This window comes from Grampus griseus, assembly GCF_964374135.1.
Source record: "Grampus griseus genome assembly, chromosome: 18".
NCBI classification, from domain to species: Eukaryota; Metazoa; Chordata; class Mammalia; order Artiodactyla; family Delphinidae; genus Grampus; species Grampus griseus.
Window position 1 is genome coordinate 76,678,957 of NC_139012.1, and position 72,089 is coordinate 76,751,045.

At 40.7% G+C, this 72,089-nt stretch overlaps 2 protein-coding genes across 5 annotated transcripts in view; one reads left to right on the top strand and one right to left on the bottom strand.

The window, feature by feature from the left end:
* Window positions 1-3,071: 3,071 nt before the first annotated feature.
* NUP58 (nucleoporin 58) lies at window positions 3,072-38,092 on the bottom strand. 4 transcript variants are annotated; one of them, XM_082675365.1, is made up of 15 exons: window positions 37,836-38,092; window positions 33,593-33,732; window positions 28,994-29,143; window positions 28,231-28,368; window positions 26,663-26,773; window positions 24,949-24,973; window positions 23,572-23,637; window positions 23,079-23,253; window positions 19,628-19,707; window positions 17,505-17,623; window positions 16,995-17,077; window positions 13,634-13,835; window positions 8,162-8,260; window positions 6,473-6,568; window positions 3,072-5,238 (listed from the first exon to the last, which is right to left on the bottom strand). In XM_082675365.1, the coding sequence occupies exons 1-15, from the start codon at window positions 37,940-37,942 to the stop codon at window positions 5,069-5,071; spliced, it is 1,761 nt and encodes a 586-aa protein (XP_082531491.1). In that variant the 5' UTR covers window positions 37,943-38,092; the 3' UTR covers window positions 3,072-5,068. The 4 variants fall into 4 exon arrangements, with proteins under 4 accessions (XP_082531491.1, XP_082531490.1, XP_082531493.1 ...); XM_082675364.1 differs by having other exon boundaries at window positions 33,593-33,735; XM_082675367.1 differs by lacking the exon at window positions 28,231-28,368 and having other exon boundaries at window positions 33,593-33,735.
* A 14,713-nt stretch (window positions 38,093-52,805) lies between these two features.
* MTMR6 (myotubularin related protein 6) overlaps window positions 52,806-72,089 on the top strand; it is a 26,897-nt gene continuing 7,613 nt past the window's right edge. Inside the window, exons 1-9 of the mRNA XM_082675937.1 lie at window positions 52,806-52,929; window positions 62,690-62,806; window positions 64,533-64,695; window positions 65,962-66,119; window positions 66,333-66,461; window positions 67,730-67,864; window positions 70,002-70,134; window positions 71,108-71,217; window positions 71,628-71,753. Of these exons, the coding sequence (XP_082532063.1) occupies window positions 52,906-52,929; window positions 62,690-62,806; window positions 64,533-64,695; window positions 65,962-66,119; window positions 66,333-66,461; window positions 67,730-67,864; window positions 70,002-70,134; window positions 71,108-71,217; window positions 71,628-71,753 (1,095 nt within the window). The 5' untranslated portion in view covers window positions 52,806-52,905. The remainder of the gene's footprint in view (window positions 52,930-62,689; window positions 62,807-64,532; window positions 64,696-65,961; window positions 66,120-66,332; window positions 66,462-67,729; window positions 67,865-70,001; window positions 70,135-71,107; window positions 71,218-71,627; window positions 71,754-72,089) is intronic.

A 72,089-nucleotide genomic window follows, 5' to 3' on the forward strand; every position in this document is an offset into this window, starting at 1 on the left:
CCCCCAAGTCTGAAGAATCTCTATTCCGTGCTCACAAGAATTTTCTTTGTATCTTTATCCCATAACTTAATAAGAGAGCCCAGCCTGCATTATACTTATTTGCATCAAAGTCTAGACTCTGAGAAAACTGCCTGGGTTTGAACTCCGGCCCATCCACTTACTAGCTGAGTGACCGTAACTACTTAACTTCTGTGCCTGTTTTCTCATTTGTAAAAAAGGAATGATAGTATCTACCTCACAGGACTGAGGGAGGGAAACAAGTTATATCTGTACCCTCTAAGCTCCCATCAGCGACTCACACATGGCAAATCTAAGTATTTACTGAAGTAAACTGACCTGCTACCAGGGGACTCAGAGGGGTGAGGATGACAAAACCAAGTTCTCTGCAACTTAAATCTACAGCCTACCCTCAGCACTGCAACCTTTGTGACCTGGTAGGTTGTTTGTTTGAATTGACAGATTAAGAAGAAGAGAAAAATGGGCACTGAATGAAGGAGTGAGAAAGGCAAAAATATTCTGGGCCAAGACCAATTTTTCTGGTAATCCCTACCCTATCCTCCATCTGCTGCTGTCTCTCAGCCCCTGCAGCCCATTTCCATGGTTTTCTTGGGCCACTGAGGTGCATCTCTGCATGGCAAGAAAAGGATCCAGCCGCACTCAGTCTGAGTTTGTGGTGTTCGTTTCAGTTACAGGGGTCAGGCGAGCCTTCCTGGAAAGGCTTTCTTGTTAAACTTCTTACAAGATTCAAACAGCCCAAACTGCTCCCCTTACCCTGTCTGAGGTGGACAGACCACCCTGTCTGCCAGGAGCTGGGATGTCTTCCTAACACTCCTTGCACCCTAGAGGGTGACTGTTCTCCCTCAGGCCCCAGGGCCCTCGGTACTTCCCTTACCTGCAGGGACCAGTCTACTGTATGTGTGCAATTGCCCCGTATAAATCATGTAACCACGTTACCTTCGGTGCCTTCCAAAGGATGGGCATGAAGGTTAGCTTGCTATCCCTGTTTCACAGAAAATCCCCAGCTGCAGGACTTAAGAGCTGTGTGGCCTTGGGGAAACCGCTTAGCCTACACCTCAGTTCCTCCATCTAGACACACGGGATTTCTGCCTTCTAGGATCATACTGAGACTGAACAAGGTCAAGGATACAGAGTTCTGAGTGTGCTGCCCGAACAGACTACACACAACAAATGAGACACGACCGTGAGATTCAGATGAGACCCCCGGGCCCACGTTAGCGAGCCCCAGAGTCGTGCCCCCTGAGCAACACCGTGTGGCGCGCTCCCAAAGGCACAGTGCAGCCAGACTTACCCACAGTGAGAGGCGGGGGCAAGGCACAGAGGAAGCGGATGCTGCCTATCTCGCGATAGACCGTTGCAACCCAAATATGTCGCACACGAAAGTATCCCACTGCAAAACTTCTAAAGGCACTATTCAGCTTCCCTCGTTGTGAAAATCTCTATTTGAGATTAGCAGTACATTAAGTTGGGCTTACTATGTTATCACAAAAGAACAGTTAATCTGCATTTGTACTAACTGTAGGATACACATCCTCACTGAGGAATAAAATTAAGATGCCGATAGGGAAAACCACCAGGGATCTAACAAGCACTGTAAAACCTTGCTGAAATAAAAGACCTAAGAAATGCATATACCATGCTGTACATATGAAGATGTGAATTCTCCCCAGATATATATTTTACTTGTATAAACCTAATCAAAAATCCCAGTAGGATTTTTCCTAAGAAAAATCGAACTTGACAAAATAGGTACATCCTAAAGAGTATAAGGGTTGTAGAATAGCCACCCAACACAAAAACAGAACAAAAAAACAGAAAAAGAAGATAGGGCAGCTTCCCCGTCAGGAACCGAAATAAAGCAACCAGCTATAGTGAGCAGCTGGGGAACCGGAGCGGGAACGGTAAATGCCTCTGCAGCGTCAGAGGTCCTGCACCCAAGTGCCTTACGTAGACTTCACCTTCACACAGCCACCTGCCTTCACTGTCCTCACTTGGCAGGTGCTGAAGCTGGGGTGTAGAAAAGAAACTTGCCCAAGACCACACAGGTTCGAGGCAGGGGTCTGGGCCCAGCTGACTCCAGAAGTCCAACCTGTCTCATAAGAAAAATACTAGCACACATTGTCTACAGAGACCCTAAGGAGAAACTCCTAAATGATCTGGTGTAAAAACGGACACAGGACATTACCATGCAACTAGGTTAATATGTAAATGGCTAACATGCATGCTAAAAAGTTCAACCTCACATGTACTTGTTTTAAGGACTGATACTATCTAGGGCTGCAGACAGGAAGTGGGTACTCACACATACCACAGGAGTGTCTGTTTATATAGCGTTTTTGGAAGGCAGTCTGACATTAAAACATACAGCTTGTATGCCTCTTCAGCAATTCCTCTTCTACAATCGATCCCAGAGAAACATTAAACGTAAGCACCAAGAGTCATGTTCAAGGATATTCACTGCAGCTCTTCTGTGAAAGCGAAATACTGGAAAGAAAAGGGAACATTTGGAACAAATCACCGGGCGTCCATGCCACGGGACAGTAAGCAAAAAGTCAATCTCCACGGACTGACACGCAGAGAAGATACGCCACTAAAGGGGAAAAAAAGGAAGTCACAGAACACACAGACTGTTAACCCATTTGTTTAAAAAAAAAGAAAAAGCATCTAAGAGACAATAAATGTGAGAAAATGAGAGAAAAAGAATGAACATTTGTACACAAGCTGAAAAGGCATTTTTAAAAAGGATCTGAAAGGATACACACCAAACCACAAAGAGCAGACACTGTGGGGAAGAAAGTGGGTTTGGGGCCCAGGAGCTGAAGGCAACTTTCACTTTTTACTCAATATTTTTGTGTATAATTTAAAACGTTTTTGTAATTTTGAGAAGACAAAAGCAAGTGACAAAGAACTTGCTATCTTGTATTCAGCCTTTTGTTTTTTTTCAAAAGAGCAAGATGTATAAACCAGTGAAAACAAAACACTGAAAACCAACCAGAGAATAGAAGAGGAATAATAAGAAAATTACATATGAATAACAACTACTGACACCTATAAAGATTCAAAGCAAGTGACACAGTAAATTTTATTGTTTACATAATGACAGGCTCTGGACAAAGTGGAGACAATGGACACAGTGACGACACATTTAAACTCCTGTCACAAATTGATCTGTTACAAATTCCCAATGGTCAACATATTAAAATGTAAAATATATAAAGAAAAAAACACAAGAAATATAAATATCCAGCTTTTTCCAGTACAATGCAATGTCCTTTTTAAAAAAAGCTTGCTGTAATGTGTATTTAATTCTGACATTAATTCAAAACACAAAACCACATGTTTTCCTACCCTTCCCCAAAACCTGGATCTGGTGACTGCAGTATTGGGGAAGTATGCAAAAATAAAAACAACTTTCATGCTCAGAAACAAAGCATTTTCCTTATTTTAATGCATCAAGGCGCAAAAATTTCAATTCCAAAAGCCAATCATCGCTATATGCAGATAAATAAAACAGATTTGACAACACTTTCATAATCAAACCCAACTAACGTTATACTAAAATATATGTGTGTGTGTGTGTGTGTGTGTGTGTGTGTATATATATATGTATATATATATATACGTATATATACATACCTATTTTAGAAAAAAAGGTGCCTTGGTGAAAATGATTCTGAAAATATTCACTTAATGCACATTATGTACAAAACCTTCTATATAAAAAAATTAAACTATTTTCAGTGAAATTCCATGTTCACATCCCAACTGAAAACTGCACTTGAAAGATAAAATAGGTCTACTTAACGGTTTCTGTCTGAAATCATGGCTAAGGCAGTTCTCTTTCCAAGGGCTCTCTTTTTCACCCACTCTCTGTCACTAATACTAATACAAATAACACACAGATGAAACCTGACATGTCTCTATATGTTATTACCTGGAGCTCTCTGTTCACTGTTAAAACGGGGGATAGTTTACTGTGGCTACAAAGAATACTTTTTTTCTTAAAATATACTGTTTCTTTATTCCAAATTAAGCACTTACTTAAGACATAAAAGAGGCTGATAAGCGACTCCATTTGGTGTCAATATCGATAGCCCTATAAGAAAGAACTCTCTATTGGAATAGCTAGAAAAGTCTCCACTAAAATAATAGTGCATCCTTCACCTGCATAGAATCAGTTTGGCTTAATAGCTCTTTGCCCCCAGAACACCAGTCTGGAGTTCAAATATGCTCTTGAAGGTTCGTTTCAGATATGAGGATACATAGGATAATAAAGTTGTTGAAGTCGGTCTGATGAGTCCCAGCAGCCCTCATCTGGAGCAGCTGCTGAGATTAACATGGAAACAAAAATGGGAGAGACTGGGGGCAATGAAGTTGAGTTGGTCAATATTTACACCAGTAACCATTTCACTAAGTCTTTAAGCAAATAACTACAATGACTTGGTGCCTTTAGCTCCTTGTTCTACAAGCACTGAGGATTTGAAGCATAAAAGGTGAAAAATGGAGTACCCTTAGAAAAGGGGAACAGTCTGAGGCAAAAGTTGTAGGTCTGTAAATATATATTCTATATGCACACACAATTGTGTGTATTATCCTGTATATATTTTACATACATATTCACAAGATGCCCTGCAGTGTAGTTCAGAAGGCCTTTTATCAAGGAACAAAGTGATTCTGGTATAGGCCCTAGAGTTCATACCATCTACATAAGAAACAAATGTGCATATATTCACATAATGTAAACCTTATCAACAAAAACATTGCTCAAACACTAGGTTAAATAGTAGTAGGTTCTACCAATCAGCGATGTAATATTTCTTACACTGAGAATCAAAATAATGAAAAATACACAAGTAGGTTTCAGATACACAAGAGAAAAGTTGTTTAGCACGGCAAACGAGAACAGAGTTCAAATTCCAGAAGTAAGGAAAAACTATCAAAACTTTATACAGCTCCTGGGATGCAATTTAGTTCCTGCTTCAACTTTAGAAAAATAGATTCAGAGAATGAACGGTGCTGCTACGGATTCTCTCAACACATCAACCCATGTTTATCTTTTTCCTCTTTTGTTTCCAGCTGGAGGCTTCTTCAGCTGAAGGAGTTGTCCTCCTGTTCCAAAGCCTGCAGAGGCAGGATTGGACACCCCAAATGTCAAACCAGCTGACGCCGTGATGCCAGGACTGCTGAAGTTAAACCCAGATGTACTTGAGCTGCCAAAGCCTTATGTTTAGGGAAGAAAATATTCATATCAGAAGTTAAATCACAAAAACAAACATAAAAAATGGGGATGAGAGCTAAGTGTCTAGCTGAAAGACTATATAACCTATGCAAATAGCAAATATCTTAGGGCCCTGAATTTCTAACATGGAATTTTACAGGAAAATAATTTAGCGGACAACTAAGTGGCACCATTACAGACAGAAGTTTAGTGATCCAGAGCAAGAGAGAAACCTTACACAAATAACTGAACTCGACAGAAAACTTCAAATTGGCAGCCACTTTCGTGTTAATTAAATTTGCCAAGGTACCCTCCTCCTCAGCCCTCCAGAAACATTTTATCAAAATGTAAAGAAGAGACTTTCACAGCCTTTGGACCCACCCTTGCAATTCTAAGTCCTCCAAGAAAGCCTTAACCCCCAATTTCCAGGACAATGACTACACAGAAGAGCAGAGCCCTCCAATAATTAAGATCAAATACTATTACTGCCTAGCTAACTAAATGTTAATATATGCATATTATAATCCTGATACCACTGAACGCTATTATCTTACTCCCTAGGAACTACTGATTTTAAACACCACTTAATTTTAAATGGAATTTCCTTCAAATTCCCGCAATTAAAAACTTTAATCGGTACTATTATTTTAGGCATGCTATTTATCCCTAAGAATTGCACGTTAAAACAAGTCATTATTTACAAATATAGAAACAAATGCAAAAGTAGATGGAATTTGGAAGTTTCTAGTAGAAGCGTCACGAGATTATACCTATGTCAAAAATGAACAAAGAAGCCAGTTAATCATCATTTGTAAGACTGGTATTCTTAAAATCAGGGGGGCTTATAACTAAAGAACACCTCTTCAGAAGAGAAACTATTCTCCTGAATGAATAATGATAAAACTTTCGCAATGGGTTCATTTTTGTAATAACGAAGAAAACTGTTTAAACATAAAACTGGTCTTTGGGTTCAAAATAATCTCTACTTAGTTAAAAAGACGATGTAGTTATTTATTATATCAAACTTAAGTTGTTAGAAACGTTCTACAAACCTGACCTTCAGCATATGAGACAGAGAAAGCTATGCATGATTACTAGGCTTGCAGGCTTCATCCAGTGGGTAGAAACTGAATCAGGCATCTTTTTTGGATACCGGAAATAACAACACTTATACTTTTAAAATTAAATAATGTGCACCTTTGAATCTGCCTGAAGTTCAGGCCAAAACACACAAACCTGCACTAAGACTTCCTGAGGGTTTATTTGTTGTTCCAAATCCAAATGTGGAGGCCCCTGTGGTGCTGCATCCAAAACCAGAGCTAGCTCCAAAGCCTAGTGGGGGTGATAGAGAGACACACACGGCAGGTAAAAACACAGGTGAAAGGATACTGACAAGTAATACCCAAATTATCAGTGGTCTAATAAACAGTGTTGAGAACCACGGCCTTACTAAGGAGATCTGCTTTACTCCTTTGCGTAAGACTTTTGGAAGAACCAGCTCAATTCTGAAATAAAACATTTAGATCTACTTAGACTAAGCTTATGACCGATCCGTAATTTTTAAAGAACAAAGCCATAAAAAGCAAGGTCATATTAGTACTTTCTCTCCCAAACGGACTAGAAATTTCAGTGACCATTCAAGTATGATTTTAGTCGAACAGATAGACACATATCTACTTAAGGATATTTCATTTCAGGAAAAAAAACACACTAAATTCATAAATAAGCAAGGCACGCACAACAGTTTCAATGCAAAGTACCACACACAGTAATTTTACTCTGCTTCCTGCGAAGACATTCTCACTTACGAAGTTTACCACTGGAACCCTGTGTGACTACACAAGGGTCGGTCACTCTACAGCTACTCAGGAAGAGCAGGCTCCTGCCACAGAAGCAGCAACGCAATGCTGAGAAAGTGGGAGGGGGAGCGTCGAGGCTTCTCTCCCAACAACACTACAGTCACAATTTAAACGAAGCACGTGTCTTCATCATACAGAGTGCAAGAGGGGATTTTGCCAAGTGCTGGAAGATTGGTTTCAAGTGCTCAGAAAATGGAATCCGATTCATCTTCGGCTACTCTGCAACAGCTTATCTAAAATACTGAGCCTGACAGTATTATTGCCCGTAACTCTACGAAATATGGCAACAAACGGGAATACAGATCATAGGAATTACGCTGTCTGCCATACTCCCAATAATTCCCATTAGAGTGTAATATATTACATAACCATAATAGCTTATAGGCTTTCCCTCTTATAATGATATACTTTAATGGAAATAAGGGAATCTTATTCGTTACATGACAATGCACCTGTCAAAATACAATCAACCTTCAATTATCCACACCAGAGAACTGGGAATGCATTTGTATTTAACATGCTTTTGCAGAAGACTTACCTTACTAGTTAGACTTAACTTATGAATCTACTGAGATAAACTTAACTGCCTATGTATACAAGTATGCATAAAGGCAAATATGCCAGAAGTGCTCAGGAATGGAGAGAAGTCAAGCTGTTCGATTTATAACACAATTATGTCCCCATTTAAAGTGTTCATTTGCAGAAAGAGAAGATGCTTAGTAGAATGTATGTCCAGCAGTAGTTAGGACTCCAACTAATTTTTTTAAGTTAATTTAATAAAACGAAGTAATTTTCAAGTTCATATTTTAGCATATTCCTTTGAAAATATGAACATCCCTATCATTTGATTTTTAATACGTTTTTATATTTACTATTCACAGACATGAAATGATTTTTTAAGTTCTAAATCTAATACTAGAAAGCACTGATTATGTTTGGAGAATCCTTTTTTTGCCAGATAGAACCTTAACTTCCCAAAGAGCAGATCCTCTTAGAAGTGTTTACAGGCTGGTAGCAATTCAAATGTATCACAGTCCAATGCAATACGAGAAAAGTTAAAGTGTACCTCCAAGGTTTGAAGAACCTAGGCCACTTGACTGCAAGCCAGTGCCAATACCTGAGCCGAATGGCGCTCCAAAACTAACTCCCAGAGATGGCTGTGGCCCTGGTATAAAAAAAAAAAAAAAAAAATGGGGGGGGGAAAAAAAACAAATTTGCCTTACTCTTTCAAGATTAAAGTTACTTTATGAAATTATTTTTAAAATGAACAGTGATTACTTTTAACAAATTCTATTTGCTAAAACTTAGTTTTCAGGATGTCCCCCCAGCCTAATTTATCTGTCCCAGCTGATTTACCTATCCAAAAATAAATTTAAAAAAATTAACTTGTTCACACTAGACAATTAAAAGAGGCTTACCACACGGAAAGATGAGTGTTAGTTTAAATAATTTGAAATCTTTAATGTATTGTAAATTATAGTTCTTTTAGTTCTACTTCTAGAATGGTTTTAGATCTCTCCGCTTGTTTTCTGATAAAACTAGCTGCTGTATTCAGTAAACGTTTTTACTTTTTTTCTTTTTAAAATAAGCTCCTTAACTGTTAGAGTCAAGTCTCAATTGATCAAAAGAGACTGACACTAACATGCAAAACCATCATGTTACTTCATAAGAGTAAGTACCAAAAACTAGGCATGATTTCTTATAGGAAATATAAATGATATATAAATAAATAGATAAAAAACAAGACAATGTTTTATTTTATTAAATTTATTGTTCATCTTAAAGCAAATCAATTACACAGTAACATGACAATTCCAACTTGTTCACAAAGAGTGATAACTGAGTTCTACTGTTAAGCTCTGCTACATTACACCACTTATCACCTGATGAAATAAGATAGAGAATGAACATTTACAAAGGCACCGCTGTGTACCTTGACAGATTCAATACATTCAAGATTTCAATTCAGAAGTTTCTTTCCAACATCTTGGAAAATGTACTCAGATGCAGAACGATTAGTCATCCTTTTCCCATTTGTTACTTTAAAGATTTTGGCTGAGTTTGTTTGGCAAGAATAGCATCAAACTTACTAGCCTCCCTTTTTTAACTACCTTTTTTTTTAACTAAGCAGAATACAAAAATCTATAAATCTCTCATATTTGATAAATAATTTATGAAAATTATTTGATAAATTTCATAGTACAATCTTCAGTCTTGTCTTTTTCAAGCACAGTGATCAGTGCATCTCAAAGTTGAGGGAACTGCCAAAGTAATATACAGATTGATATTTAGACTTTTTAAAGAAATCAAAGCCTTCAAGTTGTTCAATGAAGAATGAGGTTTGTATATTCAAAAAGGTAGTGTAAAATTATAAAACATTAAAGAAAAAGGAAAGAAAAGAAAAAAGAAACTAAGGAACTACATTTTGCTAGACTGGGACAGAAACTGGACTTTCCCAATAGCTTCTACCCAAGAATAAAGAATAAGGACTAACAGCAGCCAGAGTTCTTATACCACTATTACAAAATAAATTAAAAAAGAGTTAAATTTTTACATCCAGTTTGAGATCAGTTTGAGAATAAAATACCTGCCTAGCAGCTCTTTTGTAAAATGTTACTACAGGAAAAAGAAACTAAGCATATTACCCTCTTATTTCTAATGAGAGTAATATGTAGAAAACACACGTCCAGTTTCTTTAACATTGAGAGACTTAAGTGTCACATGTTCACAGGAGGCACTGCTGGTGGAAGACCCTAGAGCATAATGCACACCACAGCCCTCAGCCCTACAAGTCCCAAGAGTTACTCAAGTAACATGCTTCGTGTTGTGTGCGGGTCTGCTTTTAAGAGCAACTCTAGTCATTAATATTCAGGATCCAGGTAATCAAGAACTCTAACGATGACAAGACTTTCCATTGCACAACAGGTACATGATATTTTGAGTTTTGTACCTTCACACAAATTCTGAAGGCAACATCATTTATAAAACTAGTAGGCAAATGTATAACATTTTTAATAGTAAAAACTCATGATAAATATCTCCCATGCCAAAGTATCAGCATATATTACACTCTGGCCACCATATAAATTATTTTCACTATTAGAAAGCAGAATCTACATCCTTCAGGCAAATGTTACGTAAACAATTCAAGAAATCTGTTTTAAAATCTGAATAGTCATTAGTCATTCAATGAGAGGCTCTTAGTTCCATAAATAAAACCAAGTTAGTAGTAACATATCCCAATGATTGCCCAAAGTGAAATCTTCATGTAGAGTAACATTTTACAAAAGTTACTGAATAATATATTCACACACAACAAAATCAAGTTTAGCACTGTAATTCATATTTTCCAGAATAAATTCTACTTTCTTAAAAGTAAAACTGCATTCACAGGAAAAGGACTAAAGTGCTAAAATTTTTTTATAATTTTCAATGATCACTCAAGATACCTAATGTCACTAGCATGGTTATTCCTAAGTCATATTTTTTAAAATAATAATTTTTCTTAAAAAACAAAAAATGTCTTCCCCAATTTCAAATATTTTACTGATTTAATGGGGAATGTCCTTTGGTTATTAAATATAACAAAATCATAAAACCACAAGGAAGTAAAATGAAGAAGTTTCCTATTTAACACTACACCTTAAACGTCCAAACATACACTTAAAAGCTAGAAAGTAGGAATTCCTAACAAAATGTCTCAGCTCTCCTTAAAAACAGCAGCTAAGTCATATGAGAAAAGTCTTTTTATGTAAACATCAAGAACTTTTAAAAGTGTCAAAACACAACAGCAAAACTTAATCCCAGTACATTAGCTTAAAACAATCTATCCTAAGTTAAAATTATACCGAAAAGCCTAACGTAAATGTCTTAAGCTTTTTAAGAGGCTTCAGAAGCACTGGTGGACAAGTGTACTCCAGATCTGCCGTCATGCAATCCACGGGTGATGCTTATTTCATACATAAGCAGCCTGTGGAGTTTGGCATCAGTTCTCTTCAGCCTTCAGAAGCAATAACCACAAATCACACAGGCCTAGGTTCTATATTTTTTTTTTCATTAAAAGACATTGAAGAAGGCTCAAGAAGTCACTTATGTCCATACTTCCACCTCCAAGAAAGACTACACAGAAAGCACCTTCAGAAGGTATCAGCCTAAGAAGCTGCCTGCTTTTTTACATTAAAAAGTCAAGAATCCATATGCAAATAGAAGCAAATCCCCCCCTGACAACTCAAACCTTTCACACACCAACAGGGCTGTGTAAAAACAGCACACAAGCCTCATCCAGATTCATCTAGATGGTCTTTACAATTTGTTACTGGCACTTAAAAAGATTTCATCAGTCACAGGACAGAAGGAATAAGTCACTGGGTACAGAGCACAATGCAATAAAGAGGGGCATTTCTAATGGGCTGCATGCATCTAACGGAGCTGCTGCGTCTCACTCTAGTGGTGACAGGACTGAAATAGCTAATCCTGACGGGGAGAGACAGAAAGGGATGGGCTGTGGAGCATGCGAGACCTTTAGAGAAACAGGTGGGAAACAAGAAGACGATACAAAATGATCGCTATTGTTTGGCTTCTCAGTTCCAAAAATCCATACAACTCAAAATGAAAACACTGTAAGACTGTTTAAGTTAATAAATTACAATTCCTGCCACCTGATTAGAAAGCCCTTATGTGGGCTTCACAACTGCAGGGAATGTTCAAGGGAGTCAGTTTCCCCAAAGCCTGGTGAAAGTCCACAAAAAATTGAAGCACGTGAGCAAAAGGCTCTTCAAGATGATGACTCTAAACTCAGCTAACATTCTCCACCACCACAGAGAGCAAAGACCATATCTCTATTGTTCACCTTTACGTCCCTGGAGCCTAGCACATAGGAGGCACTCATACAGAATGAACGTATTTCTTCAGATGCCCACAAGCCCAAAATGTGAGAGTGAAAACCTACAAACCTCTCAAAACTGCCTACGTAAGAAAGTGTATAAAACAAAAATCCGACAGGTGGTTCTGCCTCAATTTTAGCTGTACACCGCAGAACATAATTAAATTCCCTTACAGCACAGCAGTTAACTGACTTTTCTCCAGTTTTATTGATTAGAATAGAAATCCCTTATGTTTAAAGAACACCTAACCAAATCCTGCTTCTCTGATCTATTTTGGGATTAATAGTAACCCTAAAAAGTAAACTGGTGCTGTAGTCGGTTGGATGAGCTGGGTAAATAATCATGAGAACTGATGACCGTCATTATGGGGTTGATTTGATATCTATCCATCCCATAATGACCTGATAGGAACCAACTCCACAGTGACTGCTTTTCCCTCTGTAACTGGAGAACGCAACCCTGTACTCCAGCCAGCTAGAGAACTACTACACAGTCCTTATGTCAGCCACTATTCACATGGGTCCAGCCATGGAGCGTGGAGGGTTTGGCATAAATCCACCATCAATTCTGTCATCTCCAAATGTGAAGAACAGTTTTTTAAACTGCCAACAGTGAAACCCAGAGAATGCTTCCCCAGCAGAGGCAGCCTGAACGCAATCTAGAGATGTACGTTTTTTACTTTTTTGTACTCTAATTTACTACTGGACTACAAGGAACTCTCAGAAACACACATGCTATAGAATAACTAATAAGCGCTACACAAAAATTTATGAACAAGTAAAAAAAAAATCAGTATCCATTAAGACTACATTTTTCTCTGTCACACTTCAAGCCTGACAAAATAGGGACTGCAGGAGTAAAAAGATAAGTAATCATCTCTGAAAGTTACAAGACCAAACTAAACACTGCAGAACTAGACCACAAAAATGTTTCTCTCGTAAGAAGTGAAATTAAACCATGGACTAAAATTATCTGCTTTCCAGTATCTCACCAGTTATTTTCATCTGCTCAACCTCCCAGCTCATACTTCTTCATGTATAATCCAAAGCATCTCATAACATTTTTTCCTGCTCTTGCCACTGTTCTGTTCATTTTGAAAAGGTACAAATAATTCTAGCATGTACCTTCTTCCAAATTTGGTTAAGAAGGCCTGTTCTCTGATCAAACAAACCTATTGATCTTCAACACAACTTCAGTCGATAAAGACATACTTCATCCTGAGTGTGGGCATTCTGTAACCACTGCATGTGAGAGCACACCACCCGTCAGCATCAGGTACGAAAAATGCCAACCTATGGCTGGTTTACCTCTGACTTTAGAACAATACACAATACAGTCACAATTTTAGAATCTGTTGCTCTTAAATGTAATTCAGTAGTGGAACACCATGTTCTAAAGGGCATTTATAGCAATACAGCAAATAACATTAATTCACAATATTCAGTATCTAATTGATGTATAATTATTGCTAAGACTACCCTGCATTTTTATCAGGTATATGGTTTATAATTGTGTCCATCACAATTTTTAGACTGTATTGGAACAGCTACTCAGAGAAATTTCTTCAGTGCTAACACAAAAGGAAGACTCATAAAAATGCACATAAATTCTCTGCATTTTAACAGTAAGAAGCTATAACTTGAATGCATTCAGACCTGTAGCAGGCTGTTGCTGCTGTGTAAGTGTTGCAGCCATGGCAACGGCTGCTGCGTTTGGCATGTTGCTGAAAGGGGTGGGTCCCGTAGTGACTCTGGGCGCATTCTGCCACTTCTTGGCTTCTGCTCGCCTGGCTTCAAACACATCCACAGCATCTCCCAAGAACATTTTCCTGTAGCCAAGGTACTGTTCTTTGAGCACCTACAGGAATGAAAAAAAGAAAAGGTTAATCAAGTTTTGTGCTGACTTGGATAATATAAGGATGAACATAACCATGAAATAAGTTAGCAAAGACAGATCAAAAACACTGCCAACATTACACACCTCATCTAACCTTCAAATCAGAAGGACCTGAGTGATGGATCGGAGAGTTCTATCACACCTTTGTATACTGTGTTCCCTATTTTAGTCATATGTCTTTACGATCAACTGCCTAACATATTCTGGCTTCAGGAGGCCCCCTTTAAAATAAGTTAGCTAAGCTTTTAGACAAGCAAAGTAATACCTAAAATTCCATTTTAAATATTAAATATTCCAGTTTCTCATGAAAATTTCCCCTCCAAAGGCCAAACTTTGGATAACTTTTAGATTCAAAGAGCTTTAAAAAAAAAAAAGCCCACTAAATATGTATTTGTTAAATACCTTTTTTATCGGTATATATAAATAAATAATAAAAGGCATGGGTGACACATACTAAAATAAGACATCACCTAAGCAGAGAGAGTTTGGAGGGTATAAAGAGGGCTCTTACTTGCTCAACATTGTTTATTTTACAATGAGAATAACTCATGTTGAGCTTAGGTAACCAAACTGGGGGGAAAAGAAAACAGAGAGTTTATAATTTCAGAGTAAGAAAGAAAAATTACCAAGTTCATAAAGTGGGCTGGATTACCCAATACAACATTTGCCTTAATTAAGGCCATTAATGGGAAGGATTCTGTTTCACCTTAGAATTATTAAATACTTTAAGGGTTGAGCTTAGTTTAGATCAGTTTTATATTACTTTTGAAGAGACGTAAGATTTTCATATTTCCAACCTGTTCTTACAGGAAATTACTAAACATGAGGCTTTGGGTTGTGACAGGTATTTCCAGCATTTGAAAGCTATCGCCTCCTTCCGTGTGGACGTCAGTGTATCATGCTCCAGTCCCAAGCTCTCCCACCTCTGCAACGTGTGCAAGTGGGCCTGCCAAGAGCTGGAAACTGGGGAAATACACTCAGAAGTGGGTCTGTGACATCAGAAACCACAGCTTACGAGAACAGATCTCCCCCAAACGCATCCTCCCTCTTTCTGTGCAATTACAAGCACATACCATGCAGCGTGTGACATCAATAGCCCATAAATTTTAGTTCTACTTCAGATAATGGGAAATAATGACCTATCTTAGAAACTTAAAAAAGACATTTAGTTTTTAAAAAAAAAACACAAAAAACTGACACCAGCCATTATCTACAGAATTAATAAAATTTACGCCTAATTTTGTTGCGGAGGCCTGGCTGACCAGGTGGCTCAAGCCTGTTTCAAGAGGTTATCTGTGTTGTTAATAACACCACAAAAGGATAAAAAAAAACACCTCTTATAAGAGGTGAACAAGTCTAGAAATTACAGTTTACTAAACGCAGCTGAAAATAAATGTCAAATCTGATCATGGAACATCCTTTGGTTCTTGGGATGTGTATTAAAAAAAGGAGTAGGTCAAAATTTCAGGTAAAGTTTATCCAACATGAACTGGAGCTTTTTGTGCAAATCGCTGTCTCATTGTATTATGGCCCTGTTACCGAAAAAGGTAGTTTTCAAACCAGAGAGAAGAAACTGCCATTGAAAACACATCTATATTTACAAATATGTCTCAGATCTCCTTTAAAATACTCCAGGGAAATCAACTGTACTTCAATGAAAAAAATTTTTTAATAAAATAAAAATGTATTGGGGCTTCCCTGGTGGCGCAGTGGTTGAGAGTCCGCCTGCCGATGCAGGGGACACGGGTTCGTGCCCCGGTCCGGGAAGATCCCACATGCCGCGGAGCGGCTGGGCCCGTGAGCCATGGCCGCTGAGCCTGCGCGTCCGGAGCCTGTGCTCCGCGGCAGGAGAGGCCACAACAGTGAGAGGCCCGCGTACCGCAAAAAAAAAAAAAAAAAAAGTATTAATTAAAAAAAAATACTCCAGGGGAAAAAAGCATGAGTGGAGAACTGATAAAACAACATCAGCAGGATCTGGATAAGGGCCCAAGTCGGGTGGTGGGTACCTGAGCGTTCATTATAATAGTGCTCTACTTTTGTGTGTATTTGAAAACTTTCATAATAGAACTTAATGGGAAAAAACATCTGCAGAACACAGACTTCAAAGTGCCAACAGAGAATCACCTTTAGCACTTTAAAAAACTAAACACTTATTGCAGACAAAGTTTCAAGAGAATTTAATAAAAATTCCTCCTTTAAAACTAAATTATTTTAAAGATTTGGTTTAAAATTTTAAATCTGTTAAGGCAAAAGGTCTGAAGTATGCTATCACTTCAAAAATGGTATGATTTAAGAGGTTAACTTAAAAAAAATTCTATTACCATGCATCAAGTGAAAATAAAAATGAAAATACTGGTAATCTCCATGGAATTCTATTACAGTTAGGGATTGATTCAGACCCAGGCTTGGATGCTTTGAATTTTAAAGGTTTTCTCCGATTATACGTAACTCCAAGAAAGACTTTTAATTATATCTGCTTGATGGAAAAAGTGTACGTATATTAACATTTCACCCAAATAATTTCTAAAAATGAACATATTACACAAGGTTCAAAATATTCGGTGACAAATTATTTTATTTTTATTATTTTAATAAATACAGTTTCCTGTGTTTAGAAGGGACAAATGTTGTTAGCAAGCTTTTTTTATGCAGGGATCAATAAACATTTAAAACACACACAAAATTAAAGCAGTGAGACATGATTTTGCTACTAAGACTGTTTACTTTCTACAGAAATAAACTAAAAGAGATGGAAACAACCCAATGTCCAACAGAAGACAACGGGTTACACAGACTACGTACACACATGCAGTGAAATCCTGACTACTAAAGATGATGGTGAAGAAGTGTGTGTATGAACGTGGAATGTGGTTCACAATGATGAAAAAAGTTAAAATAACGGAGTGTATAGGACACTTGGATCTTGTTTTTTTTTTAAAGATCTCATCCATGGTTGTGTCTGGGCATGATCTGGATTATTTTAGTTTTAGTCTTTTTCACTTACATATAATTTTAGCTATTTCTGTAATAAGCATGGATACTTTTGTCCTGTGAATGAACAAATAAATACTTCACTTGGGTGCAGCTGTCCAGATAGATGAACAGGCAATGAGAACTTACCTTCACATTTTCATGAACAGACTGAAGTTGTGCAGCTAAAGCTACAAATGTTTGATAAATTTTCTGCATAGCCATTGACAAATCTATAAGAGAAAATCATATTATCACACAAATATGTATACGACACAATCGATACCATTTTTCTATTACTTGAGTCCAATTTTTGGTACAGTTAAGGTATAGGATGAATAAACTACACCAATACTTCCATGGATGAGAGAAGACAGCAGAACAGACTGAGAGAAGGATTCCTCCATCAGTAACCTGGGGGGCGGGGTGGGGGGGTGGGGTGCCCTAGGACATCTGCCATTACATCATAATAATTCATAACAAAGCATTTTATATTTATAGGAAATAAAGATCTAATCGAGGACTTTTAAGGAAATTGTCTTATGGCAGTTTAAGACAACTACTAGTAATAATCTAGAATATCGACTATATAACAGCTTAAGCTCTCTAACTGAAAAAACAGTGCTATTAAAAAAAAAATTACCACGGAAAGCATATTACCTTGAGGGGTGATGTGTGAATTGTTCGCTTGGGTGGCAAGATGGTTTTCCAGTTCTTCAATCTGTTGTCTGTACTGCTGGAGCTGCACTTCAAACTGCTGAACCAGGATTCTGAAGTAGCTATACAATAACATTTACCAAGTCAGATCAGTTTTAAAACACTGTTTCCTTTATATTCAAAATTCCAACAAAAATATGCCCCTGTTTATTTAAGTAGGGCCTTTGAATTAGTCTGATGACATAATGTATCTTTAAGTGACAGAGGTATTATTGAAACAAAAACCCAAACTTGTAAGTTATCAAGGTATGAAAAATAGATGCACAGCCTTACTCCAATCATGAAAAAATACCAATTAAGGGATAATCTACAAAATAACTTAATACTCTTCAAAAATGTCAAGGTCATCAAAGAAAAGGAAAGACTGAATAAATGTTACGGATTGGAAGTGACTAAGGAGAAATAACAACTAAATCCAGTGTGAAAAGAATCCTAGAACAGAAAAAGTGCATCAGTGGAAAAGACAGTAAAATTCAAATAAGTTCTGTATTTTGGTTAATATAGTACCAATGTTAATCCTGTTCTTGATAATTATACTATGATTATATAATATGTTAACAGTAAGGGAAGAAGGTAAGGGATATAAAAAAATTCTTTGTACTACCATTTTTCCAACTTTTCTATAAGTCTAAAATTCAAAAGAAAAAGTTCAAAAAAACCCGTGCAATTGTCAACTAGATTTTACAGCCAAATACTTACAGTTCTTATGTTTATAATCTGAAATACTACTGATATTTATAATCTGAAAACACTACAGTGTGCTACAGAAAGAGTACGTAATTATAATCACTATTCTAATAAATTTAATGAGAGAATGCTAGAAAGATAAAAAGGGACCTTGAATAGCACAAAACACAGTCTGAACACGACTCCACGAGAAATGGGGAACTGTGAAAGCTTTCCACAGTGGAAAATCACACAATTCAACCCATCTCAAAATTATCTCTGATGGCAGCATGAAGAACAAGACAGCAGAATAAAATACTGAGGAAGTCCAGCGAAGGAGCTCATCCCATGCTAATCCGAATAAGATATCAGGAGTATCACTGTTATTGTCCATTTCCTGATTTTGATCACTGTACTATGGTTACATAAGAGAATATCCTTATGTTTAAGAAATACACTCTAAAGTACTCAAGCATTAATGGGTATCATGTCTGCAAACAACCCTAAGTGTCCAGGGGGAAAATGTATTTACACATATGGAGAGCAAGGAACGAAACTGCAGTAGAAATGTTAACATGCAGGGAATCTGGATGGAAGAGACATGAGAATTCTTTGTTTCATTCTGGAAACTTTTTTTGTAAATCTGAAATTATAATAAAAAGAAAAAACAAAACAAAAGGGTGAGGGGCCAGGAGTCAACCAGACCCCTACCGCGCAGAAGCTCAGGACTCTCCTCTTCATGCTGCAGGCTCCTCATTTCTAAGACTGGAATGTGACAGCTGTGGAGGGTTTGTGGGAAAGCAGATACAGCAGGTGAAGGGCCAAGCGCGCTGTGCGGCATATGGCAAGCATTTGAGAATATGAGCTATTACTCTCTTGCACAACACAGGCAAGACATATACCACATGCATGGAAACCACATGAATATACAAGCTGGGTACAGGCGGGTTTTTCAGGTTCATTTATCTACACTTTGTAATTTTTCTTCCTGAAGATTTATTATGTATGCAAATAAAAGTTATGGAAATACGTGAAAGAGTTAAACTATACTTAGTATGCCCTGTTTAAGGAAGGGACTATCATAAAGTATTTTTTAATTGAAAGTCCTTATGGGTATAAATACAAGTTTCTACTATCTGCACAATGTAATCAAGTGGAACAGACCCTGTAAGTAATATGCAGTGCAACTGCATAATAGTGGGTAAAAGCTCAGACCTCAGCCTTCACTTACCCTTCAATAAAATGGGGATGATATACCCTCTCAGAGTTATTATGAGAATTAAATTTAAAAATCCACATAAGATGCCCAGACTTGCTACAAAGTAAACTAAAAATCCCTACCCTGTATACTGTTTTTACTGTTCTGCTTTTTTAAAGAGAGAAACATTTGTTTAACTTACTCAGCAGGAGCTGTATTCTCATGTTGGAGTCCAGGTGGTGTTTTCTGGGTTCTTAAAGCTATTTCAGCATTTTTTAACTCCTGATGTAATAGAGGTTAAGAAAAAGAAAAAGCCAATTAAAAGTTAGGCTAAAAATACCGACTACCTCTGGACTGAAACTTCAACAACGCCATTCCTGGAGCTTCATATGCTGTGAGAACTTATGGATGAAGCCGCTTTACAAGGTGCTAAAACCTCCTTCCAGGCAAGACAAACTATACTTTTAACAAACTTTATAATAAATTTATGGTCTATTTTAAGAAACCATGGATTCCTGTAGGATTTGTGAAGTCAATTCATCCACAGTTAAAGACGGTGTTACTATTTTAAAACCTGTAATAATACAACTATAGAAAACACTATTTAAAAAAAGCAAGGTAGTAGTAATAACCCTGAGGTTGATGACAGCAGCAGTTAACATTCTGGGTATTTACTTACTGTGTACCAAGCCCTGTGCTACAGGCTCCCCTTCTATTATCACGGTCACTCCTCAGTAACAACTCTATGAAGTGGGTGACGAAGTTACAGAGACATTAAGTAATTTGCCCAAGGCCACGTAGCTGGAAGACCTGAGACCTGAGTCGAGGGGCCCAATTTTGTATGCCTCACACACTTAATCTCCCTTCCACTCCTCTGCAGTGCCACTCTTATCTTCCAGCCAATGGTTTTTCAAGACTCATAATGCGTCTAACCCACTTACACTCCACATTCCTATCATTTCATTGCTTCTGCAACCTCTATTTCAATGTCTATTTAAGTTTCCCTTACTTAAAAAGAAGTCTCTTATCCTAACTTTATGTCTCCTGCAGCAACTTCCTACCCTCATTTTACTGCCCAGCTGTGAAGTCTCTAACGGTCTCTAACTGTCCCTTCCACCTCCGTGTTACCCTCCACCTCAGCCTTCCGTCCTGTGACTCTGGACACGGGCCCAGAGCCTGGACTGCCCAGCGCTGAGCCGCGCCTGGGTCTCACTGGCGGGGCCCCCTCCCGTAATGCTTAACAGCCTGCGGGTCCTCCAACACGCCCTCTTCCTGCCTCCGTGACTTCCCCGTCACCCTGCCCCTTCCTCGCGGCCTGGGAACCACCGCCGCAGCTCTGGAGGCTCAACTCTGAGTGTGCCACTACCGCTCCATCCTGCTCCGGAGGGGGGCTGGAAGCGCCCACTGAGCCCTCTGCACTCCGTCACACCTTGTCCCTGGAACACTTACGTGAGTGCTTTAGCTCACTCTCCCTAGGATACTGTAAGCGTTTTGATCCCAAATGCCAGAGGAAGTGCTCTGCACATAACAGATACTTAAAAAGGTTCTCTGAATTTGTGGATTCAGCAATATAACTTCAATGAACCACATGGCACCTGCCCTGCCCATAGAAAACATTAACCACGCAACTTATCTGAACTCTTAAGTGATGTCCCCCAAACGGGGCATGTGAAAGACTTCGCTTCCATAAGGTTCTGGTCTTCACAACCTCAACGCTGCTCCTTACCTCAGAATTGCTTTTATTTCCCAGAAAGGCTTTCTTTGAACAAAAGGTTTTGGATTTAATAAGATGGATAACTCCTTCACTAAGGGAGTCAGAATGTTTCTGTTTTCAACTGGCAATTCACGAGACTGTGGGTAGAGCACGAATCCCTGTGTATTTGAAATAAGAGAAACCACAGAGCAAACCCCTTTGAGTTCTCACATAAACTTTCCTCAACGCAACTCAGAAGCCATTTTCCCTCAAGGGAACTCTCGACTCCCACCCTCTTCTCTCTCAGTCTTTGAGCACTTCACTTACCCCATGAGACGTTAGCACTTTGGAGTTTCTCCTTTTGTCTCTGAAAGACAAGTCTGGTTATGTGACAAGTGTCTCACAAGTGCTTGTGGATGGAATCACCCAGTGTGAGAGTTACAATGGTTCCCATTCTTGTGTTCATTTTTTTCCCTTGAGTTTGCCTCCTCTATTACTTTGATAATGACCTTGTGCATATAATTTCATAAAAATTTCACACATGAAATTTAGAATTTCCTATAATGTTTAATCAGAGTCAAAGCACTCTCCACAGTCTAAAGGCTTAAGTAACATTCTGTTCCTCCTAGGAAATTCTGATAGCTGAAATATTTGATGGTAAGGGAAGAATAAGTGGGCAGGAAACATGGGGGAATACTTTATTCATATTTAACCAAAGCATTTGTAAGTGACCAGGAAACGTGAAAGCAGACAATAAAGCCTTTGAATCCTCTTTAAGTATCATAGTTTAGATTAGCTTTTTTTTGGTAACACATTTATTAAAAATGTCACGAAGTATTCTCCAATAGTTGACTTAAAGACACATAAGCAGGTACAAACTTCCAGTTACAAAATACGTAAGTCCTGGGGATACAACCTACAGCCTGATGACAACAGGTAACAATACTACACTGTACATCTGAAAGTTGCTAAGACTGTAGATCTTAAAAGTTCTCATCTGAAGAGGAAAAAAAATTGTAACTATTTGTGCTGATGGGTATTAATTAGACTTCTTGTGGTCATCATTTCACAACATACACAAACATTGAATCATTACGTTGTACACCTAAAACTAATAACGTTATATGTCAATTACAGTTCAATAAAAAGACACAAAGCACTTAAAAATTTTTACTTAAAATATTATCACTTAATTTATGAAGAGCATAGCACTCTGATAAACCCATTAAAAAGGCATATCACATAAAGTTCATTAACAGATCAGGGAAAACTTTAGGGAAAGATTTCTAGATTGCCACGATCAGATCAAGTATACTGTATAACTGTGAAATATAAAACAAGTAAATCATCTATCATCATTCTTCCCCACTGATATAAAGAAGATATTTTACGTTATATATTATACCACCGGGACAAGAAGCAAGTAGACATTAGTGACAGAAGGTATTAGCCTCATTACCATTTTTAACAACTAAGACCTAACGAAACTAGCAAGTCACTGGAACTTAATATCTATAAAGCATGATATAATTTATATTTAACAACTGACAGATTAAAAAAATGTGTTTTTCCCTCTTGTATAATATAATAATTTAGGCAGTAGGCACGCTTGTGAAACAAAGCAGTCGGAGCATAAGCTTAGAGCTGGGTCACCAGGGTCTGAATCTACGCTCTTAGAAACAAAGCTCTCCTGTTTTCTTGTTTGAGGTAATAACAGTACCTACCTCATAGGGCTGTTGTGAAAAATCACTGTTTAATGTATCTAAATTGCTTAGAATACTGCCTCATACATAGTAAATGCTCAATAAAACCCAGTAACTATTAGTATAGTAATTTAAAAGTATATGCACTGTACGGTTTTCTTATAGCATGTCGGTATGAAACTTTCATAATTTTAAAAAGACCTATTTCTATTTGAAAAACAAACAAACAAAAATCCTACAATGAAATGACAGTTTACCTGAGCAGTTTCTATTTTCAATTTGTCAATATTGAGAGTGTTCCTCTGTAATCCACTGGCAGCCAATGACAAAAGCTGCTTCAGAGCTTTAATATCTTCCTGCACTTTAAGCATTGCTTTTGAAGACATTCTACTAATTTCTTCTTGGACTTGTTTTTGTTCCTTCACAAATTTCCTAAAAAAATAAATAAAACTCAGTTTTAAAAAAATACACCTTTGGTTTTATACAGAAAAAAAAGTAGACTGGTGAGAGTTTTAAGTCCAAGTGTTTTAAGAAGCAACTATTAAAAATTCACCTACAGTTCACAGAATGGCAGTCACAGAATTTTAATTCCTTTATTTATTTAATTCCATTGTTCTGTGTTCTCCCTGATTTCTAAAAGCACCACAATGCTCCCCAAGTTAAAACACTTAGGAGGAGGAGAGGGTCCCCCTGAAACACCTCCCAGCACTCCAGTCTGATTCATCTACTGATGACACCTCACACACTTACTGCAGGTTGTCCACGTCCTGGCAGATGACAGAAGGTAGAGTCTCATCCTTCAGTGCTTTACTGTCCCTAAGAAAGATGCCACAGGCGCATTAATACCAGAGATCATAAAAAGCTGACGGCTATCTGTATATCTTCTTTGGAGAAATGTCTCTTTAGGTCTTCCATACCTATAGCTGATTCACTGTGTTGTACAGCAGAAATTAACACAACATTGTAAAGCAATTATATTCTAATAAAGATGTCAGAAAAAAAAAGCTGACAGCTGAGTTCTACAACAGTATGTGTTAAGATACAAGAAAACAGAGCAAATATTCCCCATTTACAGTCTTCCTGGATGATTTTGAAGTTCTTTATAAAGAACAATAAACTTCATGATCTACAAAATAACAATTCATCTGACATGGAGGTTTCTTTTCTAAGGAGATTGGCATCTATTATAAGTACACGTAGATGCATTTGACTAAATGTTCAAGAACAAAATAAGAAAATACTACAGACGGGATGAAATATTAATCTAAGTTCCTCCAGCTCAAAAATTCCATGACTGACTTTTCATTCAGTTCAAAAATATTACAGCATTCACTAAAGGAAGTCTGAAAAACTTATCACAATGAGTTGCTCACAATAGTTTACAACGTCAATCTGTTCTTCAACAAAATAAGACCTAGGAGTAGCTTAAAGGATTGATGACTATTTAAGGAAGACAGGAATAAATGTAACTGGGCTGTAATGGCGGGAGCCGCAGATCTGTACAACTTCGGGGACATAACCCTGGGCAAACGGCAGGCTCTCGCTGGTTCCCCCTTTACGTAACAAATACACACAAGATGTTTGGGAGGCGGGAGCTTCGTCATTTACTTACAAATGTTTTATTTAATGTAATAGAAATTATGTGAGAATACAATTGGCAAGAAAATAATGATCTTCAAATGTATATATGACGTACATGGAGGCTATTCTCCCTCTTCAACATCAGTGAATGGTGCTGGGACAGTAATTTATATATAAAATAAACAGTATATATACATTTTTAATTTGTATATATAAATAAAAAGTGCTCCAAGAGTAAAGTTCCATGAGTTGTTCAACATTTACTAAGTTAAAAAGACACATACATATATTTGTGTTTATTTATATTATTAGGGGAAAAGCCAACTATTTCCTAGAAATAAATGGTTATAAATTTTCTTAAAGATCTGACCTTCCATAATCTCTCCAGAGCCTATGCTTATTATTTTATTTTTGACAAAAACTTTAAAAGAATTTTTCTTCTAAATACCTATAAGGTTCCATTTACTTCCAACCATACATTGGCCTATAGTTTAATAAGTAAAACTCTTTAATTAAAATATTTTAAAAGTCAAACTGTAAACTTACTCTGGTCTTGTTCCCGTTTTATCACCTAGAAAATTCAAGAAGCTTCGTGTAAAAATAGGTTATTTATCAATGTATTCCAAATACAAATTTTAAGTTAACACAAACTAAGGTATAAATAAAAATTGTTAAGGATTTCTTAGAATGCCTCTTAAACAGCAGGTGATGTCACGACTTGTCACGAACTCTGAACACAGCATATTACAGACATGCTTATGTGCACATAAACAGTTATGTAGCTGATGTGCATCCATTTCTTTCAAGGGCAAGAATCTTCCTTTTTCAACTATCTTCCCTGAAAAATCCTCTTGCCTAGGAGTTTAACTCCTGAGAGCTTTATCTGACACTTTTTAAGGCCCTCTTAACAGGCTGCTCCACCTGAGAAAAAAAAATAAGTTGCTAAAACATCTAAGGCTATTTTCTGAATTATGGAGTTACTACAAAGAAAATTAAGTAAAAACAAGAGACAGGACCTTATGTTTAAAATTTTTCATTCAAAGAGAAATAAATCCAAATTTTCTAAGATTAAAAGGATTTTACCAACTTTTAGGATAGTAATTCACTCTTTAAAACAAGTATCTCCTACAATAAACCCATGTCCAATTTCTGAAATCCCTATACAGATACAGGACACTGAATATTTTACAACTTCATGCATCATGCCATTCTAAGCTCTTCCAAACGGTCAGTGCAGTGTGTACGCACGCGCTCCAGCCGAACATGCTTTCATCAGAAACAGAATAGGTGTTGCGAAACAAACAACAAGCAGATCAGACACACACAACCAACAACCACAAAAAAACTGCAAAATGAATTTGGGTTGGAAAAAATTTTTTAAAGAATATTAGGCATGCCAAGAGCACAGCAAGAAGGGCATTTTCATACTGGCTGGTGAGTAAATAAAGTGGTAAAACCTTTCTGGAAAGCAATTTCACAATATATGCCAAGAGACTCCAAAATGTCCCTCCCTATAAGCCTATGATTCAATTTCTAGGTATCTGCCCTAAGGAAATAACCAAAATATGAACAAAATTTATAATAAAAGCACACAGCATCTTCTGTGTGCCTGGCTCTCCTAAGGTTTTACAAACAGCAATCCTCAAACCAACCCCATGAAGCAGGGACTGTTATTTCCCCTACTTTACAAAGCACCGAGATAGCCTGAATAAGGCCACAGAGCCTGTGAACAGCTAAGCCAGGATCTGCAGCCAGCAAACCAGCTACAGAGCCGACACTTCACTACCATACTATGTTGCCTCTCTCTACAAGGATACCCAATACAGTGACGCTTCCCAGAGCGAAGATCTGGAAACAAACACTAACCGCAGGATGGTGGCTGACTGCACGATGACACATCCATTCATAAAACTGACATTAAGCAGCATTAAAATATTTGTAAAGAATTACGGACACTGACTAAAACTTGTGATATATTACACGAGAAAGAACAGGTTACAAAACATGTACACGGTCCCGATTTTTAAAATGCATATTAAAACACGCATTAAGATAGTTACATAAGACATATGCACATACAAATCTGTCTACAAAAATAAAATCTTAAATGCACAACACACACAAAATTTGTGAACTATAATGCAAACTTAAAAATAATACCTTTACTATTGAATATCTAACTAACAATCTTCCAGACATAGGAATTTCAGGTCCGTCAACAGGACTGTTAGAACGTGAAATTAAGAGTGACATTACTTACTCTTTTTATCCGATGAGCTGCTAAAATCTACGCCTCCAAGGCCTTCGTTGCCAGCAGCTGAAGCAGCTGCTGCCGTTCCCAGAGACACACCTAAAGCATTTGGTCCAAGTCCTACAAACAAGCCAGATGCCACTCATGAAGTTCCTCAGTCTTTATGATGATTTCCCCACTGACCAAAGCACTCAAATACATTTAAGTTGGATCCCAGATTATTTTCATTCTTGATTTAGACAAATAGTAAGATATAAGTCTAGAGCATGCTTTGGACAAAGTCTGATAATCTCGCTTGGATTCAATGGTGTATGTAGTTTGAATGATGTGATTTTATTTATTAAAACGGCCAGAATATATCTGTTCATGGATATTTGTGGATACTCGATTTTATTTGTTGTTTTTAAACCCTCTCTATCAAAGCAGTTTTAGTTTGCATGTTTTCAGGTGAATACATCTTGTCTTCCAATCATGCTTTGGAATTCTATACTTTTAAAATAATGTAGTACCGGATGTGTTAATTAACTTGATGGGGGGGAAACAATGTATACAGTCAAATCTTTATGTTGTACACTTTAAATATCTCACAATTTTATTTGTCAATCACACCTCAACAAAGCTGGGGGAAAATAAATAAAATAAATTAAATAAAATAAATAAATAAAATAAGCAAAATTTCAAAGATCCTGCACTGGTCAATCACATAAGTCCATGCATTCTCAAGCTGACACAATTGTGTTCTTTTTAGACAAGATGCTATTTACTTTAAAAACAGGAAATAGCAGGATATACTGGATAAGAGCATGGGATAAATGAAAACTGGATTTAAATCCTGATAATGTGTTAAAAAACACAGCTGAATGAATGTTATGAATTTTTAAAAAATCAGTGGCACGTTTAGGTTAACATAACCATAAAGTAAGCATTGAATATTGTGTCAAAGAACCTAACAAAATTCAGAACAGACCTAAAAACTTAATAACAAGACACAAAAACTACCCTCTAACTCTTGTTTCTATTATTTTTGTGGTTTGCTCCCATGGGAATCTTTGGGAAAGATGTTTATTTATCCTGCAAAGAAATGTACATTATAGTCAACTAATGATTTGGTTATTAGAAGACACTTACAAAATTGACTATAATAAAATCATTTAATACTTGTTTTTAATGTCCTGACTTCAAAGCACTCTAACACCCTTTCCTAACATCTATAACAGAAAGCCATTCCCAGAACCCGGCTTATGAGGTCAAGTTGTGCCACAGTGAATTTAGAGGCTAAACGATTCAAGACTATCCAACTGCCGTTTATTAAAAAGACAAATTTCTCTATAGAATAGTTTACCGACTCCGGAAACAGGCTCTTTCTTGCCTCCTTACCTAGTCAGTCAATGCTGAGAAAATGCATTTCTAAAATATGGCAATAACGTATGAACAACTTTATTTTATAATTCAGTTTTTACACTAAAAGGAAAACATAAAGGTTCAAGAGACCACATGATCTGCTCAAAAGACCAAAACAAAGACAGTAAATTTAAACATGAATATTTACTCTTCTGGAGAGTAAATATCACAGTTACCTGATGCTGCCGTGCTTGCGCTTTGGAAAAGCGGCCCTCCCAAACCCGTCAAGGCTCCCCCTAAAGAGAGGCCTGCTGGTGCAGTGGTGGCTGCAGCTGCCGTCCCACTCAGGCTGCTCAGAGTGAATCCTGTGGACGCTATAAACAGTGAGCCCGTAAGCCCCCAAGAGCGCGAGCATCACAGAAAACACAAGACACCTTCTTAAAAACTGACGTCACGATAAACCTGGCTCTTGAGAAAAACCACTCACTAAAGCTAACATTATACATACTTAAGAACAGAAAGAAATAGTACCTTTAAAGCAAAAACCAGTGACAGGAATAAGGCCTTTGGTTAATACCAGCATGGTATCAGGTAAGTGACTCCAGACAGTAATAGAGTTTTCAACCCAGGCCACCAGCTCCACACTCAAAACCAGATGAATCCTAAGGCAAGCAAGGTTTATGCAAACTCTCTACCCTTCCCTGTCACCAAAGTGCGCCTTGAAAACAACGCAGACATCAAGAGTTTCACGTGTGCCCTCTCACCCGCTCCCCTGCCTTGCTCTGTAAAGAGACCAACTTCCAAGAGGGCCTCTGCTGCTTTAATGCTCAAGGCTGATCTTCACAAACCAGTAATTCAGTAGGTCAACGCTGCTGAATGACTGAAATAAAAATTCTCCCAAACTGAAGTTATCTTTACCAAAGGTGGATACCTACATTCACTGACCGAGTGAAATAAGAACTCAACCAGAAAATGCCACCCTTCCCCGACACGCCTCACCTGCAGGAGTCGACGTCAGAGTGGACGAGAGCGTGAGACCGCCAGCCGAGGCAGACGTGATGGGCAGCGCAAACGGTGTGGCGGACGCCGCGGGTTTACTGAAGCCTAAGCTGAAGCCTGCCGTGGACGCAGAGGTGGTGGCCGGTGGGCCTGTAAAAAAATATCGCAGCTTGCCATAGCTGCATGTGTATTACACAGGTATCAATCAGGAGCCTAGAAGTCTACTTTTCGTAGATGGAACAAAGGTATGTGTACTTATATACGTATGAGAGAGAAAAACCATTCACCAAATCAGGGTGCACACTAAAGATGAAAATCCAATCTATGCGGTAATACTGAAACTCAATCTCAGCCCTACCTCTAAATACACCTAAAACGGCACTTCCCCCTCCTTTCCTTTACACTCAACAGAACACAGTCCTTCTTCTCCAAGACTATTTAAAACATCTTCTCTGCTGCTTGAAATCCTCCTCCTCTGCTTCCGTGTCTGTCAGTGCCCTCCAGTCCCTTCTGTCCATCTCCCTCCTCGGTTCACCTCTTTTTATTTTTTAATTTATTTACTTATTTTTGGCTGCACTGGGTCTTCGTTGCTGCGCGTGGGCTTTCTCTAGTTGCAGCGAGCGGGGGCTACTCATCGTTCTGGTGCGTGGTCTTCTCATTGTGGTGGCTTCTCTTGCTGTGGAGCATGGGCTCTAGGCGCACTGGCTTCAGTAATTGTGGCACGTGGGCTCATTAGTTGTGGTGCATGGGCTTAGTTGCTCCGCGGCATGTGGGATCTTCCCGGACCAGGGCTCAAACCCGTGTCCCCTGCACTGGCAGGTGGATTCTTAACCACTGCGCCACCGGAGAAGCCCTCGCCTCTTTTTTTAAATTGAAGTATAGCTGATTTACAGCGATTCAGCTGTACAGCAAAGTGATTCAGTTTTATACATATACACACACACACACACACACATATTCTTTTTCAGGTTCTTTTCCATTATAGGTTATTACAAGATGTTGAATCTAGTTACCTGTGCTATACAGCAGGTCCTCGCTGTCTATCTGCTTTACACGTACTAGTTGTGTATCTCTGTCCACTTCTTAAATGCTCCTCCCGATGGCTCCATTCTTGCTCCCTCACTTCCTGAAACATCTCACCCAGTTTCAGAATCTCACTATAGGTTCATGGGTCTAAATCTACGTCTACCTGAGTCTCCAAAGGCTATAGCTCTACCTGGATGTCCCTCTGGACCCCTACACATCTCCCTATAAAAAAATTTCCTAAATCCCCCAGGGTCAATGTGGTTGCTCAAGCCAGAAATCATAATCATCCTTGACATTCCCTCGCTCCCCTGTATTCTATCAGTACAAGTCCTGTCAATTCTACTTCAGAGATATCCCTGGATTACAAACATCCTCAAAAACCTTAGTTCAGGCCATCTCTCTCTCAAGAACTATTACAATAACCTCCACGATCAGTCTCCTCCAACCTCTAATCTACTCTTGGAATTATCTCAGTTACTTTAAAAAAGAACAAAATAACATGCTGGCGATTCCCCCGACTTAAGGTTCCCACTAAGTCTATACATTAGTCTTTAAAATAGATTCTAAAGGCTTGGTACCCAAAACCCTTTCCTATGTGGTCCTAACCCGCTCCACCAATCTCCTCTTCCTACCATGCCTACCCTCAGAATCCTAAACTCCACGAGCAAAGTACCTTTCCTGTTTCCCTGGATCCTCTGACGACTGGCCTCTGCGCTCTCCCCTCCTGCCTGGAACGGTGCTCCCTGCCCCGCCAATCAACAACTCCTCTCCTCCTCCTCAGCCTTCCTAGTGCCTTTCATGCGTCTCTTAGAGCGCATGTCAGATGACACAAGAACCCATCGCTCGGCCTGCCTGCTCCCTTTGCCTCACAACAGGCTGAAGGTCTTGCTCAGGCACCCAGCGGCCCCTGACCTCATCAGGGTCCTGCACCACCTTCCGCTGATACTCAATGATCAAGGCATTGTGTAGACTCCCGGCCACAGCCAGGAACTAGTAGTTACGCTAAGTTACTAAACGGAGAATTTATGAATGACCTGCATTTTGGCTTCTCCTGAAGGCACTCAGAGAAAAGAAGTCAGAAATTATGCTTCTGGATCGTCCTTGCCACAAGTGGAAGTCCCTGCCAGAGTAACGTGCTGTGAAACACGCACAGGCTCTAAAATCTCAGGACAGGATCCAACTGCTCGCCCTTGTAACCAGTCCTGTCCGAAACTTTGGTGGTAGACAGACGTGCTTTCTGTTGATAACATGTAAGTGGCATCTAAGTGAGGAAAGTTCACCAATCTTTAATTTATTTCAATTTTAAGTTTACATTTAATTAAATTAAGTCACTTTAATTGCGGTTCCTCACTGTCCTCTCGTCCTTTCACATCATTTCCTGGCATCCAGGTCAAGGTGCCGTCACCCTGGTTACCCACATTCCCTGCAGCATATCACGATAGAGAACCACGATATTTTCGAGCTGGAAGGGAATTCAAAACCTTTTGATTACAATACCCTCATCTGACAGATAACTAAAAGCCGCGAGATATGACCATCTAAGGCCTCACAATTATTTAGAGGTACAACCAGCGCTTAATTCCAAGACTTCTGGCCTAAAGTTTGGTTCTTTTTTCACTAAAAGGGCTTAAATGACTGAAAAATATAAATGTGAAATGAATTTTGACAGAAAAAGCCAATTCTGTATTAAATTTTTTTTTCTGAACTAAAAAAGGATTACATAATCATCGATTTTTTAAAACTAGTCAAATACTGAAAGGTTCTTTGAAAAGTCAGTATCTATGATCTATATTCAGTTCCTTATATGTTTCTTCTATAGCCCAGCTCTGTGAGAGATTAGGAAAGAGTAGAAAAACCAGAGATCTGGGACCTTCCCTCAAAAATTCCTACTCGGAGTTAATCCTGTAGTTACAGCTGTTGCTATTCCTGGGGACAAAAAGAGAAATAAACTTTAATCACCAGTGGCAGATGGCATTCTTTTGGCCTGTAACAGGGCAAGACTTGGAATCACCCTCAGGGAGTGATGACACTGCTGGTAAGACTAACGCGTATCACAGTATCTTCCACCACAACCACTGCCTAATACAGCGTTCCTTCTATAGCACTGGTTCTCGTATCATAGGCTGTGTATAATTTGATCAATTAGGGATTAAGAGTTGTAAAGTGCAAACAACTATTGCCTATAACAAAATCTGGCAATGAGGAAAAAAAGCTAGTCCAAACAAAACACCGGCACTGTCTCAAGAGGCACACTGGCTGGTCTCACGTTTACGCCTGCAGTTCTTCCACGGTCTCTGTGTAGCTGTGAAAGTGCTGCAGTCAAGGCTGGCAGCTCAATGCAAAAGGTGGTTACACAGACCAAGAGACTCTGAGGGCAGAGAATAGAGGTAAATAAGGAAGTAAACTTTTAAAATGGTGGATCCAGTGAAGCATATTTCTGGCTTAATAATAACAAAATATCTGTATTTTTTAAATTAAATATCAGAAATAAAGTACATGCACAGACTCTAGACAATGCTATACTTTTTTTTTTTTTTTTTTTTTTTTTTAGTTTTGGCTGTGTTGGGTCTTCGTTTCTGTGCGAGGGCTTTCTCTAGTTGCGGCAAGCGGGGGCCACTCTTCATCACAGTGCACGGGCCTTTCACTGTCGCAGCCTCTCTTGTTGCGGGGCACAGGCTCCAGACACGTAGGCTCAGTAGTTGTGGCTCACGGGCCTAGTTGCTCCGCGGCACGTGGGATCTTCCCAGACCAGGGTTCGAACCCGTGTCCCCTGCATTGGCAGGCAGATTCTCAACCACTGCGCCACCAGGGAAGCCCAAATATCTGTATTTTTTTAAAAAACTTTTTATTATTGAAATGCCCACCAGAAACCTTTACCTCCTGCCCTTTTCCCAGTGCAACAATTGTTTTAATAATAAAAAAATCTGAAACATCTCTTAGGTATGTAAATTATAATGTTATAGCAAAATAGGAGGGCTTCCCTGGTGGCGCAGTGGTTGAGAGTCTGCCTGCCGATGCAGGGGACACGGGTTCGTGCCCCAGTCCAGGAAGATCCCACATGCCGCGGAGCGACTGGGCCCGTGAGCCATGGCCACTGAGCCTGCGCGTCCGGAGCCTGTGCTCCGCAACGGGAGAAGCCACAGCAGTGAGAGGCCCGCATACGGAAAAAAAAAAAAAAAAAAAAAAAAGGAAGCTGACTGTCCCATATACTAAATTAATTAATGTCCAAATTGTAAACTTGACTCAGTCTTCACCAAGATAAAACACTGCATTACATAATCTAACATAAACTTGAATTACTTTAATTCATTACTTTTAAATAGATTTATTTCCTTTAATTCTTAAATGTATGTGTGTGCTGTCCTTCCTTACACTGAAGTCAGTCACAGCTAACGGCTGGCCCTATCTCTGACCCTTGATCCCACATCCCTGTCTGCCTTTTCATCTCAGTATTTACCATTTTTTAGGTCTACCACCAGTGACGATCCTTGTAAAGGGAGGAGACACAGGACAGAACCTGCAAAGAATGAATACCCCAAACCCACTCCCTGAGAATCTGACAACCCTCCTTACCTGTGTTCGTTCCTCCTAGAGTGAACCCAGTGGCAGGCTTAGATCCAAAGAGCCCGGCTCCGAAGCCAGCAGAAGGAGCAGGTGCTGTCACTGGAGCTGCCGTGCTCCCGAGGCTCCCAAGACTGAGCCCCACAGAAGGGCTGCTTGTTCATAGAAAACACAAAATAAAGTCTACTAGAGCCAATACTTATTTAAGGGAAACGCAAGTTAGCTCTTCGAGGTTATTTCTCCATTTAAGCACCTCACACATCTCCACAGGATACAAAAGTAATCACAACTCACCTTCAACCAACCACGTTCAAATATTTTTCTGTTCTCTATAAAAATAAATCCACATACAAAATTATTCTTAAAAAATGCAACAGCAGTCTTCAAGAAAAGCAGAATCTATAGCATTTAGGATTTCAGATGCCAAGGAGTCATAAACAAGATCACATATATCCTGCTTTCACCAGTTTTTGTTTGAAAGCTAGCGTATTTTAAAACAGCCATAGGAAATTCTACAAATACGGATCATTTTCCTTCTGAACTATGTATGTACAATTCACACTGCTAAGCTCATTTGTTCTTCCCCGACTGCTAACATAAAGACATGCCCAGAAATAGGAACGTTACTCGAAGCTGTCCCCACCACCTCTCTGTTGCTGTATCGCCAGCCCTGGGGGTGGGGATGAGGGACAAGAATAGACATACCCTGGCACGAGGAAGCTGCAAAGCAAAGCTCCCCTCTAAAAAGACTGTGTAAGATCAGCAGAAACCCTCTTCAGAGGTTCTGAAAGCTTAGAAAAGAGCAGCTGATAATAACAAGTGATGTGAACAAAGTTTACAGCTTTTCAACTGTTCTTAGCAAGCTGCAGAGGCTCAAATTTGCTACCTATAAATGGTAGAACAAATGAAAACAAGCCAAAAAATCTTGACAATTTGACACTTCAAAAATTATGTCGGAGGGTTAAGAGAGATTACAACATGTACAACATAATGGGAAATCCCGTTCATGCTACATATGTATCTTTATTACTTCTCTCCCTGGCCTTCCACATAGACGTAAACACCATGGCGGAACTGCATGTCAGTTTTTTAAAAAAGCTTCAAAGCCTGCGGCATTTCAATGGAAGGGGCAGGCAGTACTGCTCTGGCCAGGCTCCGGTACCAGCTCTCCAATGTGCTGGTACTTGTATGACAGAATGTTTCTGGGCCTCTATCTCCTCACCAGCAAAATGGGAATAACAGTACCCACTTAAGATTTTTTGTAAAGATTTAGAGATTACGAAGGGCAAATTAACTTCACTCAATAAATGCTGTTGCTACCATTATCATAAGAAGCACTTATAAATTCAACTAAACATATCATGTACAAGGTTCTACGCCAGTTAATCACTGTGAGGGCAACGGAGAGGGAGGAGTTTTCAAGGAAGGAGAACCTGAAATCAGTCATCAACACTGAGCAGGAAAAAGGAGAGGGTGCACCCAAATTGTGTCTTTCCCTATTAGCACGTGTGTACGTGCCCCTCTGTGTATACAAGCACAGGGGGCTGGCAGAGCAGGGCTGCAAGGTGTCACCCAGAATTAAAGTACAACTGAACCAAAACGTATTTTTAAGAAACATTTTGTTGGCAAATTATGAAGAATCAAATTAAGGAAATGTTTATTATGCTACCCTTCCTCCCAAACAAGTCAGTAATCCCATGTTTTTACTGCTATTCCATAAATACACAAAAGATATACAGTGAAAGTATGTATTTTTAAGACAATTAAAGTATTTAAAATTTCTTGACAATCTAAGGTAAGTAACGATACAATGAAGTGTTTCACAAGTTCATAAAGTTGAAAACATTACCAAAGAAAATATATCAAAGTAAAATCTTACTTTACCAGAGAAGCAAAGGAGAAATTTCTGTGGCAGAAATATTCACTTAAAGAAAAACAAAAAGCTACCTCAGACCTAACCAATTATTGCCTCAACGAATATTATCTGCCAACTCCTCAACAAGGACATGATGCAGAAAAGCCAGCAGACCCTGCCAGATGAAGAATGGAATCTTGCCCTACCGTGGACCTGGGAGCTAACCTAACCTAGGTGCATTTACCAAAAGAACGTTAGGCCTCCAAACCAGTACTCCAATGGGCAGGTGTTAGACCGTCTCTCCTTTTATTAATTTCCCAAGCCTTTCTACAGCATGTATACATTTTTCTAGTTTATTGCTAGTAATTCATTTACTCAGTCATTCAACAAGTATTTATAAAAGCCCTGCCAGGCACTGTCACAGGGACTCGGAGTGGCAGATGAGACTCAGGCCCTGCCCTCAGGAAGTTTCCAACCAGAGAAAGAGATTTATCAATCATTCATGCATTCAACAAATACATATTGAGCTCCACTGTGTCTTCTGGAAAACTAGCATGAAAAGATCTCCACCATCATGGAGCGTAAAGAAGTCAACAAAAAATGTAAGAACTGAAACAACTGTGATAAGTGCTATGGTACAGGGTAAGGGATGGAAACCTCTCTACACTGACAGGTCAGAAAAGGCTTCCCTCCGATGTAAGCACCTGAGTCCCACAAGCAGGCATCAGCTCAGCACAAGAGGTGGTAGGGCAATTCCAGGCAGAGGGAACTGCCCTAAAGTGGGAAGGGGTTTGGCCTTCACCTGAGGAACTGAGAAAAAGCCCAAGTTGTGTTTTTCAAACTAAGATCAGGACCCATGAGATGAGCAAAAAATCAATTTAATAGCTCACAACCAGCATTTTAAAATTAGGAAACGGAACAGAATAGAAAATATCAGGCCAAAAAAAAAGAAAATATCAAAGAGTATGGGTAGTATCTTTCGCTGAAACTGTGTCAGTTACTTATCTGTATGCCTGTAGATGTTATTATTATTTTCTTTTACAGTTGGGTCTGAATCACTGAATTGGAGCAAACAAAAATGAGAAGATGGGCTCAGGATGTCTGAAGAGGTTCCAGACTGGGCCTTGCAGACCATGGTAAGGTTTATTTTTACTTCATTCCAAGGATAGTGGAAAATCATTGAAGGGAGGCAATGGGAATTTTTTTTTTTTTTAATCTGGCTACAACGTTGTTAAAAAAAAAAAAAAGAAGTTGATGTAAAAGCAGTTGAGACAGCAACTGGGATTCCAGAGAACTAATCAAAGTAGGAGGTGATGGGAGCAGTTTTCATCTAACAGGAGAAGGTTACTGGTTGAGAAGCTGGCAGGAATCATTAAGTATTACGATCTTTCATGTAAGCTTCAGGAGAGCAGGACTTATCTTACCACCTAAAGGGGAGCCTACTACCTAGGAATGCGTTCAACAAACATTTGTTCCACGAATGACAAGAGCCCGCAACAGGGTGGTGACCCTGGAAATGAAGCAAATGGCAAGTAAAGCATTAAAATGATCAGGCCTTACTGATTAAGTGCACAGACTGACAGCATAGGAGCTATTAAGGAGAACTCCAGATTTCTGACTTCACCGTGTAGTCTTTGCCCACCCTACCCCCTCCCATACAGACAAAATTGAAGGATTTTTGCTTTGTTGATCTACCAGCTCCGGGAGCTATCCTGTAACTCATTCTAGGCACACTATTTGATTTAACGATCTCCATTTTTATCTTCAGAAGTTTGAGCTCTAAAGAGCAAACCTCGCATCATTAAAATGATCTTTATTTTAATTGCCTCTTTCTGGACGTCTGCTGGCCAAATTGTTATCACTTGAAGAGGTGAGGTAGCAGGCTGCACAAAGACGATGACTATGGCGCCTACATTTCACAATTTAAGTAAAAGACAATGAGAGTCAGCACAATATCCTCACCTGTGATATACTAATTTGCACATACTGTTCAAAACTACCACCAAAAAGTGCTGTAACAAGTATTTGAAACAAAAAACCCAAGAGGACAGATAGGGCCCCATAAGGCACAAAAGGTTTGAAAGCGCGTTTAAAATAACCACGAAATCATTAATGTCCCAAAACGTATATCCTGCAATGGCGTCTCAATTATCGGGGAGAAATTTGTCTTTGTCTCCCTTACAATTTCCTATTAAGTCTCTTTTTCTAAAAAGAGCTTAGATCCGACAACCTTAGCTCCATTCATCCCTGCGACATTCACCGGGCGCCGGGATAGGCCCAGAGAAGCGGCGAAACCGCGGCCGGGCCTCCGCGTGGAAGCCGGCGCCCCCCGCCCCAGCCGCCCGCGACCCCCAGGCCACCCGCCCCAGCCCCGCCGGGAAGAAGGCCGCTCGCGGTTACCTAGACGCCGCGGTCCCGAAGGAGAAACCGCCTCCCGTGCCGCTCCCGCTGGCGGCCACGGTGGAGGAGCCCAGCGTGCTGCTCCCGAAGGAGAACCCCGTGGACATGGCTGCGGGCTCGGCGCGGTTGGCAAACTAGTGGCTCGGCTCGCCGCTCCCGCCTCAAGGCCCCAGCGGGCCGGGCAGCATCGCTCCCACCCAGCCGCGACCCTGCGCGAACGCGGAGCCCAGCGGACGCGAAGACCGCCCAACTGTGTGGAGATGGCGCAGCTCAAGAATACTGCGGCTGTCCGCACGCACCTCCGGAAGCGCGACCGTCACGCAGGGGCCGCTGGGAGTGAGCGGGGCCGGCGGCCACGCAGGGGCCGCTGGGAGGGAGAGGAAGGGGAGGGGAGGGAGGGGAGGGGAGGGGGGAGGGGGAGGGGAGGGGGGAGGGGAGGGGAGGGGAGGAGGGGGAGGGGAGGGGAGGGGAGGAGGGGGAGGGGAGGAGGGGGAGGGGAGGGGAGGGGGAGGGGAGGGGAGGGGAGGGGAGGGGAGGAGGGGAGGGGAGGGGAGGGGAGGGGAGGGGAGGGGAGGGGAGGGGAGGGGAGGGGAGGGGAGGGGAGGGGAGGGGGAAGGGGGAGGGGAGGGGGCGGTGTCTGGAGATCGTGATGGGACCGTGTCTCTCTCGGTTCTTCCTGTTTTGGCATCTGTGCTGACGTAACCTTTGCATTATGGCTGCTTAATCTCAGTTATTGCTTATATCCTTGCCTCCTGCCAGGGAGGATGCACAGACTAGACGGGATAAGAAAAGTACAGAAGCAAGAACGATGTAAGGGTTCTGTGAGCAACCCTTAAACATAAGGAAAATGGGGCTTTAAAGAGGAGAATCCCTCTGACGGGAGGATGAGGAAAGGCTTGCAGGCGGTGGTGAGTTCGAGGTGCTGCCTTCATAATGCAGATGCTTATTTTCCCATCAGGGGTTGTTACATTACTCTCGCAGAGGGTTTTCCTACCTGCGATTTCTTCCAATAAGATACGTCTTATAAGCAACCACCGTATTTGCTTTCCTAAAACAATTCCCACCAGGACACTGCCTTGATCAGAAACCGTGGGACTTCCCGTGTGGCGCTCAGAGTCTTACACATCACAGATCCTTCTAACCTGACGTCTCACAGCTCACCTTAATGCAGCACTTTCTCCTGCATTGATCTTGGGCATTGGCAACTGCTACGGACTGACCTGTGTCCCTCCAAAATCCACATGTTGAAACCCTAACCCCGCAATGTGATGGTATTTGGAGATGGAGCCTTTGGGAGGTAGTAAGGTTTAGATGAGGTCATGAGGGTGAGACCCTCATGATAGGATTAGTTCCCTAACAGTAAGAGACACCGGAGAACTCACTTTCTCTGCCTCTGAAGACACATCCAAAAGGCAGCCTTCTGTAAACCAGGAAGAGAGCCCATGAATACCTTGATCTTGAACTTAGCTTCCTGAACTGTGAGAAATGAATTTCTGTTGTTTAAGCACCCAGTCTGTGGTATTTTATTATTGCAGCTTGAGCAGACTAATACACCATCTCTGTGTATAATTTAAAAATTAAATGCATTTCAAATATTATGGCAGTCACTGTGGGAATGATAAAAAAGAAAAGGGACATATTTGAACTATTGTATAAAGAAAAAGCTCATAGTGATTAAACAGGAAGAGAAAAAATATTGTGGGGTTTTTGAGCTTCAGTGGTCTAGAGAATGCTATTATCAGTGATGAGTATAGGATGGTCACTAAGAGAACTGGGGATATAAAATCAAAGGGTACTTTTGACTTGGAAACAAAAAAAGATAGATCCAGATGATTTTTGTAAAAAGGTAGAAAGTGGCAACCTATGTGTTAATTCCATTGCATATCCTTTCCAAAACTTTTGAAGAATACCAACATAAAATTAGTAAGAGCAAAATTCCTGGCACTTAACTGCATATATGTTAATTACCAACACATGTAAGATTAGCTGGATGGAAAGAGCATGTAAATATGTAGTAGGGATGAATATAAGACGTTCATAATAGGTGAAACTGGGTGTGGGGTATATAGGACCTCTCTTTGTAATAACTCTGTAAATCTAAAACAGTTCTAAAAATAAGTTTATAAAAGAAAATAGTGGGAAAATCGCTCAGAGATGAGACTTTGGAGGGGTGCCACTCAAATTGACAAACTATTTTTTAAATTTTATTTTTAAAAAATTTTAGTACACTTGTATCTGTCAGAGTAGTTTAAGTTATTGCTGCAGAAACCCCAAAATCCCACACAGAGGCGCACTGCAGAAATGGAAACTGGAATATTTGATAAACAGTATTACAATCTACCACATGCCTCTAGAGGCCCCAAATGTAAGACTGGACCTCAAAGAGGCTTTGTAATCTTATATGCCTTCTTCTGTTTGTCCTATTAGCAAAAAGAAAAGAAATTCTCACCCATATGCTCTACAGGAATAAAATTCCAAAGAAAGCAGTTTCTGTAAGCCCAATTGTTTGTTTATTCAATTGAAAACTTCACAGTAAGGTGGCAATAACATAAACTTCATGCCTGTGGAAGATAAAACCCCTTCCAGCCAGGCAAAACCATGGAGCACTGGAATTTGGCTTTACCTTCCTTTCCTGACAAGAGTAACATCCTATTCCAAAGCATGTTTCCAAATATTCTTACTGGGCATTATGGGACCTGAACCCTTGTATCAGTTCTATGTGAATTGCTTCTTTCTGAGGATGAAGCAAGTGATTTGAATTCTAAATTCGATAGCAAGCCATTTTGCTTCCCCTTATTTATTTATTTTTTTTGCAGTACGCGGGCCTCTCACTGTTGTGGCCTCTCCCGCTGCGGAGCACAGGCTCCGGACGCGCAGGCTCAGCGGCCATGGCTCACGGGCCCAGCCGCTCCACAGCATGTGGGATCTTCCCGGACCGGGGCACGAACCCGCGTCCCCTGCATCGGCAGGCAGACTCTCAACTACTGCGCCACCAGGGAAGCCCCCTTATTTTTTATATTGTGAAAATTCTGTTAGGAAACCCCACCTTTGCTGATTTACTTGTGTATGATGACGTTGTTAATGTTATAATTAAGCTGAATTATCTGAAAGGCAATAGTACTGTAAAAAATTCTAGGTGGCTTCCCTGGTGGCGCAGTGGTTAAGAATCCGCCTGCCAGTGCAGGGGACGTGGGTTCGAGCCCTGGTCCGGGAAGATCCCACGTGCTGTGGAGCAACTAGACCCGTGTGCCACAACTACTGAGCCTGTGCTCTAGAGCCGACGAGCCACAATTACTGAAGCCTGTGCGCCTAGAGCCCGTGCTCCGCAACAAGAGAAGCCACCGCAGTGAAGAGTAGCCCCCGCTTGCCGTAACTAGAGAAAGCCCGAGCGCAGCAACGAAGACCCAACACAGCCAAAAGTAAATAAATAAATAAATTTATTTAAAAAATAATAATAATCCCAGTTTTGTTCAAGGTGGCACACTAACCAGAATCCCAGCTTCCTTTATGTGTAAATGTGGCTGATTAGATGTAAGTGGGAGACATGAGATGAGCGTTGGCTCATGTAGAGGAGGAGAGAGCTGGCATACATCCCTCTTGCCTTTCTCCTCCTTCTTTCTTCCCACTGCCTGGACTCAAGACACATGGCTGGCTCTCCAGCAGCCATATTGGGCCGTGAGGAACTTAAGAATGGAAGTCATATGCTAAGGAGGATGTAGCAGAAAAACTGTATGAACACTGGTTATAGAACCACCGAACCAACCCTGGTCTGCCTACCATCCAATTTCTTTTCAGAGAAAAATCAACTTCTGTGTTAAGCCATTATAGTTGAGTCCCTATTATTCTAAATTTAGGATACCATCTTTAGTAGGAATCCACACTAAAAGATGAATTTTACACGTATTACCGGGGAAACACAGGAAATATCCAAGATGAACCAAGGTCCAGAACATCTATAGGACTGGAATATAACAATAAATGCTGTTTAATATTGATAATATTAATTGATATTAATAATATTAATTTAATATTCTGGCACATATTCGTAGACCAATATCCACTTCTGTGAAGCAGGAATGCATTCTTAAGACTTTCCCGTAGCATGGATAAAATTTCCCCCAGGCCTGTCCAATTCCCTTTGATCTGTTTTCCCATACCTTAATTAGGCCTCTTTTGGTTGCAAGCAATCGAAATCCTCTCAACGGAGTTCAAGCACAAGTGTATGTACGTGTTGGGGAGACATAAAAAGACAGATATATTGTACAGATACTGAGAAGTTTCAAACGAATCTAGAAGAGGAATAGCCGGCCCTTGAGTATGTCGGAAACCAAGAGCTAGCTCATTAAGAAACAAACTGGAGGGCTTCCCTGGTGGCGCAGTGGTTGAGAGTCCGCCTGCCGATGCAGGGGACGCGGGTTCGTGCCCCGGTCCGGGAAGATCCCACGTGCCGCGGAGCGGCTGGGCCCGTGAGCCATGGCCGCTGAGCCTGCGCGTCCGGAGGCTTGCTCCGCAACGGGAGAGGCCACAACAGTGAGAGGCCCGTGTACCAAAAAAAAAAAAAAAGAAAGAAACAAACTGGAGAGGGCGGTACCTTCCTCAGGCAATGTGAAGGGTTAACTAATTGACTGAGCGCCCGAGGGAGAAAGAGGGGCCTTCATACATCAGTGATGCCAGGTTATAATGGAGCTACCAGGTAAGACCCGATTCCCAGGGAGCAGAGGCAGGAGCTAGCAAGCACATGGGGGGAAAGTGGGATGAGCCTGTAACTCCTAAAAATCAGATTCTTCTAAAACCCAAGAATGACCGGTCCTTCTCTACGAGCTCAAGCTCCTACTGAGGAGAGGGTAAAGGATAGCTGACAAAGCAGGCTTGGAGGGCAGCCGTGGAGAAAAAGAAAGTTGCTGCCCACTTCACCCCTGAAGAGCCCAGGGTTCAGTAAAGTGGTTACACAGAGTAGGGCACGACCGGCCACTGTATAGACCAAAGTTGAGAGCGGGTACAAATGGACAGAAAGAGCAGACACATATGCCCCTGGGGTAAATCACCAAGATTCCCTTATCTAAAGGATTCAGAGAGAAGGTCACACAGTTAGGAAAAGCAGAAAAATTACAAATAACTTTCAAGACAGAGTAAGGGGCAAGCTTCCAAACCCTCATATCCTGAGAGAGTGAGGTTCACATTGACCTGGAAACATTATACTAGGTCTCAACTTCAGCATGAGACTGAAGCAGCCCTGTACGTGGCCTAACCTGGAGGTATGCACGTGGCTGGGCCTCCTCAATCACAGGTTATAGAATACCAAATATGATCACTGGGATACAGTATGCAGTGCACTCAGTTAAGAACGCTTGATACATACGTACGCACAACTGTTATTTATAGAATTTATTAAGGCCAGCTGCTATGCTTAATGGATTTGGGTTCATGATTTCACTTAACCAAAACAAATAACTCGATGGAGGGGATAAAGGTAAGCATTGCTATTTACAGAAAAGAAAACCAGGAGTTGGAGAAGTTAAATAATTTTACTAGATTCACAGTTAATAAGGGGCAGATAGGAGATCTGAATTCAAACAGCTTTGATTCCAGAAAGAATTCTGAGCATAGGCTTCAGCTTCTGCAGTAATCCACCTAAAAATAAAAGCTGAGAAATGCAGCCAATTCTTGCTCTTTTAATGATTTATTTCTATTTAAGAAACACCCAGATCAGGAAGTGTGATTGCTTTCATAATATCCCATTAGACGGTAAGCAGTAAATATAATTATAAAAGCATTAACATTTAATTTTAAAATATGAAATGTTTTCTCACATGACAATCATAGCATCAGACATCTCTTGTGTATTTTATAGGGGAACTCAGTGGGTTTTTTTTTTTTAAAAAAGTGTAAAAATAAACACTAAGCATTAGGGAGAAATGAATGTGGAAAACTGATTCCTCATTATTTCAAACCATCATGATTGTTTACTTACTGCTTTTTGTGTATTTGTTAATTTTTGATGCAAAAAACCCTCCATTTTTAAATGCAAGGTCAATTAAGAAAATTATATTTTATTAAAGTCATCAATAACTAGTATGTTATTTTAAGTAGTCTTTGTAGGCCCATATAAGGCAAAATCTAGGTGTCTCCTAGAAGTTGGATAATAAAGGAAATTATAAATATATATATCAAGACAAAATTAAGCAAAGCACAGATGTTTTAAGACTCCCTCCAAAAGATAGCATGGCTTCCAGGCTACATCTTGATAGGAACTTAGCAGACCAGGTGGCGTTTCTAAAGAAATGGGGTCTCAGCGCAGAGATGTTCAGAAACTAGATTGGGGATATGTAACATACCCCTATAATAATGAGACATCAGGGCTGCCCCCAGAGGCTTTCCTAGCCCAGAAACACTGCTCTCTTGTCTTGTAGTTGGTACATCACAACTACAGATGGGTTGACAGCTGCATCAGGATCTTGGCTGAATGACAACAGCCTGTCGTATCATTTAGGTCATTTCCCTTGCCCGAATTCATGCTAAGTAAGCTTTGCAAAGTGTCCACTTAGCTTTATAGGAGGAGAATACGCTGACCCTCACTGCTGTCTGCTTTAACGTGTGTTTCTCATGGCCAATGATCAAGCTGGTATTTTGATATTCACCAGTCTGACTAACCCTAAGAGACAGAACTCTTCTTGGCTGGCTGGCCTTCCCTCAGGTTAGCTTATAAGTCTCGGGGACTCCTCCGTTGGTGCTGTAACTGGATTAAGTGACCTGTTTGCGTAAGTAACGTGATAACGACAGCAGAAAATACTTACTCTGGTAATTTTTACTGATCCAACTTTTTTAGGGAAGGTTAGAATTTAGGGACACTGGTGCACATACAGGTCCTCTTAAATTGGACCCTATGCTTTATGAACATTAGTAAGAATAAAAATGAGTCTCAGTGAACAAAACTCTTCTCCTTTATAGTGTCTACTCATTTCCCTTGAGTGAACCCACCCCTTCATAGTGACAGAGGAATTGGGGCTCTTTGTTATGTTGTAGTTCTCACCAGGGGGAGAGCTAGCAACAGAGAAGCAGATGGTCTGAATCATTTGCGTCCTGTGTGTGGTGTCCAACTGGGGCTTCTACTCAGGCTCTGCTACTGCTGCTAACAGGACATCTGTTCCCAGGGCTCCTTGTGTCCATTCCCATGCACAAGACCTTCAAGTTGTGATGTGCAAGATCCCCAATAAAAGTGCCACATCGCCACCCCATCATTCTGTAGCAATCCTGGCCAATTATCAAGCTCTCCAACAAAGATTGTTCTCAATGAACATTTTACTACTTGAAAGGATGATCAAAGATGATCAGATATTAGAGGAGAGTTCTGACATGAAAGTCAGAAGCCAAAACAACAAACCTAGAAAGAAACCTTGAGGGAATGGAGATAATTTGGGAAGCAAAAACAAACAGTCAAACAAACAAATACCTTATGTACCTAGAGAGATGAGATCCACAAAATCAGAACAAGGTGATAGGAAAAGAAAACAAACAAACAGAAAATGTATATAAACAAAAAGAACTCTTGGGGCTTCCCTGGTGGCGCAGTGGTTAAGAATCCGCCTGCCAGTGTAGGGGACACGGGTTCAAGCCCTGGTCCAGGAAGATCCCACATGCCGCGAAGCAGCTAAGCCCGTGTGTCACAACTACTGAGCCCGCGAGCCACAACTACTGAAGCCAGTGCGCCTAGAGCCCATGCTCTGCAACAAGAGAAGCCACCACGATGAGAAGCCCACGCACCGCAATGAAGAGTAGCCCCCGCTCGCTGCAACTAGAGAAAGCCCGTGTGCAACAATGAAGACCCAACGCAGCCAAAAATAAACAAATTAAAATAAAAAAAGAACTCTTGCTAATATTCCAGTAGGAAAAGGCATACCTAAGGCCCAGATCTTGGATTCTAATATCATTCTTCAATAAAAGAACCAGAGCTCTTTGGAGAAATAGTTAATTCTAAGGGCTGGGGTGGGAAAGATGCAAAATGAGGTGGGAGCTTCTTGTAGCGCCAGAAAGTAAGGAAGTGCTAAAAACAAACAAAGAAAACCCCCAGTATTGATGGGGGTATGTCAAAGGGACAGAGGAGCCAAGTGAAAGAGCTGCTAATGGCCAAAACGAGAACAATTTGAGCACGAAAATAAACGAAGAACTATCAGAATATAGCCTGAAGTATAAAATGAATATGCATGAGCCCATACTGATACAAACAAATGATGGAGTAAATAAGAAAATGGGAGAGAACAGAAAATTTTCTTGTGCAGAAGAATTTCAAACAACTTATGTAGAAACTCAGCCCTCAAAGATGGGGAGTATAACTCCTTCCTCCTTAAGTATGGACTTTGAAGAGTGAGCTCCTTTGAGAGAGGAGAGGATAGAAATGGGAGAAAATAGTAGCTTTACAGTGGAGAAACTTGACAAACACTACCTCAGCCAGGCGATCAAGGTGTACAACAACAATGATAAATCATATTGACAATATGACTTGATATTGTTATGATGTGATAAGAATGGCATTTTATCTGTCTGGTCTTCTCCCACAAAGCCCTTAACCCTGGTCTAACTATGAGAAAAACTTTAGACAAATTCCAGTAGAGGGGCATTCAACAAAATACCTGACCAGTATTCCAAAAAACTGTCAAAATTGAGTTTTCTATTCTGTAAACAAAGTACATCTCTCCATTTATTTAGGTCTTCTGTGTGTGTGTGTGTGTGTGTGTGTGTAATATCTATCTACCTATCTATGTATCTGTCTTTTTAACTCTCTATCTCTCCATCCATCCATCCGTCCATCCATCCAGGTAATTTTATAACACGCTCTATAGAGATCTTATACACATTTTGCTAAATGTATTTATTGATATTCTTTTTAAGCTGTGACAAATACATCTTTTTAAAATTCCATTTTCTCCTCATACTAACTTGGAACTTATGTGCTGTTTCTATACTTTAGCAGTTACCCTGGAAATTAAAACATATGTAAATATAACTTTTTAAGGCTAAAATTAACAAACACTCCTACCATCTTCCAAGAGAATACAAGTATTTTAGACTATTTTATCTCATGCCTAACTCATATATTTGAATTCTTTTCTTTTTAAACTTCTTAAAACTTTATTAAAATTTTGTGCCATCAATATTTGTTTACATTTACTAATTTCTTTACATTAAAAAAACTTCAGGGCTTCCCTGGTGGTGCAGTGGTTGAGAATCTCCCTGCTAATGCAGAGGACATGGGTTCGAGCCCTGGTCTGGGAGGATCCCACATGCCACAGAGCAACTAGGCCCGTGAGCCACAACTACTGAGCCTGCGCGTCTGGAGCCCGTGCTCCGCAACAAGAGGCCGCGACAGTGAGAGGCCCGTGCACCGCAATGAAGAGTGGCCCCCGCTTGCCACAACTAGAGAAAGCCCTCACACAGAAATGAAGACGCAACATGGCAAAAATAAATAAATAAACTCCTACCCCCAACATCTTCTAAAAACAAAAACAAAAACAAAAAACTTCATTTCTTTTTTATCTTAGATCTTCCATCTGTGATCATTTTCCTTATCCTTAAGTATACTTTTGAATAATTTGCTTTAATATGGGTCATGGCAAACTCTCTCAGTCTGTAGTTTTTGTTTGAAAATGTCTGGGTTTTTTTTTTTTCCATTTTCATTTTTTGAAAGATAGTTTGGGAAGAGAATTCTAGATTGTCATTGTTTTCCTTCTGCATATTGAAGAGACTATTCCAATGTTACATGGCTTCCTCAGTTGCTGAGAAGTCAGCTGTCAGTTTAATTGTTAATAGACTGGAGGTAATTTGTTCCTCTTCTAGTCTGGATGATTTTAAGCTCTCCAGTTTTGTCTTTGGTGTTACCATAGTAAATTCACCATAGTGATTCTAGTTCACTTCGGTGTGTCTAGATATGGATTTCTTTTTATTTATTCCTCTTGGAATTTGTTGAGCTTCCATATTCTGTGGATTGGTGTCTTCCATGCATTCTGAAAAATTTCAGGTATTATATTATCTTTGCCCCAGTCTCTCTCTCTCCCTTCTCTTCTTGTGAAACTATGGCAAGACTTATGTTAGATCTTTTCATGCTATCCTCCATTTCTCTTAACTTTTGTTTCCTATTTACAATCTTTTTGTCTCTCAGTAATCCTTTCTGGGTAATTTCCAAAAGTAACTTCCAGTTTTCTAATTCTTTCTTCTACTGTGTCTAATCTGTTAAACCCATTCAGTGGGTTTTCCATTTCAATTTTTGCACTTCATTTATAAAAGTTCTATTTGGTTCTTCTTCATGTCTGCTCATTAAGACACTGTTTTTCCCATACACTGCAGATATTTTCATCATGACTCATTTCTTTAAACATAATGAGCATTGAGCATAATTGTTTTATAAACTAAGCCTGATAGTTATAAAAGCTCTTATTGCCACTCATGCTGTTCTTGCAAATTATCTCTTGAGAATTGTTTCCTTGTGTGCTAGTTATCTTTTATTGTGACTAACAATTTTCCTTGGAAAGTTAATTGTAAGAATTATTTAAAACCTATTGTAGAGTGGCATTCCACCCAAAAAGGATTTGAGTTTGCTTTAATAACATTCCTAGGCACTACTAATCCCAAACTTTTAAAACTATATTCACAACTTGAAGTTTTTCTGAAAGTTTTTTATGTGGTATGAATCTAGGTTGCAAATTCATCTAATAACATTTTTGTGGTTATAATATTTGCAAGACAGGAGATTATTGCCCCCCTCCTGTTTCTTAATGTCAAGGTGAATTTCCCACAGTATTCTGGGCATTGGATTGGTTGAGTTTCCTTCTGGCCCAGGCTTTATGTAGGGAGAGTCCCCCATTGTACTTCCTCCATGGGGTGGGCTCTAGACTTTGACTTCTGGACTTTAAGTCCTGTGAGAACGTCAAAACAAGAACTAAATTCACCTGGTTTGGAAATGGCCCTCTTGCAGGAATTTCCGTATCCTGCTTACCTTTCTGGGTACACACTTTCCCTTATATTTTGCACTTGTGAGTCCTCACTCTCTTCTCAGTTACATTATAGGTGCTTTACAGGATTTGATTTTCTATTTTATTTTAATATATTTTATTTATTTATTTATTTTATTTATGGCTGCGTTGGGTCTTCATTGCTGCATGTGGGCTTTCTCTAGTTGTGGTGAGCAGGGGCTGCTCTTCATTGTGGTGCTCGGGCTTCTCATTGCAGTGGCTTCTCTCATTGTGGAGCATGGGCTCTAGGTGCATGGGCTTCAGTAGTTGTGGCACGCGGGCTCAGTAGTTGTGGCTCATGGGCATAGTTGCTCCATGGCATGTGGGATCTTCCTGGACCAGGGCTCAAATCTGTGTCCCCTGCATTGGCAGGCGGATTCTTAACCACTGCGCCACTAGGGAAGCCCTGATTTTCTATTTTAGATACTATTTTAGTTTTTAAAAAAAGCAGAGTCATTTCCTAGCCTATCATATTACCATAACTGAAACTTTTATATGGATTTTGAAAAACAAATCGATATAGAATAGTATTAAGAATACAGAATCTAGAGTCGGACTGTCTGGCTTTATCTCATGAATCTAGGCTTTATCTGCTGTGTGATATTGGGCAAGTTACTTAACTTCATTGTGTTTCACTTTCCTCATCTTTAAAATGAGGAAGGTGATAGTATTTTCCCCATAGTACAGGTAAAGCACTTAGTACTCTTTCTGCCACCTGGTAATCATTTAAGCATTAGTTATGATTATTATTACCCTTCTATGAGAATTGGTAAAAGAGACAAAGTGAGAAATGATAAGGGACGAGGGAGATAATGTTGTGAGGATAACGTGCTTGGGGATGTGGAATGGAGAAAATGACAAAAATCTGAGGGAAAATAATACAAAAAGAGGTTTTATCAAGGAAGTCTTGATGTATGTTATGCAATATAATTCACCCTTCTCTACTTTTTCAGAAGATCTTCTGGAAAAGACCTGCTTTAGTTTTCAATTTTTTTTTTAGCCGGATTTGTGTCTTTTGGATGTGATACTGTACGAGGCTGTTTTCTAGGTCGTGCAATCTTATCCTCATTATGTATTCCCCGTGAGTATCTCCATTGCTTTGAAAATCTGTCTGAAACATAGCCTGCACTCAAAACAAAGCAACACCAAGACGACTTGAATAAAATAAATGAATGAAACACTGGCAAAATAAAACATAAATTTTAATTAGAAAAGAAAACCTAGAGGGTAGAGAGGTCTTTGTAGCACCAAACATAGTAAGAAAGATGATGTAAAAATGGTGATGATGTTTTAAAAATAGTATTTTCTAGTTACAACAGAGTGAAGCGGCTTAGGACAGAACACTTGGAGAACATAGAGCAGGGCTCCTCCGCCTCGGCACTACTGAGATCTTGGGCTGGATAATTCTTTGGTGGGTGGTTGGGTGCGGGGTGTGTCTGGTGTATTTTAAAGTGCTCAGCAGCAGACCCAGCCTCTACCCACTGGATGCCAGTAGTACCGCCCGACACACACTCCTAGTTGTGACAACCAAAAATGTCTCTAGATGTCCCAAATGTCCCCTGGGGGCAAGATCACTCCAGGCTGAAATCACTTCAGCATGGCTGAAACAGAGGAATTACAAAAATCACCTGTTATCCTAACCATCTAGAAATGTTAAGTATTTCGTTGTTGTTGTTGTTTTTTTGTGCGGTACGCGGGCCTCTCACTGTTGTGGCCTCTCCCGTTGCGGAGCACAGGCTCCGGACGCGCAGGTTCAGCGGCCATGGCTCACGGACGCAGCCGCTCCGCGGCATGTGGGATCTTCCCGGACCGGGGCACGAACCCGTGTCCCCTGCATCGGCAGGCGGACTCTCAACCACTGCGCCCCCAGGGAAGCCCCAGTATTTCGTTTTAAATAAATAAAAATGACCCAACACATTCCCATTGAACCTACCATTCTATAGCCGCGTTATTTTTCACTCAGTAATTCAGCACCAACACTTTTGTTAGGTAATGTTCCTCCACAGCATAACTTGTTTTTGAAGTGTGAGTACTTTCTAATAAACTAATCTTAGCTTCTCCCTCCCGCCCCTTGTTTCACTGTTGTCATTAATTTCACTTATATGTAAGCATTTCACAGGGTACAGAATTCTAGGTTGGTGGACTCCTCTGTTAACCCTTTATTTCACTCCCCTCTCTTCTTGCTTGCACGCTTTCGGATGAGAAGTCAGATCTGATTCTTTTCCTCGCTCCTCTATAGATAAGGGTTTCTCCCGCCCCTGCCTTCTTCAGGATTTCTTGTTTGTAATCTTTGATTTTCCATGGTTCGAGGATGATTGTAGTTTTTCTGGCATTTATCCTGCTTGGTGTTCTCTGAGGGTTTGGTGTATGACATTAATTGGGGGGAACTTTCCAGTCATTATTGTTTCAAATATTTGTTTCTGTTCCTTTCTGTCTTGCCTCCCCTTTAGATATTCCCATTACGTGTATGTTACACCTTTTGTAGCTGTCCCACAATCCTTGCGCATTCTGTTCTGTTTTTTTCAGTCTTTTTCCTTTCTCTTTTTCAGATTTGGAGGCTTCTATAGAGGTATCCTCAAGCTCAGAGATTCTTTCCTGCGTCACATGTGTTCTACTTATAAGCCTATCGAAGGCATTCTTCATTTCTGTTGTAGTTCTTTTAACCTGTAGCATTTCTTCTTGGTTCTTTCTTAGAATCTCCATCTCTCTGCCCACATTGCCTGTGTGTTCTTGCATCCTGTCTACTTTACCCATCAGAGCCCTTAGCCTATGAATCCTAATTGTTTTCAATTCCCAGTCTGATAATTTTAACATCTAGGCCATAGCTGAGTCTGGTTTTGAGGCTTGCTCTTTCCCTTCAAACTGTGTTTTTGCCTTTTAGTATGTCTTGTCTCCTGGATAGTCGGACACTATGTGCTGGCTGAAACGACCTGCCCGGCACTGGTTCCCAGGGAGGTTGCTGCTGGTGGGTTTCTGCTCCCATAAGGTGTTGTTCTCTGTACTTGCCTGTCTGTCTGTCTGTCTCTCTCTCTCTCTAATTTGGGGGTCAGTGGTTTGCCCTGTGACCTCAGTTCTCTCATAGATCTAAATAAAGTTGCTGATTTTTCAGTTTGTTCAGCTTTTACTTTTAGTCACATAATTTTTAAATAAATAATTAATTAATTTTTGGCTGTGTTGGGTCTTTGTTGCTGTGCGCGGGCTTTGTCTAGTTGCAGTGAGCGGGGGTTGCTCTTCGTTGTGGTGCACGGGCTTCTCACTGTAGTGGCTTCTCTTGTTGCGGAGCACAGGCTCTAGGCACGTGGCTGCAGTAGTTGTGGCATGCAGCCTCAGTAGTTGTGGCTCGCGGGCTCAGTAGTTGTGGCGCACAGGCTTAGTTGCTCCACGGCATGTGGGATCTTCCCGCACCAGGGCTCAAACCCGTGTCCCCTGCACTGGCAGGTGGATTCTTAACCAGTGCGCCACCAGGGAAGTCCCTACTCACATAATTTTTAAGGTATGCTGATATCAACAGTGTATGGACATACCACACTTTACATAACAATCCCATAATATTGGAGATTGTGATGGATTCAAATAAGGCTACAATAAATACATCTGATTATTTCCTTCGAGTAGATTCTTGTGAGAAGAACTGCAGCTCAGACAAAAGACGAAGTACTGAAATTTGGTGTCACCCTGTCTCGCCCTCACCCACCGAATTCTCTTCTCACAGCACGTCCACACGACCCTGTCCACGGGGGAGAATTGCTGGCCAGTTTCCCAGGAGAGGACCGCGCTCTCTCGGGGATTGGAAGGCCTCCACCGACAGGAGACGCTGTGGTTCTCACGGCGGCCCCAGGCGATACCGTAGCCGCTCTCTCAGCACCGCCGCCGCTCTGCCCACCGCGCAGCGCCCTCTCAGCGGCCCCGGTTTGCGGAAGTGTTTCCAGGAGACGACGAGCGAGCTGCGCGCGCGCGGTGGGCGCGGCCGGCTGGAGGTGGTGCCTGCCGGGTCAGGGGCGTCGCGGCCCGGGATATCCGCTCTATGGTGCGCAGGTGCTGCGGCCGCCGGCGGACGCGTCTTCGGGATGGAGCACATCCGTACGACCAAGGTGGGCGCGCGGAGGGCCGCTCGCCGCTGGGCGGTTTGACTGGCGTGGGCGGCGGGACGCGGCTGGCCGGCGGACGGGCCGGGGACGCGGGGCGGCCTGGGCGGGCGTGAGGCGGGGTTCTTGTCCGGAGTTGGGTGCGGAGGGTCTGGGGTCCGTTCCGTGGGGCCGGCGGCCGACCCCCAGCGCTGCGGCTTCCCGGGCGGAGTCGGGGCTGCTGCGGCCTGGTAGCCCGGAACACACCTGGGCGCCGGTGCACCTCCCCTGCTCGGGTCCTGCGGTCCCGGGTCACGGATGCTCGGTGCAGGCGTCGGGGGAGCTGGGACCGGCGCTGGGCTCCCCCTCACTTCCCTGGGGTTTTGGGGTTTCCGGCTCCGTTTCACACTTGGGTGTTTTTAGTGGCAATCAGCTGGGCAGACGAGTTGCGGAGGACGGCTGATGGAAATGCTCTCCAGCTGAGATGATTAAATCCCGTGCTTCAGTTTTGTGTGTGATTTTCAGTTTTGTGTGCATTTACTCTGAGAACAGACATATTCTTATGATTCTGGTACAACTGTGAACACGGATGGAAGTGACCTCAAAATATTGCCAAGTTACTTTACCGACAACGTTGAAGTTCAACTTCCACTTTGAGAGGGCAGGAAACAAGTCGAGATCAGAACTGAATAGCATGTTTTTAAGCCCCGCGCGGAGCCTAACAGAATCGGGACGAGGACCACTGTGAACCTTGACTCTCCGGGTTTTGCGGAAACCATCGGTCACTTGCTGCCCATCCTCAAGTTATAGCTCATTTAGGGAAAGGGCAGACATCCGTCTTCTTCATTTGTTCCAGGGAAGACGTGAGATCTATGTCATTCAGATGTTTCACAAACTTTTTTAAGATGGACATGGATTTATATTAAAACTTTTTTTTAACATGGCACGTACTATATCTAATAAAATTAAAGATGCTAAAAAGTAACGCCATTTAAAAAGTTTCTCATTGTGTCTTTAAGAGCAGAAAAGTAAAGTAACTCTAGAATTCAAGTTGCTGCCGCTTAAAGTTTGAAGATAGAAGGGTGATTAAGTAAATAACCGAACTAGTAGAAGGTGCAGCGGACTAGAGTAGGCATCAGATCAGGGTCTGGTCCTGGTTCCCAGGTTCCAGATGTCTTTGTACTATCTGTGCACACAGATAGGAGCTGTATGCGCGTGGCTTCCTTCTGTGCCAAATTAAACCCCATCTTTGCATCTTTCATCGTGCTTGCTACAGTGCAGAACATGTAATAGGAAAACAGTAAAAGTGAGCTGAATTTAATCAGAACAAATCCCATTCCTCGGGATTGGTAAGAGGGAACAGAATGTTAGAAAATCTTTAGGCTCCCTTGGCTTATTTTAAGTCTTTCCACCTGAAATTTATGATGAGTATATATCTTTGTTTTTATTTCTATAGTCATAGCAGCCCTCCCTTATTCCCTTACGATTCTTTCTGGTGACTTTCATTTGGCCTGATGTTCCTCTGTAACGACCAGTTGATGGACTTCTCTTTAGTTTTCTGATTTAGTCTTACCCTTTCACAGTGGGCCCATGCTGGTGGTTTAGTAAGGTCTTTTTATGATGTTTTTTAAGGACTAAAAGATTTCTGACTAATTTCGTATTAAGATTAATTTTCTACTGTGCTCCTTTATTACTCTGGGTTATTTTTCTAGCATTAGACCACTCCTCTCTTAAGTGGCTGTATGTAGACTGCAATTAAACAAATATTTACTAGGTACCTGTTACGTGTCAGGCACTTTACAGACACCGTACAGGCACACAGCAGTGAGCAGGGCGGGCATGGCCCTCACAATGCATTCTGAGAATTGTTGTGTAGACTATAATATTTTCCTAAATTATAACTTATTCTTAAAAGATTGATTTGAACATAGCCAACTTTTTGTTTCTATTATGCATAGCCTTCACCTGGACGGCTAATTTGCTGCAAAAGTAATTGCATTTGAAAACTAGAAACGAATTTCTTTCAGTTTATTTAGCTGTTTTGAACTCTGTGTAGTTTAGTCACGATCAAGAATTGACTGTAAGTAGTGCTGTGTAACTAGTGACTTGTTCTGTGTTGTTCAGACCACTGTATTTTTAAAGTAATGATTGCCATTTATTGAGCAACTGTATATCAGTATAGCCAACTCGACAGTATGATTTCACAGTGTTTACAGTTCACAAATATGTTAATTTGTACAGAATTATCACTAATTTCTTGACGCTGCCAGTTGGGACATTATCTCCATTTACAGATGAGGACATCGGCTTGAGTGCCCACTTAGCTCATGAGGGGGTAGAGGTTTGTCTAACTCCATAGTCTACATAATGACCTTTCCATCATCTCTCTGCTTTCAGTCTGTTTTGTTCAAATGTATTAATATTAATTCAGGAATCTTAATAATAATTCTAAGAGCTTTTCCTTCCCCAAACCTCTTCTTGACATAAGTAAATCATATTTATATGCTGTTGTTTTTTTGTGCTGATTTTAGTCACTTTTAAAAAGTATTGCTTGCTAACCAGAGATATATCAGATAAAGTATTTTAGTTGACTACTAATTAAGTGGCTTTATAGTTCTAAAATTCAGGAACAGATGTATCATCGTGTTTTGGTCACATTTGGTTTACAACTGTACAGCGTCAATAAAGATGTCAAGTCTGAATCGGCAATTTTGAAAGTGCATTTCCAGGCTATATGCATCAGCAGTGTAGCTGCTGCCTCTCACTTTGAGCTCCAACTTTGCCGTAGGAGAGAGTCTTGCCAAGAAACAAAGGGAGCTGTGTGTCTTCCTCCTTTCCCCGCCAGGCTCCGGTGCTTCGGCTGACATCATGTGTTGATGCCGATGGTATTGTTCTAATGTGAGTGGAACTTCACGGAATGGAATGGAAGGATGTTTTCCTCAGCTATCCGTGTGTGAAAGACTGCTTCCTAGAGCTGGTTAAAGCATGGACTGTCCCATGAAAATCTGACCCCTTTGGGACTCAAATTGAGTTATTTCAACAGTAACGCTCAGTTTGCTCTTGGCTTGCTCCCCCTTTTTGTCATTGGAGTGTGAGATCAGTCGTACGTGTGTGTGTACATATATGTTACGTGTCATGGAGAGCGAGGGTGTGCAAAACTAAGAATGGATCAAGAACAAGGAGACCGGTGATATTTTGTCTTTGAAATAAGAGCCAGCACGTTTTCAGGAGCACCTGAGTGCTCCCCACGCAGAGTGCTACGTTGACTGCCACTGGTATTATCCCCTTACGCAGCTGGGGAAAGTGACTCTTGCAGAGATCAAATGAAATAGCCTGTCCCGGCTCAAACAGCTGGCTCCACCAAGGAAGAGGTGGAGCTGGGAACTTGAAGCCAGGTCTGTGCTGTTCTCTTAGCTGCCACACTCCCCTGCCTCAGGTCAGGAGATTAGAGGAGGGAGGTGGGTCGGTGTGAGCAGGCAGGGAAGGGAGGGATGGACGAGCCCTGTGTCTAGCAGGTGGCTGACCACGAGGGTCTGGAGTCAGGGAGAAGGTGTGCCCCGGAGATGTAGGCTCGCGAGTGGTGGGCGTTTAGGGGATCACTGAGATCTTCCGTTGAGGGTGCGTTTATGCCGGGAGAGCATGCGGAGACTGGAGAAGAGTGTGAAGGCCGAGCCCTGGGGATACTCATCAAGGGGCCAGGGAAGGAGTGTTAGGGACAGAGGGGAGAGGAGAGTCCCAGGCGGGCGGGCACAGCCCTGCCGGTTCTCGTTTCCTTCTTTGCTTCCCCCTGCCCCCCTGCTCCCGCCTCTGCTCCTTCCTTTTCCCAGGACCAGGCACTGTTCTGGGTACTGAGGAAATGGCGCTGAATCAACCACAAAAATCCCTGCCCGTTGAAGACTCATTTTCTAGCTGGGGAAGACAAAGCAATCAACAAAGTAATGAGTCAGATGTGTACCATGGTGGATGGTGGTAAAATCCTGTGGAGGGTGCTGGGCCGGGCCTGGGAGAGGACAGCTGGAAAGAGGTGGTTAGGGACGCCCTTCCAGAGCTGGTGACCCCTGAGTGCAGCCCGTCCAGTGCTGCAGGAGAGCAGAGTAGGCCGGGGCTGGAAAGTGCCCCTGGGTTTCTGGTCTGTTCCGTGTGGTGATTTATGCAGCCAGACTGTGTCGTCGGTGCTGGGGAATACGTGGCCAGAAAAAAGGTCAAAAGCCTCTGCCCTTTTGATGCTTACCTTCCACTTCACAAAGGCAACGTGACGCCCTTTCTTTTTTAAAATTTTATTATTTTCATTTATTTATTTAAATTGGAGTGTGGTTGATTTACAGCGTTGTTTAGTTTCAGGTGTACAGCACAGTGATTCAGTTATACGTATGTGTATATAATATATATATATATGTATTCTTTTTCAGATCCTTTCCCCTTATAGATTATTATAAAATGTTGAGTACAGTGTCGTGTGCCGTACAGTAGGTCCTTGTTGCCTATCTGTTTTATATATAGTAGTGTGTACATGTTAATCCCGAACTCCTAGTCTATCCCTCCTGGCGCTCTTTCTTTCTGAAAGCTAATTCCTGGCACGGTGTCAGTGCTCTGAGTGTGGAATAATGATTACAGGAGTCCCAGGTGGAGGCCTGGCTGTCAGGAGGGACCATGCGGAGCCAGAGAGGCCTTGACAGGGCGTTTCCTGCTTCACTGGCCTCGGCCTGTAGCTGCAGAGTGGGTACATACAGCTGGTGGTCACAGAACCTTGGGGGAGGCCATTGGTCCCTTCTGTCCCAGAGGCCCGCTTATCCCTCTTAGGGGCAGATGGGTGTCTTGCATTTTCAGAATGTGATTCCGTGTATGTGTGTCTCCCTGTGCTTTTCGTTTCCAGCTTCGTAGTCAGCTGAAATGTGAACTTGCCGTAGACACCATTAGGCCACCTTTTATTGCAGGCCCAGAGTTGGCCACAGTTCCCCTAAATGGCCCATAAAGTGATGTGCTGGCATTTCCTCAGGGCTAGTGATGACAGAGAGAGGGTGGGGAGGGGAGGGGGGAGAGAGACACGTGCTGCCTAAATATCTGCCTGAGAACACTTCCAGGAAAACACTGGGAAAAATCTGTAGCGACATCTGTAAAGTACTTTCAGTTCCTCGGTGAAGGGGGAAATAAGAAGCAGCAGTTGGTGTTGAGAAACTGGCTAAGTCTGTGGTTGGGAATTTGTATGCTGATGGTTTTAGCAAAGAAAAAGATCGATTTCTGTGTTTTTAATACTTATCTTAGGATTTTCAGCCAAGAACAGAATAATCTGTGTTTCTCAGAAGAGCTTCTATATTCTCCAGACCTTTAAGTAGTAAATAAATGTTTTTGAATAATTTCAGATTTATTATCTGTCACATCCACATAGAGGTTGCCACATGGAAGGAGAAATGTCATGATTTTCTGTTATGTGGCCTTGATCTGAGTATAATCCTCCATTTACTAAGGTCATGAATAATCCTCAGATTGTTATAGTTGAGATAGACTCTCTTTCCCTCACACTTACATTCCCTTTGATCCTCTGTCCTAGCAAATGGCCACCAGTGACAAGCTAACATCTCAAGAAGCCCGTTTCTCCTCCTTTACTTCTCACATCAGTTATTGCCCCCAGGTGGGCTTCTTTATCCTCCAGGCCCATGTCACGTCTCTCCCAGGCACCCCTAGGTTATTTCAGCAGCCTCTCGCCTGCCCACTGCACTAGCAGACTCTTCCCAACGCAGCGTTCTCTCCATGTTGCCATTGGAAAGATCTTCTTAAAACCCCCATCTGAGCACAGACTGCCGTGCCCGCAATCCTCCACTCGTGTCCCTTTACCTGCTGCAGTTTCTCTACCTTTACAGGTGTTACTTTTTCATCAGGTAAAATATTATGGCTCCCCTTTTACATTTTTCCTCCTGTATTGAGAATTCTGTGTTTTCTCTGGATTAGTCAAGAAAATTTTGTTGATCTTTGCTTTTGACACTTACATTAGGAAAGCATAGATTTTTCTGCCCATAGAGCACATTAGAATAGTGCGTTTGCTTTTGAAGTCCATGTACCTCTTCCTTCCTTTCTCTGTTTGAACTTCACTGGGCAGTAGTTTAATACAGAGGACCGTCAGGGCTCGACTTAGCTTATCAGCTTACTAACAATAGTAATTTGTTAAACATCTATTTGAGCACTTTATTGCTTACTATCTGTCAAGCAGACTTGGGGTAAAGTACCTGACATGTGTTATCCAGCCTTTCTGCAGCCCTTGAGGTTGAGATTATTGTCCTTATTCTACAGATAAAGAAAATGAAACCCAGACAGGTTGACCTCCAGCTGATAGCCAGTGTATCTTTGGGCGAATTAGCAAACTCTCTTTCTGTATATTTATGTGCATCTTCTTCCCGGGTTCTTCAAAGACGTGTGTGGGGTGTGTGCGTGCACACGGAACGCAGTGGTATATTTTAAATGGCTAAAGTTGTAAGAAGCTCTTTTAACAAGTGGGAGGATGAGGCAAGCCGGAGCCTTAACTGTTTGGGGAGAGAGTGCAAAGATAGAGAAGGAACAGAGCCTAATGTGAGTTAAGAGCAAGAGGGATTCATTTGGAGTTAACATTAGAAGGAGTATCAGGTGCACGAGAACAACCTGGTGAGTTTCTTAAAAATACAGATTCTTGGTCTCCGTGTCCTGAGACGATTCTGTGGTGGGAGGTGGGAGGTGGGATTTGTACTTGTGTAAAGTTTCGGAGATGAATCAGATGAACAGCTAGGCTTTGAAACTTGTATGTTTAACCCAAATTAAAGCTCTAACCAAGGGAATTTCAGAAAATTTTGGATGTAGAAATTAGGAGAAATCAAGAAATAGGCTTAAAGCGTTAGGAAGAGTATTATCAACCTGAATTTCCAATCTCGATAGACACCCAGCCAGAAAGAAGCATGGAACATTGTACAGCCCTAGAGGAAGAAATGAGGAGTGGGGTAGGGGGCTGAGAGTCCACACTTTTATTTAAAAAACAGGAACTGAACTGTAACTGTACACTCTGTTAGTCATTTGTATACTTTAGATTTGTTCATAAGCTACCGAACGGGTGTCTACCGTTCACCTACTTTGTAGGGAAAAGGTGGCAGAGAGAAGTGAGGAACAGTATAATGTTATAAAGAACTCTATTTAATAAATGCCTTGATGACTTCAGCAAGAGAGACCACTGGTAAATTTCGGGCACCTTCTGTTTCTCCCCGTGGGGAATTTCTCTGTGGCAGTTCGCCCTAGTTCCACAAACATTTACTGTGTCCGGTGCTATGCTAGCCATTAGGTATTCAGACACAAATAAGAGACAGTTCTTGCCCTGGGACATGTTACAGCCTTGGTGGGAGAGATGGACCCTTGAACAGACACTTTCATTATACTGTGGGAACACTTGAAAAATGGTGGATGGAGCAGAATTTAAACATATTTAGACCATGGGACGTCCCTGGTGGTCCAGTGGTTAGGACTCCTCGCTTCCACGCGGAGTGCAGGCTCGATCCCTGGTTGGGGAACTAAGAACTAAGATTCCTCATGCTGCACGGCACAGCCAAAAAAATATATATATTGTGTATGTGTGTGTGTGTGTGTGTGTACATATATATATATATGTATATTCAGGCCATAAAATTGGTAGACGTTGTGATTCACTGAATGTTAGGGGTCAGGAAGTCATAGGATGGATCTGAGGTTTCTAGCGTGGGTGACTGGATGAGGATGGAGTACCGTTAACTCAGTCCAGAAATACAGCATTAGGAACATATTTGTGAGAGGTCAGGGGAAATCCGTTTCGTTCTCAGTATGCTTAACATGCCCCTTAAGATGTCCAAGTAGAGCAGAATAGAGCGGCGGGAATCAGACCTATGATGTAGGGTTAAGACTGGGCTGTTCCACTCCCCAGCTGATGCTAGCACATTTCCCTAACCTACCTCTCAGTTTCCATGGGGATAGTAATAGTACTTACCGCATGGGGGTTGTGAACATTAAAAAAAGTCATGTATGTTCATTTAAACACTTATTGTAGTACTGAGCATATGATAAGACCTCAGCACTACGTCAGGAACTCTTATTGTTGTGTGTGCAGCAGACAGTGTGAACTCAGGAGAGATCAGAGCTGGACATTCGGTTTTGGGAGTCGTTAACGTACAGACTACAACAGTGACAGTGGTTGAGTTTGCCTATAGAGAGTGGAGCCCTGAAGAGTAGTAGTAGCAAGTAGCGGGTGGGCAAGAGAGGGTCAAGATCCAGATGAAGAGGGTGTGATTGTCTTGCATGTAGAGAATCGTGTGTACACGGTTTTGTGCCTTGTAGAGAAATTATTATTTAAGCCTTGTGATTGGAGGACAACAAGAAATAGTTATGATCTTTTTAAAATCCACAGATTCAAACCCTTCATGTGGACTTTTTTGTAAAAAACAAACTTACTGTTGAATTCAGTGATAATAAAATCAGCCCGCCACCCCATGCCGGCCTGCCTTTGTAAACTACACGTCAGTACACTTTTTTCTCTTCTCTGGGGGTATCTGAAGTGCAGCAGAGTGATGTTGGCACAGGTTGTTTGCTTGAGTAGAGTTGATACCTTGTGATAACCTTTATCTCCATATATATTCATCAGTTCTCTTTTCTCTAGAGCCGTTAACACTTTGTTTTAATTGCTGCAGGAAATAAGACAGGTGAGATAAATATTTCTGGGGTCGCTGTTGGTTGGCCGGACTTTCCTTGCAGCCGAACCTCATACAGTTAACGAGGCAACAGTAGTTGATCCCATTGTTTTAACAGTGTTTAAGTTTTGATGAGAAGTATGTGGTATAATAAAGTTACATTTTCATTTAAGGAAGAAATGGTCCTGAGCAATGAAATAGATGTTGATTTCCAGTCTTCATTCAGGTTTATAAGAAGGACGTTTTCCTGTTGTCTTAAAGGACAGTGTGTGACGATCAGACAGTTTTTGTCTCTCAAATCAGCTCTCGGACTGGAGCTAGAATACATTGTTAGATCATGTCTCTAAGTTTCCAGAGGAAGGTGTTAAAACTCAATTCATTGCCGTACCCATGCAGATAAAGTTTTGTATCAAAACCAGATATTTTAATTTTAATTTTTAACTTATTTGAATGGATACTGTTATAAGTAAAAAAAAAACTATGGCATTGAATATCTTGGAGGAGGAGCTGATTAGCCTTTTATTTTTTTATATTTCTTTCTTTTAAATTTATTTATTATTTATTTTTAGCTGCATTGGGCCTTCATTGCTGTGTGCAGGCTTTCTCTAGTTGCGGTGAGCGGGGGCTACTCTTCGTTGTGGTGTGCGGGCTTCTCATTGCGGTGGCTTCTCTTGTTGCAGGGCACGGGCTCTAGGCGTGCGGGCTCAGTAGTTGTGGCTTGAGGGCTCTAGAGCATAGGCTCAGTAGTTGTAGCGCACGAGCTTAGTTGCTCCGCGGCATGTGGGATCTTCTCAGACCAGAGCTCAAACCCATGTCCCCTGCATTGGCAGGCGGATTCTTAAGCACTGCGCCACCAGGGAAGCCCACTCCCTTCCATATTTATGTTACCTTTTTTACAGAGTTCTTCTCTATTGGTTATATTTGTCACTGTAAATATTAATAATACTTATATTGTTGGTGGTTTATATGTTCCCCAAAATATGTGCAATTTAACTTTCAATCTTAAATAAACTTATGTTTTTGAACAGAAGGAGAAAATGTACATTTAAATGCTGGGATAACAGAAAAAGAATTTATGCGACTTTTGAAATGAGAAATAACACCTTTCTCTTTTTCAGGTTGAGCAAGTGAAATTGCTCGACCGATTCAGTACGAGCAACAAGTCGTTAACAGGAACCCTGTATCTCACGGCCACACATCTGCTGTTTATAGACTCTCATCAGAAAGAAACCTGGGTAAGGAAGACCTCTGCTGTGCTGTTTACTCTAATTATATTATTGGACATGGTCTAGCTCATGTTTTATTTTGAATATGCACAAAAAATTGTAATCGTTGGGTATTTGTCTCAACCAAAAAATTTTCAAAGTCACGTTTTCACACCTACCCTCCTATTTTAATAAGACAGTGATGTCATTGTGGAGTGGCATTCTTTCTCGGTGATGAATTTTAAGCAAAGCCCAGAAATAACACTAGAAGTTCCTGGGTGAAGAGGTAGGAGCACCGCAGTGCTGTGTAAAGGAGCTTGGTGCATTGGAAGAGCCAAAAGAAGGCTGTTGTCACCAGAACTTAGGGATGTGGCAAGGGACCTGATACGAGGCTAGGGAGGCGGGAAATAACATGACTAGGTGGCTTTTTTATTGTTTATTTATTTACTTTTATTTTTTTGAACATCTTTATTGGAGTATAATCGCTTTACAGTGGTGTGTTAGTTTCTGCTGTATAACAAAGTGAATCAGCTATATGTATACATATATCCCCATATCTCCCCCCTCTTGCGTCTCCCTCCCACCCTCCCTATCCCACCCCTAGGTGGCTTTTTTTTATTGCTTTTTATTTTATTTTTATAAATAAAATTTTAGAAAAGCAATTTAAAAAGCCATCTAGTCATGTTATTTCCCACTTCCCTAGCCTCAAGTATTATTGATTTACAATGTTGTATTAATCTCTGCTGTACAGCAAAGTGACTCAGTTACACACATATATACTCTTTTTCACATTCTTTTCCATTATGGTTTCTCACAGGATATTGAATATAGTTCACTGTGCCATGCAGTAGGACCTTGCTGTTTATCCATCCTGTATGTAATAGTCTGCATCTGCTAACCCCAAGCTCCCACTCCTTCCCTCCCCTTCCCCCTCCCCCTTGGCAACCACAGGTCTGTTCTCTGTCTGTGAGTCTGTTTCTGTTTTGTAGATATGTTGATTTGTATCCTATTTTAGATTCTACATATAAGTGATATGTGATATATTTGTCTTTCTCTTTGTGACTTACTTTGCTTAGTATGATAATCTCTAGGTCCGTCCATGTTGCTGCAAATGACATTACTTCATTCTTTTTATGGCTGGGTAATATTCCATTGTATATATGTACCACATCTTCTTTGTCCACTCGTCTGTCAATGGGCATTTAGGTTGCTTCCCTGACCTGGCTATTGTAAATAGTGCTGCGGTGAACATTGGGGTGCGTGTTACCTTTTTGAATTAGTGGTTTCATCTTTTCTGGGTATATGCCTAAGAGTGGGATTGCTGGATCATATGATAACTATTGTTTTTTAATGGTCACTCCTCTGCCTTGTAGAAAATGGCTTAGAGAGGGTCAAGAGTAGGTGTGGAGAGAGCATTCGGGAGGCTCTTTACAGTAACTCAGGTGGGAAACAGTGGGGACATTGCAACTAGGGCCGTGACAGTGGAGATGGAGAGAAGGAGATGGTGCAGAGGTATTTAGGAGATGCCGTTCTCGGGGTCTGATGGTGTGTGGAACACGTGCAGCGATGGGGAAGTATCAGGGTGTGTTTCCGGCTTGGGCATTTGGTCATTTGAAAGTTTAAGTTTGGGTGTGTAGCGTATAACCTCTGAGACTTTATTTGAAGAGGGCGTTTCTAACATTTACGCACTCTGGGAAGCGAGTAAGGTACTTAGTGCTTGTTTATAATGATGGTCAAACGTTTTCTCATGCTGTAGATACTGCACCACCATATTGCCTTGGTGGAGAAACTAGCTCTCACGACTTCCGGATGCCCTCTTGTGATCCAGTGCAAGAACTTCCGGGCTGTGCATTTCGTTGTTCCCAGAGAAAGAGACTGCCACGATATTTACAACTCTTTGCTACAGCTGTCAAAACAAGGTGCCGTTCTTCAGGACCAAAGCTTACTTGCTCAAATGAGATGGATTATCTAAGATACTTTTAAAATATCTCATTATTGTTATTTTGTACTTTAAGTACTCTTAAGTCAAGGTCTTGTGCACTCTGTTCCAAAAAGTTTGGCCTAGAAATAATGAGAAACTTCTGATCTGAATTGTAAGAAGAAGGGGTAATAAGAAGGAAAGAAGGGATAATAAGAAGGAAAGAGCGAAACGTTTATAGTAGTACAGACTTGAAAACCATAGATTTACGTGGATGTCTTTAAAGTTGATAAAACCAGTAACACAGCTTTTTTTTTTTTTTTTTAAATGGTATCCCACAACTGAGAGCAATGACTTGGAAATTGATTCCTGAACGAGAAGTTAAGGACAGTCAGGCTCCTCTGGTAGCAGTGGGACTAGTATATTTAATCTGAGGGAGTGGAGCCTGAGGGGGTGAGCAGAGGGAAGAGAGGGTGACCCCTGCTTTAGCAGAGGTGGCAGTGAGGGCGACATGGCCCTAGAGAGGAGTTGCATCACTGCTTACGCCCCTGAGATCTTACGCCCCTACGCCGACGTGCTGGACTCCACAGCTCTCTCTGGAGGCAAAGCGCACCGGTTCCTGAATGTTCCTTTGTGCTGAACACCTGGGTCGCAGTGATCTGGGAGCAGGTCCACACTCACTCTGCTCTCCTAACCCTGGAAGCCTGTGCTGTTGGTCCCACTGTCCCCAGGGCAGCCCTTACCGCGGGGATGGTTCTGTGACTTTGGAGCTTGGCCTTGTTCAGAAGCGGGTGCTCTCTGGAGCTCTGAGCAGCCTTTGACGATTTTGGTCTACGCTGTCCTGTTGGGGTGTATGCAATCTCAGCTTCTGTGTGCCACCTCTAGCTTTCCATTAAAGCGCTGGGCTTCCATTTTACATCTCATTTGGGAAAAGTGGTGGGTGGGAAGGGTCTACTTGTATCTTTAAATTTTTACTTTTAAGAAAAGGAAATATTGCAGTAGAGTATTTAATGTATGAGTCTGTACTGTTTATTACTAGCTTTTGCCGATGGTGTAAATTGAATCTCAGATCAGTATGTGTGCCTTTAGGTATAATCATCTGCATCAAAGAACTGAGAAAATATTAAGTTCAAGTATGTTCAGGTATTAGCTATCTCTTTGAAGATTTTTTTTAAATGGAGGGATAAAACTGAAAAATTTCTTTCATTTGTAGTGTGTTAAGTCCTATGAATTGCATTTTGACACTCATGTGTTTTGTATACCATAGCAAAATATGAAGATCTCTATGCCTTCTCCTATAATCCCAAACAAAATGATTCAGAAAGGCTGCGAGGTTGGCAGCTCGTCGACCTCGCTGAAGAGTATAAGAGGATGGGCGTGCCGAATTCCAACTGGCAGCTGTCCGACGCCAACCGCGACTACAAGGTAAGGGGCTCAGAAAACGCTGTCACCTGTTGGAGGGGCTCAGAAAACATACTGGAGGGGAGGGTCAGAGACCGTCATTGCAGTGACTTGTCTATGTACTGCCAAGTACTGTTCTTGCATTTAATAAGTTTTAGTGGTTTTTAAAGGTGATTTTTAACCTCTTGGTTTTTGAACTATGAGTAGAATGGTTATATTTTATTTGATTTTTTACAGATTTGTGAAACTTATCCCAGAGAACTTTATGTTCCCCGAATAGCAAGCAAACCAATCATTGTTGGTAGTTCCAAGTTCCGGAGCAAGGGAAGGTTCCCAGTTCTTTCCTACTATCATCAAAATAAGGAGGTAGGAAGCTGTCTTTTGATTTTACAAATGGAGTGTAACCCCTCTTCAGATTGTGTCCAAAAGAACACTCATTTTTACATTTAGAGGTCATTGTTACAGTGTTGCCGATAGAGAAATGCTGGCTTTTCGCTTGATTACATTTTTGAAATTTTAAAACAAAATTATCTGAAACACAGAAACTTTCATACTTGTCATCTTCCTCCCCTCCCTCTCATCCTTTCCTTCCTTCCTCTAGTAGTGACTTGAAAATAACAGGATTTGTGAACAGATAGATTCTCCTTCCTTTCCTGTGCTTCTCTTTTGATCCTGCTTGTTTTGGGGGAAACCAGATAGTTCTGAAAAGCCAACTATTGAGAAAAGGGAGAGAGCCAAGGGTGTTTCAGGCTCCCATTTTAATAGTCAGCTCTTCAGATCAGAGGGATTTTTGCTGTATGAATAGGTGGAGGAGTCTTTTCACTGAGATTCTGTAATCGGGCTTGCCCGTCCCAGTACAATTTGCCTTTGTGGTCTCCACAGAAGGCCAGGAGGTACTGCATACTTAATGTCTTATACGCATGGGATCCTCATATAACTTTATAAGGTAGTCTCTGGGTATTATTCCCTGTACCTTTCAAATGGGGAAGCTGTGGTTCAGAGAGGGCGAATCATTTTCCTGTTCTCACAGCTGGTAACTTGAGGGATGGATGCCAGTTCTGACTCCCAGTCTTTTGTGGCCTGATTTTTTTCCTTGAGAAGGTTTTAGAATTTTCTTTTCCCCCAGTGTCCTGAAATTTCACAATGATTTCAGGCCTTGGCATGTTGTTTTAAATTCTACGTGGAAACTCAGGACTCAGTTGGGAAATTGCCCCTCTATTTCTTTGGTAGCTTCCCCTCTTATGTTAATTTTCTTTGTACTTTTGTGTGTGTATGTGGACAAGTGGGCTTCCTAGCATAAACTTTCTATGCTAGGAAGTTAATACCCTCTAAATTCTCTCCTCTTTATCTCATTCTAGAAGATTCCCTCAACCTTATCTCCAGTCCATCTCCCGGCTCCTTTATTTTTGCTATAGGATTTTTTGTTGTTTTTTGATTTTGTTTTGCTTTCTGTTTTTGTTTTGTTTTTGTTTTTGTTTTTTTGGCTGTGCTGTGAGGCATGCGGGATCTTAGTTCCCTGACTTTTAAATAGATTGCACATTTGATTTTAACTGTGGGTTTTTTCCTTTAAGCATGTCTTTGAGGTGTGTTTTAGACATCTTTGGATAATCTATTTCCTCTCTTTTTAAAACTAGGCTGCCATTTGTCGATGTAGTCAGCCACTGTCAGGATTCAGTGCCCGGTGCCTGGAGGATGAACACTTGCTTCAGGCCATCAGCAAAGCCAACCCAGCCAACCGCTACATGTATGTCATGGACACCAGGCCCAGAGTACGTGTCTTAAGTCTAGTATGGTCTGGCAGTTCACTTGTCTCTGCTAAGTCAGTTAGTGGGAACTGATCACTTCGTCCATATTTAACATATCTGAATCCTAGTTGTAAATTAACCGAGGCTAATGATACTAAGGAAATCAGTCTTTTAAAGGATACCAACTTAGGATACCAATTTCCCAATAACCCAGGTGGTGATTTCTTATGTCTTCTGATATATATACAAATTTAGGAAACCTGAATTTTATATTGGGACCTCTAGATGATATGTAAGCCTTATGTTATTGTGAAGAAATACTGAAAAGTATGTGTTGTGAAAATTAGAAATTCTTATTACTTTTTTTGGTGGAATTTTTAATTGGCAAAACGCTGTTAAAATAATGGACTGTAATTTGGAATATTCAGGAAAATAAGGAAAATAGATAGTGAGCTAACTTAGGAAATATTGAACTAGGGAATTATAAATAGTGAACAGGAAATAGTTGTTCTGTTAGGTATCTATAATGTCAGGATAAATTTTTATCATTGGAACAAATGTTAGAATCCCTTTTTCTTTTTGTAAACACAGTTAAACAACCAATTCATGTAAGATACTGAAACTAAAGTAATTAAAATCCTCAATGGTAATAGCTAACATTACTTTTAATTTTTATTATAGCATCGCATGCAGAGCTGGTGGGCTACACAAAAGGACATTGGCAGAATTATAGTGAGAATTTCTTCAAAAATCTGGAATGATGAGAAAATAAGAGAAAGCGATGGGAAAAAGCGAGTGAGCGATATAAAACACAGTTTTAGGCAGCTTTGTTGAAAGGAATGGTAGTTGTTTTAGAAGTAATTCTCATCATTATGCAATTTCACAAAAGATAATGGAGAAAACAAGATAAGATTAATTTGCATAAATTAACAAGTATTAAAAATTAGAAATTGATAATTTGATATTCTTTTGTTTTAAAAAAAGACTTTCTTAGAATTCAAGGGTGTTGGTGATACCTCTTGTAAGAAAAATTTTAGTTTACTTCCTTGTATAATCTGGGTGGGTTAATTGCTTAGAACTATTTTTAGGTAATACTAGATATAAAAAGATGATTGTAACGTAAGACTTTCTGAACATGAGGTCTGAGGGTGATTTGTTTCTCAGGCCCTCATATCTCTTACTTATATAATTGACTCCTACACAGAGAATAGATCTTTCTTTGATTGGTTCGTTTTACTAGTTAAACTCAAGTGGTAATAATGTGGAAGCATTTAAACACCTAACTCTTGCCTTAGCCATCACAGGTGCTGAATGACCAGTGGGTCAGTAGACACAATTTAACTATACTTCTTACCAACCTGGGCCCCAATCCACTGCATGAAAAGCAACATTTTCTTCCAACTTAGGTTCTGTTTCATCCAAGTTCATAAGCCTATTTAGCAAATTATCATGACGTACCATATGAAATCCTAGTCTGAAAGAATTAAACATGCCTAATCTTAACCTCTGATAGCATTTGATCTAATAACCAAAGACCGTGGGCCTATAGGCAGTCTTCTCTCCCTAGCAACTGGGCTGTTTTTGCCCCAGTTCTTGGAGATGTATCAGGCTAGCTCATCATATGCTGTGTCGTATAGGGTGTGGTCTTCCAGTAACCCTGAATATGGAAGACCTGGAACAATCTAGTGCATGTTTCAGATGTGATTTTTCAGGGTCCCTGTGGCTTTCTGAATGATTAAGTGCTCCAGGCTTGTTCTGAAGTCAATCTTCTAAGTTCATTCTGTAAAAACTCCCCAGCTCTGCTCAACACTGAATCATATAGGGTTTGGACAGGAGACATTTCTTTCTTTTTTTTAAATTTTAAAATATTACAAACATATGGAAAACTGACTAAATACATATGTGAATTAGTTTCATGAATTATATGTGGGGAACTTCTTATCTGATTCTTATATAGCAATCATTTTGTTACTTTATAGGATCCTTCTGTACTATGAATAACATATATGACACTTTTCACTTATTAAAAAATGGTAGTATATTCAGTTTTGATGAGTTCCTTTAAACTCTGCTAGCTAAATTGTGGTTTATTTAGTGTTTTCATGATGTTTTGGTAAACTAAAAGATAAAAGCAATTTGTCTCTAAAATTTTAAATTTTAGCTGAATGCAATGGCCAACAGAGCAGCTGGAAAAGGTTATGAAAATGAAGACAACTATTCTAATATTAGATTTCAGTTTGTTGGAATTGAAAATATTCATGTCATGCGGTCCAGCCTTCAGAAATTATTGGAAGGTACGATTATTGCTTACCTTCTAGGCAGCTTTGTCCCATAGAAATGTAATGCTAGTCACATTATAAAATTTAAAATTATATAATTAAAAATTTTCTAGTAGTCACGTTCAGAAGAGTAAAAACCAGTTGAAATTAATTTTAATAATATACTTAACCTAATATATTAAAAACATGCTAACATGTAATCAGTGTAAAAAATCAGTAATGATATATTTTGCTTCTTTTCCTTTAAGTCCTAGAAATTGGCTAGTGTGTCTCTTATACTTACCTCTTACTGTGGGCTACCCACATTTCAAGTGTTTAATAGCTGTACTTCAGTAGCGGCTACTATATTTATTAGACAGTATAATTCTACTGGTTTTACAAAAAATTGCTATTGTTAGATAGTCTTGATTAGTCAGTACAGTGAAGATTAATTTATGACAGTGTTCCATTTAAATATTAAGCTATCTTTCCAGTCTTGGTGTGGAACTTAAAAAACTGGAATCTCAGACTTTTTTTTTTTTTTTTTTTTTTTGCGGTATGCGGGCCCCTCACTGCTGTGGCCTCTCCCGTTGCGGAGCACAGGCTCTGGACGCGCAGGCTCAGCAGCCATGGCTCGCGGGCCCAGCCGCTCCGTGGCATGTGGGATCTTCCCGGACCCGGGCACGAACCCATGTCCCCTGCATTGGCAGGCGGTCTCTCAACCACTGGACCACCAGGGAAGCCCCTCAGACTATTTTTAGTTACACATTTGTGTTGAAAATTTTTTTAAAAAGGGTATTGGAGCAATTTTTTTTTTTAAGCATGAAGAATGACAGAAAAATGTACCTAAATCCATTATTGAGCTTTTAATAGCATGTGTTCATGTATAAAGAGTCTTGCCTGTTTATTTTGTCCTCTTCTCTTCTTCCCCACCTCGCTCCCCAGGGGTCTCTTGAATAGAAGTGGGCACTCAAGCTCCTTTCTAACTGAAATGTCTTTCCCCTTGCAGTCAATGGTACCAAAGGGCTTTCCGTCAGTGATTTCTACTCGGGTCTGGAGAACGCAGGATGGCTGCGCCACATCAAAGCCGTTATGGACGCTGCAATCTTCTTAGCCAAAGTAACCCTTCTTCACTCACGTTTGATCTGGGCTTTCACTGGTTGGGAAGGAATGGATTTATTCTGCTGGGTGCTGGTATCCTTTCCTGCCAGATAACTTTTATTATGTTTTACCTCTTTAACGAGGTTCACTTTAATTTGAACCTTGAAAATATCATGTAGCACTTAATGTAGGAACTTCAAGAGAAATTCCCCAACACATTGAAACGGCATTTTTGTCTGTGCTTTTTGTTTGTTCGCTTTGTGTTTTGTCCAGTTCCTTGGAGATTATGCTGTGACAACATAATCATTGCGATCCTAGCTCTTCTTTGCAATGCAATACCTGCCACTTTGGCTTTTGAGTAAATAGCACTTACTGATTTACCTAAAATGGGTTTTGCTAGAATCGAAGTGTGTGGTCTTTCTTTTCAGGCAATAATGGTTGAAAATGCGAGTGTGTTGGTACATTGCTCTGATGGCTGGGACAGGACTTCCCAGGTCTGTTCCCTGGGCTCTCTCTTATTGGATCCCTACTACAGGACAATCAGAGGATTCATGGTAAGGACTTGTTTGGCCAGACCACTGGTCTCAAATAGGAGTGATTTTGTCCCCCTCCAGGTGTCATCTTGATTGTTACAACTAAAGGAAAGGGTGTACCTGGGATCCAGCTGGTGGAGGCCAGCTGCTAATAACCTATAATTCACAGGACGGTCCCTACAACAGAGGATTACCTGGCCCAAAATGTCAGTACTGCTGAGGTTGAGAAACTCTGAGTTAAATTAATTTCCACTTGTGCCATCTCTTTGACAAAAAGTTTTAGATTAAAAGGTGTTTTTTTCCCCCCGTAAAATGTTGCAATAGAAATATTCAGTATTTCTCCCTCATTTTTATCTA

Bases quoted from the DNA above. Each gene is read 5' to 3' on its own strand.
- NUP58 (XM_082675364.1), bottom strand. From the start codon at position 37,942: ATGTCCACGGGGTTCTCCTTCGGGAGCAGCACGCTGGGCTCCTCCACC. The intron at 29,144-33,592 runs GTAAGGAGGGTT...ATTTTTTTACAG, and splicing joins TCTAGGAGGAACGAACACAG to GCCCACCGGCCACCACCTCT. The intron at 26,774-28,230 runs GTAACTGTGATA...GCTTGTTTGTAG, and splicing joins CGCAAGCACGGCAGCATCAG to GACTTGGACCAAATGCTTTA.